The following is a 71717-nucleotide window of genomic DNA, read 5'->3' as shown; positions in this document are numbered from 1 at the left end:
TCCACTTACTCATCACAATTCCATACGGCTCAATAATTAAATTTGATGTGATTTTGGTTCGTTATCTCTTGAATATACCACTTACTTTTAATTAACTACATTAATACTGGCTAGTCAACGTTGCCCATTGGAACTTCTCTCATAAAATAAATATAAAAAATTTTATAGTGGGAACTCTGCTATAAAAAAAAAGAAATATATTTCATAAAGTATTTTTGTTATGATATTAGAATTAAATAGCTATTGGAGTTTTCTATTTAAAAAACGAAGAACTATATGTACCATGATATTTAAGAAAAAAATATAAAATATGGATTTTGTGTAAAGAAAAAAAAGTAAAACTAAAATAGTTTTATCTATTTTCAAAAAGAAAGATATATATGAGATTTATTATAATTGATTGATAATATTTTATGATAAAGTATTTATAGATATAATATGGTTAAACTTTTTAGCACAAGTTCATTAACATGCAAGGATGGCTGCACCATTGCTTCCACAACGTAAATCTCATAGGGAAAATATCAAACACCTTTCCATCAAAATCATCTCTCTCAATTGGAATGGATTGACACAATAAGAAAATCATGTAATTACACAAAATTCACTTGTTGAATCACTGTATACAAAACAACATTGCACTAAAGCTACAAGTTCAACAACTCAATCAAACAATATAAAAGATAACCAAAATATCAGATCCCTAGTTAATTTAATTATGAATTGAGCATATCAGTGGGAGCAGTTGTCTGTGAGGATGATTGATGATCCATCTTCAAAACAAGTTCTCCTCTTCTTAAGAATCCCAGCTGCTTTCTGGTATTTATGACTACCACATCAGACCTGCAAATATGAAGCTAATGATGCTACAATAAGTAGTGGAAAGAAAATTATGCATAAAATTGGAATATTAAAAATGAAGAGAGGGGCTGAAAAGGTGATGGCAGAAGAGTAGAGAGCGCAAAGGATTGAGATGCATACTTTATGCATTTCATCATCATCTGTGCCCTCTATCTTCTGTCAACAACATCACCACTGCCTCCTCACATATAAATCATAATAAACATCAAGACAGAGAGAGAGAGGCTAGCTATGGAACTTCCAAAATCAGCAGTACAAAGATTTGAACTTTGTTGATCAGGGAAGACTCAAGAGTAGAATGGGAGAGATTTGAACCTTGTGTGGGAGTTTTGAAGGTTTATTGATGAGAAAATGGATTCCCAAACATCTCTATTTATAGGAGGAAACCTGTCCTGTTCCCCTACTCTTCTACCTTTCCATGACATCCTTGATGACAAAAAAAAAAAAAAAAAAAAAAAAAAAAAAAACTTAAATTAATCATCACTTACATTATATTATATGTAATTACAGTGAGAATTATATAAAATTTATTATGATTATAAATAATAATAAAACCGTTATATATATAATAGTTATATAATAAATTTTTGAGTTGTCGTTAAATAATTAATTTAATTATCAAATTTGTAATATAATAAATATCTCCAAGGGTATAAGGAATAATTTCTCCATATATTCTAAATTTGGTTCTCCACCCCTTTCTTAAAAAATTGTAGAATATATTTGAATAATAATAATACTTAAAAGAAGATTTATATTTCTTAAATAAGAAAATAATATTATTAGTATATAAAAACCAAGAAAACTTGGGAACAATTCCAACAAAAGTTAATAAAATTGAACCACATAACTAGAAGGAAACACTGGAAGATGGGCAAGTACTGCAGAACACTGACAATAAAATTGAAGGCAAAAACCAAAAACCAAAGCCAAAACAAAAACTCCCCATACTTAGACTTCGTCCATATACAGTTGCCTCATCTTCTAAATGTAATAATTTCTAGATGATGGAGGAATGCTTTTTTTTTTTCTAAGTGCTCAGATAATAATGTCATGCATATATGGTCTTCATCCAAAAATAATACCTGCCTTATCCATATGGTATGAGAGGAATTAGGCATTATGCATGCAAGTTGGCGAGAAGCTTGGAGAAGAAAGCAGAGTTGTGGACAATCCCCCATCGCCAGCTATCTAATTCCTTTACTATTATAAATTATCTTTCCCTATTCCTGGTGACCATTTTCTTTCAACAACATGCATGGGACGGTGAGGCCTCATCTTCCACCTGGCTTTGCCCCTTTGCTTCTCCATCATTCCTTCTTTCTTTTCTTTTCCTTTTTCAATGTTGAATAGGAAGGGAATTTTTTTTTCCTTCTTTCTTTTTTTGGAAAGACCTGCTAATTGATGATTGATACCACAAGTCCATTCTGATCCACAAGTTATATATATTAAGGAAAAACTTATATCTAACTATTTAATAAAATATGTAACTATTTAATAAAAATATATCTAAAAATATGTACCTATTTAATAAAATAATTTAAGAATATAGAAAATTATAATAATTGAGTGTGTATATTTTAATAAATAATTTGGTTTTTCAATAATTGCAAAATTATTTCAAAAATTACTTATTACTCATAATGATTAAATTAATTTTTATCATATAAAATTAAATTTGAATAGTTATCATTTTATGGTTAATTAATTTTAATATGAAACTAAAAAATTATTGCCAAGACAAACATGGACGGATAAAAAAACGCTTTGAACTATAGTTTTTATAATCAGCTGTTGTTAGGTTTTCGATAGGATTTTATAATGCTTTTTCTGTAATTAAAATTTGAGAAATATTATTAGAATGAAGATTTATTTTCTAGATAGGTAATTTTTAAATAAATTAATATTAAAATTTTATTTGTTTGAAAAAAATAATTTATAATTAAAAAATATTTTTTTCAAAAAAACTTTATTTTCCATTGCTTGACTGTAATATGAAAAAGTAATTAAAAGATATTAATATTTTTTTTAAAATAAAATTATTATTGTATTAATAAAATTCTATCAAGTAAAGAGAGATATTATCGCAAACAGAGAGACAATTATATCTGATAGATTCTTTAACCAAAATATGAGCAGTTAGAGTAGTATTACGATAAATCCATTTAATAGAAATATCAATTCTAGAGTCTAACCAATATTTACAATCATTCAAAATCAAACTCCTTCATAAGATAAATCGACAAAAATGCTCCTTAAGTATCTGTCTAAACCCTTGCTGTAATACCCGGCGTGAGTCCGGTGTCGGCATTCCTGTTTACCAGTGGAATCCAGGATGTCGAAGTAGGTTTTATGGTCTTAAGTGCTGTGTTTGATGAGATGTTTTAGGCTAAGGGAAGTGAGTGTTTGAGTTGAAATGACCTAAGGCAGGTGAGCCAAGTTCGGCCGCCGAAAGTAAGTTCGGCCGCCGAAAGTGTTTGGCTTCCGAAGGGAAGTTCGGCCTCCGAAGGTTGCATGGTCTTGCCTGTGATTGGGCAGCCGACGATGAGTTGGCTAGTGAGCTGAGTCATGTTTGTTTTGACAAGTGTTGGCCTCAGATTCTTGCCATGGAATGACCACGTCTCTGATGACTCATCTGTACATGTTTTTGGTTGTTCTCACAGCAGTTTGAGGTGCTTGCAAAGGTATTGGGAGTTGAGAGAGAATCAAACGTGAGTTTGAGAGAGTTTGAGAGTGTGAGAGGAGGTGATCCGTTTTCCCTTGTTCAGAGTGTGTAGTTTTTTACTACAGGAGGTAAGTGATGTTCTTGAATATGTTTTCTGAAGGTTTTAGGGGGATTGGAGGAAGGAGATGCATGCTTAGGTTTTTAATGGTGTTTTTGATGTTTTATGCATGTATACATGTGTATATGTTATGTTTGTTTTGTTGTTTGGGGTTATTAGCTAGTCTTGGACCCCTGTGATCATATACCTGAGTATATGTATGTTGAGGAGGTGAAGTTTGCATGGTTTGAGAAGTTGAAGGAAAGAAGGAGATGGTTTGTCGTTGAAACTGAGTTCTGGAGGAACTCAGGTTCGGCAGCCGAAAGTCCATTCGGCCGCCGAACCTCTTGCATGGTGGCTTAGGCTGCCATAGCTTGCCCCCGTGAGTTGTGCATGTTCGGCTCTGTTTGGGGGATTCGGCCGCCGAAGGTGCCGCCGAAGGTTAGAGACTTTCGTCTCTGGAGTATGTTTTGGCCCCCGAAACTTGCCCCCGAAAGGGTTCGGCCGCCGAAGCTTGAGATTCGGCCGCCGAAGGTGCTTGAGTTTCGTCTCTGGAGAGGACATTCGGCCGCCGAACCTGCCGCCGAAAGTGTTCTGTCCAGCTTTTCTTTTGCATGCTTTGCATGGCTAGTTAAGTGAGTTTCAGGGAGTTCTTGGGGAGTTTAATAGAAGTATTGATAAGTTAGTTTGGTCCCTCATTTGAGTCCATCTGTATAGGTACAGACCAGAGGAACCAGAGAGAGCAGCAGTGAGTACTGCTCCAGAGATTCAGAACCTGCAGAGTCAGTCAGTCCAGAGCCAGAGGTGAGTGGAACTAAACTTATGACTTTTAATTGAATCACAAACTGCTTTTAGCATATCTCATGCATCATGTTTATGCTATAGGTTGATTGCATTAGTCTTCACGAATATGTTGCATTGCATTGTTATTTGATGATGTGAGTAAATGCTGAATGATCCAATAGTCACAGACAGGAAGACCAGGAGCCTTTGACTACGCCCTGGCACGTATAGCAAAGACCAGGAGCCTTTGACTACGCCCTGGCAGGTATATAGCAAAGTCCAGGAGCCTTTGACTACGCCCTGGCAATGGTAAGTTTACAGGTGTTATATACACATATACATATATGACAGGAAGACCAGGTGCTCGATTCTACGCCCTGGCACAGAGTTACTGGGACTATGTGGTGACAGGTTTACTCTTGATGTGGCTTGTCTGTGTTATGGCGCATTCCATGAGATCATATTTTATTAAGATGTTTTCCTGTTCTACTCACTGGGCTATAGAGCTCATCCCACTCCCTTAACCCCAGTTTTGCAGGTTCAGTGTACAGTGTACAGGGACAGTCCAGCAGAGTACAGGAAGAGTAAAGAGATCTGTAATAGCTTAGAGTGGACATGTAATATTAAAGAGATGTAATAGTTGTTGCTTGACCTAGTGATGTATATGTTTTGTACATGATCTGTATCTGTATATATGTTTTTCTGTATGTGAAAACCAGGCTTAACAGGTATGAGTTAACCCATCTAGAGCAAGCTCTAGTCAGGGATACAGAGTACAGAGTACAGGAGTACAGAGTACAGAGATAGTGCATGCACAGGTTAAGCCTTGGTTCAGAAAAGAGTTTTATTTTCACTGAAAATATATGATCATGTATGAGGTTACAGGTACACAGAGAGTATAGCAGGCTTGCTACGGGTTCTGGCGGCCTTAAGCCGACCTGAATCCTAGCGCCGGTGACGGTCCTTTTTGGGGTCGTTACAGATTGGTATCAAAGCCCTAGGTTCACATGATCGGACCTATAGAGACAGTGTTGGGCTCAGACAGGTGGTCAAGCACAATAGGAAATCATGTCCACTAGGATAGGGTCTTGAGTCCTATCTGCTATGATATGCCATGAGTATTGTATGTGTATGATTGTTATGTGATATGTGATAGTTATGTGCTAAGTGGTATGTTATATGTTGTGTTTCCAGAGTAAAGATGCGAGGAACTCGTCGATCAGCTCGATTGACTGGAGTCCCACCAGAGAGTGAGAGACCAGCTGCTCGTCCTCCTGCATTGCCAAGGGCAAGGTCTCAGAGATCTAGCAGGGAAGGTACGTCGATAGACCCTAGAAGGTCTGTAGACGAGAGCAGAAGAGGAACAGTGAGGGGAGGAAGATCAGAGGAGAGAAGGGAAGCTATGGAGATTGATCAGTCTAGAGATGATAGCATGGGTATAGGCAGTTTTGAGGAAGGTATGGGAGAATCTTTGGGAGGTGTTCAGGCCTCAGGTTATGGCTATCCATCCTTGTTTCAGGAGCCAGAGTATCCGATGGAGGGTATGTCGGAATACTCTCGTTTTGACCCATATCCTACATACATGCCATATATGCCATATCCTCACTACTATCCCCCATATCCGAGGTATCCATCTTCCCCTATACATCCAAGTGCAGCACACCTAGAGCCAAATGAACCAAATGAACCAGTACTACCACCAGAACCAGTAGCCCCTGTTGGTGATAGACATGAACCTAGCTCATCTGGAGGTAAAGTTCAAATGACGGAGTATTTGAAATTGGATGCTCCTAAATACAATACGGGAGATGATCCATTTGATTACCTCAGAGCAGTTAGGATGATTACCAGTGAATTGGGAGCAGATGATAGGAGAGCCATTGAGATGGCAGGTTTCACAATAAAATGCAGGAAAGCCAGAGAATGGTTTAAGAATTATGTGGAGCCTAGAATGGACAGCATGTCATGGGGAGAGTTCGCTAATGAGTTTGCAGGGTGGGCTTTTCCTGATAGTTCGAGGGAGATGAAGATAATTGAGTTTGAACAGTTGAGACAAACAGATGAGATGACTGTGGATGAATTTACAGATAAGTTTCTGGATCTGCTTCAGTACGTGGGTCAAGCCTATGATACTGATCAGAAGAAGGCAAGGAGATATACCATGAGACTTCATCCCAGGTATTCTTCTTTGATCCTTCCAGCAGAAAAGGAGAATTTTCACTCTATTATAGATGCAGCCAGGAAAATGGAAGCTAGTGCCAATATTCAGAAACAGTCAAAGGCACAGGCTTCGGGTTCTAAGGCCCCCAGTTCAGGTTCTACAGGCAGTAAAAGATGGGATAGAGCGAGAGGAACAAGGAAAGGGTTCTGGAATAAAGTCAAGTCAGGTCTGGGAATAGGTAGTGGCTCAAGCTCTGGCACAGCTCCAGTCTGCAGACGATGCGGAAAACCACATGGAGGAGTTTGTCGGTTGGGATCTACAGCTTGTTTTCGATGTGGACAGGAAGGGCATATTGCTCGAGATTGTCCGCAGATGACCTTTGTACCATCCCAGCAGATGAGTTCAGGCAGTGTGGTTCAGCCAGTTGTACGGCCAGCAGCTCCAGTCATGCCTCAGACTAGTGGCAGAGGCAGAGGTAGAGGGGTAGCCTCTACTTCAGCAGCAGGTTCCCGAGGTGGAAATCCGGTAGCCCCAGCACGGCTTTTCACGGTGACACAGGAGGAGGCTAACACGTCGAACACAGTGGTGTCAGGTAATCTCATCATTGGGTGTTCAGATGTGTATGCTTTGATGGACCCCGGTGCTTCTCATTCCTTTATTGCTTCGAGAGCCATAGAGCGGTTGGGTTTGATCAGTTCTGAGTTAGAGTATCCTCTCTGGGTCAGTGGACCTAGATGTGACCCATCAGTGGCAGCGTTAGTCTGTCGTTTCAGTCCAGTATTCATAGAGGGTAGATGCCTTCCAGCTGACCTTGTGGTTCTAGATTTGACAGATTTTGATGTCATTCTAGGGATGGATTGGCTATCTGCATATGGTGCTACATTGGACTGTCGAGAAAAGCTAGTGAGTCTCAGAGACCAGGATGGGTCAGAGTGTGTCTTCAGAGGAGACAGGAGAGGTACACTCAGAGGTATGATTTCAGCCCTTCAGGCTCGTCGTTTGCTTAGGAGGGGTTGTCAGGGGTTTCTAGCTCATGTGAGAGAGCTAGACAGTCAGGTTAGGGAACCAGCCACAGTACCAGTAGTCCGAGAGTTTCTCGATGTGTTCCCAGACGATTTGCCAGGACTACCACCTGATAGGGAAATAGGGTTTGAAATTGAATTACTGCCAGGTACTAGACCTATCTCTATTCCTCCCTACAGGATGGCGCCAGCTGAGTTAACAGAGTTGAAAGAACAGTTGCAGGACTTGGTAGATAAGGGTTTCATCCGCCCTAGTACCTCACCTTGGGGTGCTCCAGTGCTCTTTGTCAGAAAGAAGGATGGATCCCTCAGACTTTGTATCGACTACAGACAGTTGAACAAGGTCACTATCAAGAATAGGTATCCCTTACCTCGGATTGATGATCTATTTGACCAGCTAGCTGGAGCAGGTTGTTTCTCGAAAATAGATCTGAGATCTGGGTATCATCAGTTGAGAGTCAGAGAGGCAGATGTGCCTAAGACAGCTTTCCGGACCAGATATGGGCATTATGAGTTCTTAGTGATGCCGTTCGGGTTGACTAACGCCCCTGCAGCATTTATGGATCTCATGAACAGGGTATTCAGTGAGTTTCTGGATCACTTTGTCATTGTGTTTATCGATGATATCTTAGTGTATTCCAGAAATGCAGAGGAGCATGCCCAGCATCTGAGGATTGTTTTGCAGACACTGAGAGAGCATGGTTTATATGCCAAGTTCTCGAAGTGTGAGTTTTGGTTGCGGAGCATTGCCTTCTTGGGACATGTGGTATCAGCAGAGGGTATTGAGGTAGACCCCAAGAAGATCGAGGCTGTAGCTAACTGGCCCAGACCCATGACAGTGACTGAGATTAAAAGTTTTCTGGGACTGGCAGGTTACTACAGGAGGTTCGTTCAGAACTTCTCAAAGATAGCAGCTCCTATGACCAAATTGACTCAGAAGAACCAGAAGTTTATCTGGTCAGACCAGTGTGAAGAGAGCTTTGAGGAGCTCAAGAGGAGATTGACCACAGCACCAGTGTTAGCTCTGCCTGTGAGTAATAAGGATTTCACAGTGTTCTGTGATGCATCTCGAGTGGGATTGGGTTGTGTATTGATGCAGAGTGATAGAGTAATCGCTTATGCTTCTAGACAGTTGAAGAAGCACGAGTTGAATTACCCTACCCATGACCTAGAGATGGCAGCAGTTATCTTTGCACTTAAGATGTGGCGGCATTACCTCTACGGGGTTAAATGCGAGATTTTCACTGATCACAAGAGTTTACAGTACATCTTAAGTCAGAGAGAGCTGAATTTGCGGCAGAGAAGATGGGTCGAATTGCTCAGTGATTATGATTGTAAGATCCAGTATCACCCGGGTAAGGCGAATGTTGTCGCAGACGCCCTAAGCCGGAAGTCACTAGGCAGTTTATCCCATATAGCAGTAGAGCGGAGACCAGTTGTGATGGAACTTTATAAGCTCTTTGCCGAGGGATTACAGCTAGAGTTGTCTGGTACAGGTGCGTTGATAGCACAGATGAGAGTGACACCTGTGTTTCTGGAGCAGATAGCTCAGAGACAGCATGAGGACCCTGAATTGCTGAAAATTGCCAGGACTGTTCAGTCAGGCAACAGTGCAGAGTTCAGATTTGACAGTAAAGGGATCCTTCGTTATGGGAGTCGACTTTGTGTACCCGATCGTGGCAGTGTGAAGGAAGACATTATGAGGGAAGCTCATAATGCGAGGTATAGTGTTCACCCAGGAGCCACCAAGATGTATCAGGATCTGAAAAGGGTCTATTGGTGGCCAGCCATGAAGAAAGAAGTGGCACGGTTCGTGACAGCCTGTGAGGTTTGTCAGAGGGTGAAATTAGAACATCAGAAACCTGCCGGTATGCTTAACCCATTACCGATTCCAGAGTGGAAATGGGAGAACATAGCCATGGATTTTGTAGTGGGTTTACCAGTAACGTTCAACAGGATAGACTCGATATGGGTGATTGTGGACAGACTCACGAAATCTGCTCATTTTCTTCCAGTACGGAGTAACTATTCTGTGGATAAGTTGGCACAGGTCTATCTGGATGAGATAGTGAGGTTACATGGAGTTCCAGTGTCTATAATTTCAGACAGAGGACCTCAGTTTACTTCTCGCTTTTGGCGGAGTCTGCAAAGTGCGATGGGCACGAGATTGGATTTTAGTACTGCTTTCCACCCACAGACTGATGGACAGTCAGAAAGGACCATCCAGACCATAGAGGATATGCTTCGCCTATGTGTGTTAGACTTTGGCGGTTCTTGGAGGCAGCATCTACCTTTGGTGGAGTTTGCTTACAATAACAGTCATCATGCTAGCATTGGAATGGCTCCTTATGAAGCCTTATATGGGAGGAAGTGCAGATCCCCTGTTTGCTGGGAAGAGGTAGGAGAGAAGGCTCTTGCAGGGCCAGAGTTAGTAGACATTACCAGTAGAATGGTGCCCATAATCAGAGAGAGAATCAGAACAGCTCAGAGTAGACAGAAAAGTTATGCAGACGTTCGTAGAAAGCAGTTGGAGTTTCAGGAGGGTAATTGGGTATTGCTGAAAGTGTCTCCAATGAAAGGAGTGGTTCGTTTTGGGAAGAAAGGTAAATTAGCTCCACGGTACATTGGACCCTTTGAGGTGTTGCAGAGGATCGGAAATGTGTCGTATAAGCTGGATTTACCTGCTTCTATGGAGAGGATTCACCCGGTATTTCATGTTTCTATGCTACGACAGTTTGTGTCAGATCCGAATCAGGTTCTGAGTGAGCCTGAGGTGGAGATTCATACAGATCTCACCTATATAGAGCAGCCAGTGCGGATTCTGGACACGCAGATCAGACAGCTAAGAAACAAAGTGATTCCGATGGTGAAAGTTTTATGGAACCACCATAATTTAAAAGAGTGCACCTGGGAGACGCGGGAGTCTATGCTCCAGCAGTATCCATATTTGTTTTGAGGTTAGTTTCCTCCTTGTGTTTTGTTTTTTTTATGTGTTTTAGGAACATTCGAGGACGAATGTTCTTAAGGAGGGGAGAATGTAATACCCGGCGTGAGTCCGGTGTCGGCATTCCTGTTTACCAGTGGAATCCAGGATGTCGAAGTAGGTTTTATGGTCTTAAGTGCTGTGTTTGATGAGATGTTTTAGGCTAAGGGAAGTGAGTGTTTGAGTTGAAATGACCTAAGGCAGGTGAGCCAAGTTCGGCCGCCGAAAGTAAGTTCGGCCGCCGAAAGTGTTTGGCTTCCGAAGGGAAGTTCGGCCTCCGAAGGTTGCATGGTCTTGCCTGTGATTGGGCAGCCGACGATGAGTTGGCTAGTGAGCTGAGTCATGTTTGTTTTGACAAGTGTTGGCCTCAGATTCTTGCCATGGAATGACCACGTCTCTGATGACTCATCTGTACATGTTTTTGGTTGTTCTCACAGCAGTTTGAGGTGCTTGCAAAGGTATTGGGAGTTGAGAGAGAATCAAACGTGAGTTTGAGAGAGTTTGAGAGTGTGAGAGGAGGTGATCCGTTTTCCCTTGTTCAGAGTGTGTAGTTTTTTACTACAGGAGGTAAGTGATGTTCTTGAATATGTTTTCTGAAGGTTTTAGGGGGATTGGAGGAAGGAGATGCATGCTTAGGTTTTTAATGGTGTTTTTGATGTTTTATGCATGTATACATGTGTATATGTTATGTTTGTTTTGTTGTTTGGGGTTATTAGCTAGTCTTGGACCCCTGTGATCATATACCTGAGTATATGTATGTTGAGGAGGTGAAGTTTGCATGGTTTGAGAAGTTGAAGGAAAGAAGGAGATGGTTTGTCGTTGAAACTGAGTTCTGGAGGAACTCAGGTTCGGCAGCCGAAAGTCCATTCGGCCGCCGAACCTCTTGCATGGTGGCTTAGGCTGCCATAGCTTGCCCCCGTGAGTTGTGCATGTTCGGCTCTGTTTGGGGGATTCGGCCGCCGAAGGTGCCGCCGAAGGTTAGAGACTTTCGTCTCTGGAGTATGTTTTGGCCCCCGAAACTTGCCCCCGAAAGGGTTCGGCCGCCGAAGCTTGAGATTCGGCCGCCGAAGGTGCTTGAGTTTCGTCTCTGGAGAGGACATTCGGCCGCCGAACCTGCCGCCGAAAGTGTTCTGTCCAGCTTTTCTTTTGCATGCTTTGCATGGCTAGTTAAGTGAGTTTCAGGGAGTTCTTGGGGAGTTTAATAGAAGTATTGATAAGTTAGTTTGGTCCCTCATTTGAGTCCATCTGTATAGGTACAGACCAGAGGAACCAGAGAGAGCAGCAGTGAGTACTGCTCCAGAGATTCAGAACCTGCAGAGTCAGTCAGTCCAGAGCCAGAGGTGAGTGGAACTAAACTTATGACTTTTAATTGAATCACAAACTGCTTTTAGCATATCTCATGCATCATGTTTATGCTATAGGTTGATTGCATTAGTCTTCACGAATATGTTGCATTGCATTGTTATTTGATGATGTGAGTAAATGCTGAATGATCCAATAGTCACAGACAGGAAGACCAGGAGCCTTTGACTACGCCCTGGCACGTATAGCAAAGACCAGGAGCCTTTGACTACGCCCTGGCAGGTATATAGCAAAGTCCAGGAGCCTTTGACTACGCCCTGGCAATGGTAAGTTTACAGGTGTTATATACACATATACATATATGACAGGAAGACCAGGTGCTCGATTCTACGCCCTGGCACAGAGTTACTGGGACTATGTGGTGACAGGTTTACTCTTGATGTGGCTTGTCTGTGTTATGGCGCATTCCATGAGATCATATTTTATTAAGATGTTTTCCTGTTCTACTCACTGGGCTATAGAGCTCATCCCACTCCCTTAACCCCAGTTTTGCAGGTTCAGTGTACAGTGTACAGGGACAGTCCAGCAGAGTACAGGAAGAGTAAAGAGATCTGTAATAGCTTAGAGTGGACATGTAATATTAAAGAGATGTAATAGTTGTTGCTTGACCTAGTGATGTATATGTTTTGTACATGATCTGTATCTGTATATATGTTTTTCTGTATGTGAAAACCAGGCTTAACAGGTATGAGTTAACCCATCTAGAGCAAGCTCTAGTCAGGGATACAGAGTACAGAGTACAGGAGTACAGAGTACAGAGATAGTGCATGCACAGGTTAAGCCTTGGTTCAGAAAAGAGTTTTATTTTCACTGAAAATATATGATCATGTATGAGGTTACAGGTACACAGAGAGTATAGCAGGCTTGCTACGGGTTCTGGCGGCCTTAAGCCGACCTGAATCCTAGCGCCGGTGACGGTCCTTTTTGGGGTCGTTACACTTGCATAAAATAATTTGACAAACATACTCATCCTTCTTTCTCATCTCTCGAACATAATCATTAAAGTCTCCTGAACAAAACCACAGAAGAGAACTTTTACGAGATAAAACTTGAATAAGATTCCAAAACTGACGTGGTTATTGCGATTCCGGAAACCTATAATAACTAGTAAACCTCCATTGAATATTACTTTTCGAAACAATCGAATTAATGAAACTTGAAAAAAAGCCAACTACAAAAATAAATCTATAAATTTTCCACATTAACGAAATACCTCATCCCAATTCTTATCTATTGACTGAGAAGCAACCATTAAAATGTAAAAAAACTACGAAAAAATTCCATACGACAACTAAGAGTTTTTGTTTTAATAAAAAATAAAATGTTTTGCTTGTAACTAAGAACCAAATCATTCAATACAATAACTGTCAAGGATTACTGCCATAAATCTGCCAAAGAGGTCTGTATATTCTGAAAATTGATTAGATTATATGTGAGAAATATCTCCACTATACATAAATCATAAGTGATGATCGGAATATTTTTAGAGTTCTTAATAGGTACAACAATATTTTTTTCTTCATTGATAGTCAATTAATGCAGATTATTTTTTATGGAAAAGGAAAAAAAAGAAGTTATGTTTAAAAAATAAGAAAAAACGAGATCTTTAAAAGATATTAATATATATAATATTTTTTAAGTGTGCGCATATGTATGTCTATATAAGTTTTTTTTTTGTTAAAAAAATATGCGTGAGTCTGAAAGAAGGGTGACGTGGGTTTTAACGGCATCACGTTGTCGTTTATCCATTTTGGGAAGGCGGCACGTCACCGAATGGGGGCAAAGCAACGGCAAAGTCATTAAAGAAAGCTAACTTCCAACAGATGAATTTGGGAGTTACGTAGAGAAAAGGAAAGTACAATACCCTAAAAGCAGTAGCAGTAGCAGTAGCAGTAGCATCTCCATTTGCCCGCAACGGAAATTGGAAAGAGCAGCCAGCAGCCCAATTCCTTAGATTATGCTTTTCCTTTTTGGGTATGATCAGATCAGAAGGCAAAGCTTAACAACACACTACACAGCAAACTTCATCACCTGGCTATACTTCCATTTCCAATTCCAACCCCAGCAATGAACATCAATCTGTTGCCTTCCTTTCACATTTGAAATCATTTAAATTTCTTTTAATAATATACCTTAATTACGAAGATGCGGTGTGTGCCTGAAGAGAGAAATGGTGAATTTTTCAAATACAAGTTCAGAAGTGTTGAGAATTCAAATGGGTCATCCATATGAATCTATAAAAAAACACATACCGACAAAGTGATATGTTTTTAGGCTGAACATGGAACATAGTAAGCATCTTTGTGCAGTGTGTTGATAGGGTTGCTTTATTCTTTATTTTTATTTTGTTTTGGTGGGCAGATAAATAATGGCCATCATCTTCCTCCTTTTGATCAACTTTCTGGCTGCATGCTATCACCAATTTGATATATTGAGTGGAGGAACCTTCCCTCCATTGAATCATCCTATCTCATCCTCCATTCACTTCCATCCAATCCCACTTCTAAAGTTTAATGCCTTACCATACAATAAGTTCAATATTTAATTCTCTAATATACACCTATTCGTTTTTAATATTTTATATATAAACATATAAGAAGTGACACTCACATATTTAATGGTAAGTGTATCTGAATAAATTTAAGAAATCTCAAGTTTTATTTCTTTGATCTCTAATCTCCATTTGAAAAAAACTTATAAAAAAATATTTATTTACATTTTTTATATCAAATTTCTTGTTTAAATTGAACCAATTTATAAATTAAAATAGTTAACACAAGTGTCTCGTTACGTAGATGCAACTGATTTTAAATATAGATTTGAATTCAAAATCTCTTGATATTCTTGCATGTGATTCTGATATTAATAAATTAAAATTTATCTATTTATCTTATATTATCAATAGTGAAAGAGAAATTTTATTCTTAACCAAGTACCACAAGTCCATCCAAGCATGCACTAGAACCATCAGACCAGATGGATTCTTTTTTTTTTCCCAGTTGAAAACTCACCAAGAATCTCTGCCGGAGCTCCAAGACACTACCAATTTATGCCGAGGAAAGATTCTTGACAATAAGGTTTTCAGCGAATTTACTGCGTTATTGTCCTCTTATGCAGTTACTTGCATTGAAAAATAGTGTAATTTTCATTTAACAAATGGTATAATTCCTGATTTTTTATTTTATTAATAAAATAATCATTTTATTAAATATTAATTAAAAAATTAAATTATTATAAATATTATAATTATAAGAATTAAATTATTATAAATTATTAAAATGAAAAACATTAAAGTGCTATAAAAAGTGATAATAATAAATTTTAATAAAATTATTATTTTGTTAATATAGTCAAATTTTAGAATTAAATTATTTTTATTAAAATGATATTAACTAAATTGTGAATTTATCAAATTTGAGGGACTGTATGTTATAAGTTAGCTAAAAAACATCAATGTTCATAAAATTATATATATGTTGTTGTAAGTAAGTATCTGATGCTACTTCTGAATGCCATGTATCAGCTATTTCCTCATTCTCCTATTCTAAAATTATTATCAATTATCTTTTTTACATTATAATTAATATATAAATTGATTGTTAAAATTTTATTTTTTATTAATTATTATATTTTTAAATGAATAATCAAAATACCTCTTAATTCTGTTTGTTTCACTAAAAATTTAATTAATAAAAAATATTTTTTATATTTACATTTAAAAACTTTAATTAATGAAAAATATTTTTTATTAAAAAAATTAAATTATTTTAAAGAAAATTCTCTGTTGAAATGTGAAAATTATTTTTTATATTTTGAAATTCTATTAAACTATATATATATATATATAAATTTTCAATATATTTTATTTTTAAAATAAAATAAAAAATAAGTTATTAGATTAAAAAATATTTTTTAAAAAAATTTTCATAAAAAATATTTTTCAAATAAAAATTATTCTTTGTGAATAAATAAAATTTTAATATTTAATAAAATTAAATATTTTAAAAATAAATATAGTTAATAAAATATTTATTATAAAAAAATACAATATACAAAAATTATGAGATTAAAGAGTAATCCTTAGCTGTCTAAGACTATGCGACAGCCTTAAGTAAATTTTTGGGATACTTTTAGAGACTCATTTTAGCATATTTAAAACTGTCGGCAACAAAAATTTATATCTTTCAATATATTAATTAAAAATTAAGCTTAATATAATTTAATCATTAGAATGTTATTTCCGTACAAAAATATTAAAATAATTTAAATATTTTATAAAAAATCAAAAAATTCAATGGTAATTTTTTTATTTATTTTAAATCTAGTTTAGTTTAAAAAAATTAATCAAACTTTCTAAGAAATTTAAAAAGTTATCAATAAATAAATTATTTAAAATTATTCTAATTAAATAAGATATTAATTTAATTTAGACGATGCTAAACATGTTGATAAAATTTTGAATTCAAACTTTATGGATGATCAATCAACAAAAACACAAAAAAATTCATCAATAAAATTTATTTATCACATATAGAAAGTACAAAGAGGAAATTACTGCAATTGTGCATAATAATAATAATAAATAAATGGAAAATAGAGGTAGCCATGCCGTAAATCCTGAGACCTTCGCATTCCCAGTTCCCTGATCTGCAAGATCAATGATCTGATGGAGTGTGGAATTTCTTAGATAAGCTTGTCTTTCAGCCTAAACCAACCAAAACGTCAGTACAATCATCATTCATCAGCCACAATTATACTTGATCTTACGAATCAATCAAAAGAATATATATTGAACTATAACAGTAATAACAAAATTCAAATAAATTAAATTCATTCCATATAATTAAAAAGTATTTGCCCTAAAGCTTCTTGCACCTGCAACATGGTAAAGAAACTGATTAATGATCTCAATCGATCAAAGAAAACATAAGAAAATTAAGAATTGAAAAGTGATGGATATAGAGTAGGGAAAGAGTATCGCAGAGAACAGAAGGGAAAGGGAGGAGCTTCTGGAAATCATCGGAATGGGCGACATTGGGAAGAAAACTTGTATACACTTAATTTGATTTTCGACGTAATCTGTTATCGTATTTATGTATATGATTTTTTCCCAAACCGCCCATTCCTACAACTTCCAGTAGCTCTCTATCTCCCTCTCCCCCTTCTCCTTCTTTATTGTTTCTTCTTAGTTCTACAACTTCACCGCAGCGCTATTTATATATCAATCAATCCTGACCCAAAGGACAAACCTAACTTTCAACTTTATGATTTTTTTACTTTTACCTATATACTTTTTCTTTTTAATTTTCCTGCATGCTCCTACACCTGTGGGTTTTTGCTTTCTGGGCCATAATTCTTCTATTGTTTGCGTTGATTGACACCTCCCCCCTTCCTTTTTATAATTCATTGATTTTTGTTCCTGGATAAAAAAGCAAGAAGGGTCTGATGCGAATAATTAATAATCAATTTTTTGCCTCCCATATCTTGAGATCCAGAAAATAAAATATCAGAAAATAAGATTTTAGTGTGAATTTAGATGGAGAGAAAAACTCTTCTACCTTTTATTCCTTTTATTTTATCGTCTGCTACAATATCACATGTTTCTGTCGCTCAGGTTCGTATGTACGAATGTGTCCTCTCTACGCTAGACAACCATTTAATTCTCTCGACGCACATGCGAAAAGGACTGTGAAGTGACTGGACGTACTATCTCTCCTTACGTCACATCACCGAATTAAATTTTTTTCCGCTGGACCTGAGTTCACGGGGACCCAACCTGCCCCATGTATTTGGATCGGAACTTGAGATATTGGATTGATTAGCTTAAGAGGTTTCGTAAACTTTGGACCAACTTTATTTATTTTTTTACTTGATTTTACCTCGAATCGTTAAGATCCAGCAGTCATCACTTTCATTCTAATACAATATAGTCGGTCAGATCATATTTCTTTAATATTTATCTTTTTTTTAATTAAAACTTCATTTATATCTCTATATTATTTAGAATTAATATATTGAATATAAATCACATCATCTTAATTCATGTTTAATCATTATAAATTTTATAAATATAAAAATTTAATAGATATTGATTTTAATTTAAATATTTAATAAATTAATGTCAAATAAAGGAATGTAAATACAAAGAGCGTTGCGTAAAGTAGAAAAATATAAGTTGAGAAATTTATTGGATTAAATAAATCATAGAATTTGTAAGAATGAGGAAAAGGAAGGAAACATTGTAATTGGAAGAAGACAAGGGGTGTAGTGGTAAAAATAAAAATAAAAGGGACTAAATGTGTAATGGAATTAAGGAAGATGAGGTAGGCAAAAGAAAAAAAAGATTCCTGACGCCTGCGTGAGAAATAAGCTTTTTTGACGATTTGGCCAAACACTTTGTCCCCTTCAAAGAATTTCATGCAAAGATGTTTTCACTTTTCTTTTACCTTTTTTGGATTTTGCAAATATTTTTCTCTCTCACGTTCTACATATTTTCAGTTGCTCTACAGCTAGACAGCACATTGTCCCCCCCACCCCCTTTTTCTTTTCAAAAAATAATATTTTTTTATTTTTTTTAAAAAAATATATTATATATGTTTACCTATGCTAATAAAATTGCAATAATTAAAGCTATGTGAAAATTTATAACTTATTTAAAAAATTAAGAATTTTAAATTTGGTGAACTTTAATACTTCATGTATCATGTGACTGAAAGAGGATGATCCATTATTTGCTTATCTTTATCTAATTAAAACAAAACATACTTCAAAATCCTATGGTTATAATGAGAAAAAAAAAGAAAATATATTTCAAAATTAATCTCATGTAAAAGACATGAATACATTTGTTTAATGGATAATCAATCGTAAGATTAATTAGATGATTGGTTGCCATCAGCTACCCTTTTTCCACCATTGATTTCAGCAAGGCCCACAGAGATTATGCTTTTGTAATGGCTAACAGTTAAAACGCAAGACAAAAGGTGGTAATGAATGATAGTACTCGTAAACGAATTAAGATGTAGATCATGAGACTTGTTAAATGTTAAAACTCTCACATCAATTTCAGATGCATTATTGGATTCAGCAGGAGAAGATTGATGTTTTCGTCATGAATTGTTGAGCAATTTCATGATTCTTGATGTTACATAACAACTATCTAAAGTAGGCCGTAAATTCTCACCACGAAATAAGTTCACAAAAGTAAAAATCGGATAAATAGAAAAGGTGATCTATCCCGATGAAAGAAAATCCAGACACACGGACACTCGAATCATTATTAAAACTCGTCATTCCCTCAGCAAGAAGAGCCTCGGCACTATGCTAGCATTAATAAGCACAGTTTAGCGTATTTCCATTACGCCTGTAATTACGGGATCACCTATTTATTAATTGACAATATCTGTTATCAAGTAACTAACCACATTATCGTCGAATTATCGGAAAATTCTATATTCATTTCCACCATCTTATAGTATATAAGGAGAAGAATCACATAAGAAAATGTATGCTATTCTCTAACATAAAAACTCTAAACAATTTATTACATTCTCTTTACTCTTCAAGATACTGACTTAAGCGTCGGATTGGCTGCTGTGGGTACCCACCACCACCTCACTTTCTCTTCCTTGTAAGTTCTAATCAATCAAAGTGCAGCTCCATTTTGGCCATGTTATCAATCTAATATCAGCAACACCATTTGTTTTCGTCCTTTCTAGTCATTTGGGTTGCATCTGGTCTCCCACTCATTTTCTCGAAGAGAAACCTTTCTCTCTCCCTTCACTCTCTAAATAGTTGGTAGTTCATAAGCTACTACTAATATTGCTACCAACGAGGGTGCCATCGTCTCTTCCACTCCTGACAATAAAGAAAATACACCCCCAATGGTTAATGAAGCAAACCTCAATAATTTAAATAATAACAGATACTCCAGTACATCCGAATGCTGCAGGCTACTCTCAAGCAGTATAAGACTCGGGAGGAGGTATCAAACATGGCTCCCAAAAGGAGAGAGGAAGCTTCTGTAGATACTCCAAGGATTCAGATAGAAGCGGTCAAAATGCAACTTAGAGGAAAAGGTCGAGTCCAAAGACAAATTAGACGAAGCTCCAAAAGGCATCGATTGGAAACTAGTACGACTTGTACAAAGGTACCAAAAAGAACAAGAGGAGGACTTTGACCTAGAAGGCGCCTCACCTCTTTTGGAAGAAATCCAGGCAGAAACCTTTTCAACCAAGTTTAAGCTGCCTAGCTTGGACAAGTATGACAAAACGGTAGACCCTAGAAGTCATCTGTCAATCTTCAAGACAACCATGCAGCTTTAAGATATCAACGATTTTGTGTTATGCCGAGTGTTTCCATCAACACTCACAAGTTTGGCTCAGAAATGGCACCAACATCTGAGCCCAGGTTTAATTCAAAACTTTACATAGTTTGCTACGTTATTTAAATTCAGATTTATCACATGCATACTGTAATACCCGGCTAGATTCAGACATCGGAATTCCTACCGTCCGGGGGAGTTCGAGGATGTCAGAGGTCTCTGGAAGGGTAAGAGAAAGTTTTCTAAAATATTTTCAAGTGGTTTTAAAGGTTTAGCGTAGAAAAGGATTGAGTTTTGAAGAGATATGGCCAAGGAGGCATTTTGCCATGTTCGGCCCCCTAAGGTTAAGTTCGGCCGCCTAAAGTTCCCTAGTTTCGGCCCCCGAAGGTTATGTTCGGCCCCCGAAGGTTGCATAGTTTTGCATGCAATTCGGCAGCCGAACCTGAGGCGGTTGCTCATCTATAAGGGCACCGAGTGGCAGAAAAAGGAGGAGGTTTCTTCTCTCCTTCTGACCTAGGTGAGGTCTTGATCTCCTTAAAGTATTTTCATGGTTTTTCTTCACATCTTTCACGGTTGTAATGAGTTTTACCCTTGTTTTGAAGAGTTGTGAGCTTTAAACAAGGTTTTGGAGTTTGAAGCTTTTGAAGCTTGGTTTCTCCATCTCTTTGAGTTTGGATCATCTCAGCCTTTGTTCTTCAAGAGGTAAGTGTTGATCCATGGTTCTTATGATGTTTTTATGAGTTTTGTAAAGGGAAAAGGGAGCTAGGCATGAGTTTGCATGAGATGTGCATCATAGGGTTTATGAATCCTTTATGTTTGCTGTGTGTCTTGTGAGCTTGTTTGTTGGAGTTTAAAGTTATGTGAAGCTCCCTTAGGCTTGTTGAAGTGTTTATGCATGTTTTAGAAGGGTTAAATGCATGTGTTGAGGTCTGAACAGGTGATGGAGGGACTGACAGGCGTCCTTGTGCACGAAACTGAGTTCTGGCTAAACTCAGGTTCGGCCCCCGAAAGTCCAAGTTAGGCCGCCGAACATGCCTGACTTTCGTCTCTGGAGGAGACATTCGGCCGCCGAAAGTGCTGCCGAAGGTGCCCTGTCCAGCCTTCCTTTGCTTGTTTTGCCTGCATGTTTTGTGATGTTTTAGAGGGTTTTTGGAGAGATGTTCATAGTTATGTTAGAGTATGTTTGGTACCTCATTTGAGTCCTCCACTGTAGGATTGGACCCGAGGAACCAAGGTGTTTAGCAGTAGTAGCTGTTTCAGAGGTAGAGGTAGCCCAGAGGTAGCCAAGTAGAGGCTACAGGTGAGTGGAACTAACTGTACTATTTTACATTCCGAAATGACACGAATCTAGCATGATCCATGCATCATAAAATGCCATGTTATGTATTAGGTTGTATTGCATTAGATTCCACGAATATGCTGCATTGCATAAGCTGATATTTGTGTGGATGAATGTTGGATGATCCTTAGCCCTTGATAGAGCACAAATACAGAGTTGTGGCATGAGATAGCCATACCAGGTCGCCCCTGGTTAGTCCAGGTCGCTCCTGGTACTATGAGTGAGACAGCTGGGCTGTCAGATCAGAGCTCAGAGCAGTCCAGGTGAGGCCTAATCGCCCCTGGCACAGTTGGACATGTTATGATATGAGTTACTTCAGAGTAGTCCAGGTGAGGCCTCATCGCCCCTGGCACAGTTGGACATACTATTATGTATGTAGAGGGCTATGGTGACAAGTTCATCCTTGAGATGATATGTTTGTGATGTGATGCATTTCATGAGAGCATGTAATGAATGAACTGTTTTTATTGTTCCTCCTCTCTGGGCTCTAGAGCTCATCCCACTCCCTTGACCCCAGTTTTGCAGGTTCTGAGAGAGCTAGGAGAAGTCAAAGTCAGCAAGAGTACAGAGGACAGTTATGCATGCATGTATGTTGTAATAGGATAGTGGACATGATGTAATTGAAATATTAGTTGTAATGTAATAGATAGATATGTACTGTCATATACTGGATAGACTTATGCTTTCCCTAGTGTCACTGCTATAGTGTGATGTGTGATTCATCCCTTGTACACAATCCTGTTTTACGTTTCTTGATGAGAAATGTGTGAGTTAGGCTTAATGTATGGCTTCGATGAGATACCAGTGGGATGTGTTACAGATTGTGTTAATCCCTGGACCACAGCAGATAGTAGTCCCTGGTACAGGCCCTGAGGGCCATTTCAGATTGACATTTCTGAGTAGCAGTGGTTAAGCCTACAGAGTTTTACAGGATTGTGAGTATTGTTTTATATTATGAATGGGATTTATCAGGTACACAGAGAGTATAGTTGGCTGACTACGGGTCCCGGCGGCCTTAAGCCGATCTGGATCCTAGTGCCAGTGATGGTTCGGACCGTTACTGAGGGGTACCGGTTTTTGGGTCGTTACAGATTGGTATCAGAGCGTAGGGCCTCAAGAGTACGGTGTGTTGGGATAGCCCACATCGGAAAGAGGTCGTGTCTTGTATAGGAGGGAAAGCACAATAAGTTAAGATCATGTCCACTAGGATAGGATGTGGAGTCCTGTCTTGCATGATGATGTGAAATGCCATGATGAGCAACATGTGCTATGAATATGTTTGATCTGTGCTAAGGATTCATGTGTTCTCACATGGATCATGTGATGATATTTTTGTGTGCTGTTGTGCTTTACAGAGGCAGGATGAGAGGAACTCGTCGATCTGGTAGATTGACTGGAGCTCCGCCGGAGGATGAGGACATGGATGCTCACCTCCCCGTTCTGCAAAGGGCAACATCAGATAGTGTAAGCAGAGAAGGTACATCAAGGGACCCTAGAAGGTCTGTTGAGGAGAGTAGAAGGGGAGTTGTCCAGAGTGGTATGTCAGGGCTTATGAGAGAAAGAGAGGAGGATGACCAGAGTAGAGAGGGCGGCTTTGGTATGAGCGGATTAGGAGGAGATATGGGTGAGTCCCAAGGAGGCACTCAGGCCTCGAGATTTGTTCCACCTCAGTATCCACCTTACCAGTGGGGGGCTGAGTACCCGATGAAAGATACAGCAGAGTTTCCTAGGTATCACCCATATCCTACCTTTATGCCCTATCCTCCCTTTTATCCGCCATATCCACCATCATATCCACAGTATACCATGTGTCCACCCTTCTTTTGTTACCCAAGGTCAGTAAACCCTAACCCAGGGCAAGTTACACCTCCTCTACCACCAGTAGAACCAGTAGCCCCAGTCATCCAAACACCTAAGCTTAGTTCACCTGGAGAACGTATGGTGCAGCTGACAGATTATTTACGGTTAGATATTCCCAAGTTTGAGACTGGTGATGACCCTGTTGAGTATCTCAGAACGGTCAAGATAATAACTGATGAGTTGGGAGCCAGTGAGAGTAGAGCCATTCAGATGGCAGGGGTCACCTTGAAATGTGAAAAGGCAAGGGAATGGTTCAACCAGTATGTGAACCCGAGGGTAGAAAGATTATCCTGGGAACAGTTTGCAACAGAGTTTGCCGAAGGGGCTTTTCCAGATAGCGCAAGGAAGAGGTTCCATGATATAGTAGATATGGCACAGAAGAGAGAAGCTAGTGCCAAACTTGCAGGGACAAGTGATGTGAATCTCTCCCCTCTGCACGAGGCTGGTATAGAAAGGAAGAAGGGAGGTAGAGGCCTCAGACGATCAAAGAAGAATAAGTTCTGGAAGCAGATAAAGTCTGGTCTGGGAATAGGTGAGGGTTCGAGTTCTGGTTTGAATACCTCAAAATGTCCGAGGTGCGGTAGGTCGCACAAAGGAGTCTGTTTAGTAGGGACAACAGCATGTTTCAGGTGCGGACAGGAGGGGCACATAGCACGTGAGTGTTCCACCGCGACTTTGATAACACAGTCCCAGCAAACAGTCTCAGACAGAGTGGCTCAGCCAGAAGCTCTAGCCATGGCGCAGGGCAGAGGCAGAAGGAGCGGGATCACTCCTTCTTCCACAGGTTCCCCAGGGGAAGATCCATCAGTACCAGCACGGATCTTCGCTTTGACGCAGCAGGAGGCTGACACATCGGACCTGGCAGTGACAGGTACGTTTCACTTCCATATGTTTTGATGTGTTTGTTCATAGTGACTCTGATGTTTCGCTTTCCTTAGGGCCGTGAGAGCCGTCGAGAGTATGGGTTTGATAACTTCTGGGATTAGAATGTCCTCTTTGGGTCAATAGACTCAAGTGTGATCCGTCAGTGGCAGAGTTAGTCTGCCAATAGAGTTGAGTGCGAGTTTTGAGTAGGTGCCTTCCAGCTGACCTTGTGGTTCTAGAGTGACTGGTTGATGTCATTCTAGGGGTGGATGGACTAGCTACTCATCGTACTACCTTCGATAGCGGAGGCAGATTAGTCAGGCTTAGACCAGGATGGATGGATCACAGGTAATGTGTGAGGGGACAAAGTAGAGCTGCCTAGAAGTTTGCTATCAGCCCTAGAGGCTCTTACGCTGTTTAGGAGAGGTTATCATAGGTTTCTTGCTTGTGTCAGAGAACAGCGTAGTTAGTCAGATTAGAAGGGGAACAGTTGTAGTGCCCACAGCCAGAGACAAGTTATCGATAGGACCCAGACAAGTCATCAAGTGTACCACCCGCTAAACGAAGAGAGTGAGAACGAAGAATGGTAAGGAGAGTGCGAGAGATAGGAAAAGCTAAATGAGGAATAGCGAGATAGTGAACCAGGAAAGATATTCGAGAGTGGTGCTATGAGATGCTTTTTATCCAGGTATAGGGGTGATCTCTCATCTCTGAGTGCAGCCCTCCAGTATAAGAAATCAGTCAAAGAACAGAGTAAGAAAAGAATAAGAGTAAGAAAAAAGTAAGTGTCATAGATCAGAGTAACAAAACAAAAGAAAGAAAAAGAATACGCAAACTAGAATGAAATAGAGAAAGAAACGAGTAAGACTCAGGGTACGTTCAGGAGGAGCTTTCAGTTTACTCTGGGATTCGGTGCTAAATTGAGGCAGAGGAAAGGGTTAGCCTTTTCATTAGTACGTTCCCGAGAGAAGGTCCGTTACCTATAGTTCGGATCTTCACTCTGACTCAGTAGGAAACTATCACATCGAACACAGTGACGTCAGGTATGTTCACTTGTGGATGTTCGGATGTGTATGCTTTGTTTTGAACCCGCGTGTGCCTACTTCCTTGTGACTTAGTGAGCTGTGACGCGAGTGGGTTGAATGACTTCTAGGCTTAGAGTATTTTGCTCTGGGTTAGTGGACCCGAGTATGATCCATCTGAGGCAGAGTCAGTCAGTCAGAGCAGTTTAGCGGTTGGAGTGAGTAGAGACTATCCAGCTGACCTTATGGTTCTAGAGTTGACTAGTTGATGTCATTCTAGGGCGGATTGGCTACTTACTCATTGTACTACTTGTGTCTGTGTCTGTAGAGACAAGGTAAGAGAGTTCAGAGGCTAAGATGGATCAGAGAGAGTCCTTGAAAGGGACAGAGTATAGGTGCCTAGAGATTTGATGTCAGCCCAGTAGGCTCAACGGTACACAGGAAAGGGTATCAGAGGGTTCTAACTCTTGTGAGCGCGTTTAGGAGTCAGATCAGGGAATCAGCCTCAGTGCCCGTTGCTAGCAAGTTCTAAATGTTTTTCCCAGACGAGCTGTCAGGTTTACCATCTGTCAGGGAGTCAGAGTGTGGAATAGAAGTGGTGTCTGGACGCGGAACCATTTCTTTCCTTCTACCCTACAGAATGGCACCTGCAGAGAGAGCCTAGTCAGCATAGGATAGAGAAGCTTGGTAGAGAAAGGTTATATCCGACCTCGTACCTCATCCTGGAATGGTCCAGTGTCAGTATGAGAAACGAAGGATGAAACCTTGAAATTTTGTAACGACTGTGAGTAGTTGCACAAAAGCACTACCAGGACAGGTGTTTCCATGTAAAATGGATGAGCTATAGGACCAGCTAGTAGAAGCTAGTGGTTTTCTAGAAGAGATCTGAGAGTTGGGAACTATATGTCGAAAGTTAGAAAACTGACATCTTGATCATAGTGAAGAGTCTAAACCCGCAATAAGGGGTAAACCTGCTCAGCGACTCTGAGTATACCAGACAGTATCTACTGGGTGAGGCAACTGCGATGTGAGCTGCCCTCAGTCAGAAGTCGCTTATCAGTTGAGCCTATAGAAACAGCTAAGCTAGAGAGCTAGCGAGCTCTCTAGAGATAGTCCAGTGTAGTTAAAAGGGATCAAAAGAGAAGAAGCCAGTATAGTAAAGAAGAAGAAAAGCGGGCAAGGATCAGAGTGCGCAGCAAAATCGTAGAATAGTTTAGAGAAACAGAGAAGCATGCCCGTTATCTACGAAATGTTGTAGATTTTCAGAGAACATGGCATAGAGGTCAAGTTCTGTAAGCTGAGTGCAATTTCAGGGCATGTCTGTTTCATTGTGATGTGTCACAATATAACATCGAAAGTAAGTAGAGAGAGAAAACGTGATAGCCAAGTCATCTAGCATTTCCGTAGAGTTATAAAGCCGAGAAGCATCAAAGAGAAAGGAAGATCCGTAGGCAGATGAAAGATGCAAGTCAGTTGTTGTGTACTGACAGAAGTGATAAGTAAAGAGAAGTAAAGGTTAGTATAACCAGAAGAGTGTGAATAAGCTGAGAAAAGGCAAAGAAAAGAAAAGTTAGTAGCCAGATGAAAGAGTCAGGTCGTTTGTGTACAAGCAAGAGTGGTAAACACTCAGTGTAGACACAGCTTAAGCAGTGAAGGGTCAGCAAAGTCAGACAGTATAGCCAACCCGGGAGTTTTACTCCAGGGGTATCTGTGTCTCTTTGTAGAGATCGATGGTAGGCTTTCTTCTTGTTTCCCTGTATGTTTATTGTTGTTGTTTTAACATTCGAGGACGAATGTTTTTAAAGGAGGGAAAAATGTAATACCCGGCTAGATTCAGACATCGGAATTCCTACCGTCCGGGGGAGTTCGAGGATGTCAGAGGTCTCTGGAAGGGTAAGAGAAAGTTTTCTAAAATATTTTCAAGTGGTTTTAAAGGTTTAGCGTAGAAAAGGATTGAGTTTTGAAGAGATATGGCCAAGGAGGCATTTTGCCATGTTCGGCCCCCTAAGGTTAAGTTCGGCCGCCTAAAGTTCCCTAGTTTCGGCCCCCGAAGGTTATGTTCGGCCCTCGAAGGTTGCATAGTTTTGCATGCAATTCGGCAGCCGAACCTGAGGCGGTTGCTCATCTATAAGGGCACCGAGTGGCAGAAAAAGGAGGAGGTTTCTTCTCTCCTTCTGACCTAGGTGAGGTCTTGATCTCCTTAAAGTATTTTCATGGTTTTTCTTCACATCTTTCACGGTTGTAATGAGTTTTACCCTTGTTTTGAAGAGTTGTGAGCTTTAAACAAGGTTTTGGAGTTTGAAGCTTTTGAAGCTTGGTTTCTCCATCTCTTTGAGTTTGGATCATCTCAGCCTTTGTTCTTCAAGAGGTAAGTGTTGATCCATGGTTCTTATGATGTTTTTATGAGTTTTGTAAAGGGAAAAGGGAGCTAGGCATGAGTTTGCATGAGATGTGCATCATAGGGTTTATGAATCCTTTATGTTTGCTGTGTGTCTTGTGAGCTTGTTTGTTGGAGTTTAAAGTTATGTGAAGCTCCCTTAGGCTTGTTGAAGTGTTTATGCATGTTTTAGAAGGGTTAAATGCATGTGTTGAGGTCTGAACAGGTGATGGAGGGACTGACAGGCGTCCTTGTGCACGAAACTGAGTTCTGGCTAAACTCAGGTTCGGCCCCCGAAAGTCCAAGTTAGGCCGCCGAACATGCCTGACTTTCGTCTCTGGAGGAGACATTCGGCCGCCGAAAGTGCTGCCGAAGGTGCCCTGTCCAGCCTTCCTTTGCTTGTTTTGCCTGCATGTTTTGTGATGTTTTAGAGGGTTTTTGGAGAGATGTTCATAGTTATGTTAGAGTATGTTTGGTACCTCATTTGAGTCCTCCACTGTAGGATTGGACCCGAGGAACCAAGGTGTTTAGCAGTAGTAGCTGTTTCAGAGGTAGAGGTAGCCCAGAGGTAGCCAAGTAGAGGCTACAGGTGAGTGGAACTAACTGTACTATTTTACATTCCGAAATGACACGAATCTAGCATGATCCATGCATCATAAAATGCCATGTTATGTATTAGGTTGTATTGCATTAGATTCCACGAATATGCTGCATTGCATAAGCTGATATTTGTGTGGATGAATGTTGGATGATCCTTAGCCCTTGATAGAGCACAAATACAGAGTTGTGGCATGAGATAGCCATACCAGGTCGCCCCTGGTTAGTCCAGGTCGCTCCTGGTACTATGAGTGAGACAGCTGGGCTGTCAGATCAGAGCTCAGAGCAGTCCAGGTGAGGCCTAATCGCCCCTGGCACAGTTGGACATGTTATGATATGAGTTACTTCAGAGTAGTCCAGGTGAGGCCTCATCGCCCCTGGCACAGTTGGACATACTATTATGTATGTAGAGGGCTATGGTGACAAGTTCATCCTTGAGATGATATGTTTGTGATGTGATGCATTTCATGAGAGCATGTAATGAATGAACTGTTTTTATTGTTCCTCCTCTCTGGGCTCTAGAGCTCATCCCACTCCCTTGACCCCAGTTTTGCAGGTTCTGAGAGAGCTAGGAGAAGTCAAAGTCAGCAAGAGTACAGAGGACAGTTATGCATGCATGTATGTTGTAATAGGATAGTGGACATGATGTAATTGAAATATTAGTTGTAATGTAATAGATAGATATGTACTGTCATATACTGGATAGACTTATGCTTTCCCTAGTGTCACTGCTATAGTGTGATGTGTGATTCATCCCTTGTACACAATCCTGTTTTACGTTTCTTGATGAGAAATGTGTGAGTTAGGCTTAATGTATGGCTTCGATGAGATACCAGTGGGATGTGTTACAGATTGTGTTAATCCCTGGACCACATCAGATAGTAGTCCCTGGTACAGGCCCTGAGGGCCATTTCAGATTGACATTTCTGAGTAGCAGTGGTTAAGCCTACAGAGTTTTACAGGATTGTGAGTATTGTTTTATATTATGAATGGGATTTATCAGGTACACAGAGAGTATAGTTGGCTGACTACGGGTCCCGGCGGCCTTAAGCCGATCTGGATCCTAGTGCCAGTGATGGTTCGGACCGTTACTGAGGGGTACCGGTTTTCGGGTCGTTACACATACCTCCCAAGAAACTCTCCTCTGACTTTCAGAAAATTTGTTAAGAAGAGGGCGAGTCTTTAAGGAGTTTTATTTCACGGTTCAATGCTAAAACCATATAGGTGAAAGAGTTAAATCACGAGATAGTGTAAAGCACTGAAAAAGGGAATATACAACGTCAAATTTATAGATTCCTTAATTAAAAAGCCAGCGACGTATCAATAGTTGATAGACAAGGCTCAAAAGTATATCAGGTTGGGCGATGAAATCCAAGCATTGAAAGAGGACAAGTGGGCGAACCAAAACATAGTCAAAAGCCTGAGAAGCGAGGACATGAAGGAGATCACATGAGTTATCTCATATCTCGAAGGAGGGATGATCAAAGTAAGTGTAAAAATTATACTCCGTTGGATAATTTATTGACTCATATTTTAATGTAGATTAGGAAAAATGATTCAAAAATTGGTGGCTACCCAAACTCAACTCCGAGAAAGCAGAGAAACAAGACAGGACTAAGTACTATCATTTCTATGAAGATCATGGTCATACGACAGAAGAATATCGACAACTAAAGGATGAGATCGAGAGGTTGGTAAATGACGACACTCTTTGAAAATTCACAAGGAAGAGCAAGAAAGACAAGAGACCTGAACTCGAGGAAATAACTCTTGAAATCACCCCCAGATAGAGAGCCTGTGCGGGTCATACATGTCATAGCGGAAGGACCAGGAGATGATAAGAGAAAATAAAAAGACTACAAATGTAATTGCCAATTCGGTAAGTTGAAAAAGATCTCTTAAAAAGTCCCAGAGTTCATTCATTTCAAAGTTCTATAAGCTAGTCAAGTGGGAGAGCCAATTGATTCCCCACTCCCGGTAGATTCGTAACATAAGGGAATTTTTTCAATAATAAAGTTAACGAGGTATTTTCACATATTGTATTCTTAAAATTAAGGAGACAAGAAGAGGCCACAAGGCAGGTTTCACCAGACCAGGTCATAAGGCGGGTTCCGCTAGACTATCCCGGTGTTGGTCCCACTTAACAAGGCCACAAAGTTGGTTTTGCTAGGCCGGGTCACAAGAGGGATTTCGCCAGACCATCTGAGCATTGGTCCCACTAAACAAGATTACAAAGGTAGGTTCCGCCAAATCGTTTAGGTATTGGTCCCACTAAATAAGACCATAACGCGAGTTCCGCTAGGTCAGGACTAGTCAATCATAAAAAGATGATGGGCGAGTCTCACGTACTAATCTCCTATGGAAAATCCAAAGGCACGCCCAAGGTCCTAAGGCGAGTATAAGACAAGCCAAAAGAACAGGCAAGGACCCCAATAATCGAGGGCTTTTTACCAGGCTACGAGGCTGGTATATGTTAGGATACATATCCGAGTATTACCTTCTTTATTCAAAGATTTTCCAAATTATTTATGGACGGATTTTAACCCCTAACAATTCCTTAGAAGAAATGTGTTTAAAGTCCTAATTGAGGGCTGTGAATGAGCACAAGGCATAAGGATGCTCATTAAAAATAACGAGATATGAGAAAATAATTTTATTAATTATAAAATATTACATAGGAGGAGAATTATCTTCAGGTTCTTCTCGAGTCTCCATTACATCAATATTTTCTACATCTGCTACGTTATCAGGAGAGACCCAGTCGTTGGGAGTGTCTTTAGCATGCTCCCCCTCCTCTTCAATCTCATCATCCTCCTCCTCAGGGAAGATGTTGTCTATCCATGAAAAATCTTCAGAAGGAAACCGCTTTACCAACTCCTTTTTTACCGAATCTTGACCTTATACAAATATCTTCCCACCTTAGACCACCGTCTCTTGCAGCTCTACCTCGAGCTCAGCAACCCTGGAAGAAGCAGCCCGAGCCCCTTCAACTTGAGCCTGAATAGCTCCTTCACTTGGCGATGTAACAAGGCCACCTAATCCTCTACAGATTTTGCCCAATTCTCAAGGCCCAGCTTGGTAGCATTGGCCTCATTGAGATTAGCCTAGAGCTTATCCATGAAGTCCAATTCTTCTTCATGGGACCCTCGACCTCATCAACTCGAGCCTTTAGCCTCGAGCTTTCCTCAGCCAGGAGCCTCCTGTCTGTCTCTTTTGCGCCAAACTCTTGCCTCAAGCTTTGTGGTGCTCCTTAGCCACAAAGGCGCAAAGGGCACCCTTCAGGGCAGAGTGGATAGTATTATCAAAAAGCTCATCTATCTCGAGCTCATTTAAACGGTGGTGATCTGCAGGTTTCAAGGTGCTTTTGATTAATAGGAGACCTAAGGTAGGATTATCGAGGAGGGAAGGTGCCCAGGTTAGCGCCAATGCCAGGCATTGGATGCTCAGAGGCCAGGAAGATTCAACCCCTAAGCTCGCAGGAGTAGTGCCAAATGTGGTGGGGGCAGTAGGAGGAAGCTCAAAAGCTAGGATAGAAGCAGAAGCGCCCAGCGCAAAAGAATCAGGCTGAAGGAAAGCTGATTCTTCTACCACAGGTAGGGGTGGGGGAGGAAGAAGCATGAACACCTTTTTCGTATTGTGAGTGCACTTAGCAAGGGGACTGGCAGCCCCAATAATAGTCTTGCCTTTACCTTTGCGAGCAACATGCACCACTTTGGCAAATTTTCTTCTAGATTCAGCCATATCTACAAAAAGAGAAAAGTAAATAAGCAAGACCGTTCAAAATTTAAAAAAGGCAGAAAGAGAAGTATCCTGATTTCCAGCCAAAGAGGTGCCTTCCCCAAAGCTGGGAAAGCTTGGTTGTTGAGGACCTCAAGTCTAGCTTGCTTACAGATAGCTCTACCAAGAAAAAATGGCATTCCTCACCGCCTGGGTGATGTCAATTTTCTTTAGGGATGTTGCCCTCATTAAAAGAAAGGCCAAGGCCTTGTTCTCCTCCCTCCTCGGATGGACCCCATCTTTCTTCAATTTCACCCAATAGTGCCAGCTTGTTTGAAAGCGCCCGAAATCCCCCAGCGTTTAATGATGAAGGATAAAAAATTTATTTTTCTACCGCTTCAAGGAGGAAGGCATCCATCAAACAAGATCAAGTGCTTTCAACTGCTAAAGTACCAAAACACTTCATTTTTTCAAGTACCCAACTAGTATATCTGGGAGAAAAGCGCTACACTCATATTAATATGATTATTGAGACGGACGAACCAAATAGCTACCAAGATTCTCCAGCTATTATGATGCAGCTGAGCAACTAAAAACTTGTGGAATCGTAGGACGTCCACAAAAAAAAGGTCTAAAGGGAATCGAAGACCTGCCTTCAATTGCTCCTAAAAAATAATAGTAGTATCCTTTGCAAGAATCAAGTCACTTGCATGGATGCAAGGAGAAGGGGCAAAGACATAGAAAACTTCTTAAGGAATCTTATGGGTATCATAAAGACGGTCCACGTCACCCTCCGAGCGGACAGATGAAGTATCACTAATTAAGCCACTTTTATTTTTCAGAGCCTCCCTCAACGGAACAATAGGGGGCCGAGGTGTGGATGGGGCCGAGGCAGAACCTGCGCTAGGAGAAAAAGAAGTATTCCTATTCATATTGAAAAGAAAAAAGAAGCAAAAATTACTGAAAAGAGTATGAGCAGAAAATAAATCGCAAATAGTTCTCTAAAAGCAAAGGACCATAGGAGGTAGCAAAAGTGATTCTGGGGAAAAAGAAGGACCTTTATAAGACAATTTTTGACAGCAGGCTTTAAATGCGGTACGATAAGCAGAGCAGTCATCAGTGATGGGCTAGATAGGTGAAACGGCACGAGTGGCAAAAAGTCAATCTTAGTAGGCCACGTACCCCAGGACTCGAGAATAGCGAGCTCCTTCGAATCTAAAGAATTGAAGACTAGCGAGAGACCTTTGATGTTACATAACAACTACCCAAAGTAATCCGTGAGCTGTCACCACGAGATAGGCCTACGAAGCAAAGACCGGATAAGTAGGAAAGGCAGTCCATCCTAAGAAAGGAAGATCCGGACACACTGACACTTGGATTATTATCAAGACTCGCCCTTTCTTCAATAAGAAGAGTCTCGACACTAAGTTACCATTAGTAAGCATAGCCCAACATATCTCTATTATGCCTGTAATTACGGGATCACTCATCAATTAATTGGTGATATTCCTTATCAAGCAATTGGCCACATATTCAGATTATTAGAAAATTTTATATTCATTTCTACCCTCTTATAATATAGAAGGATAAGAATCACAGAGAAAAATGTACGCTATTTTCTAACACAAAAACTCTAAGTAATTCATCACATTCTCTTTACTTTTCAAGATATTGATTTGAATATCGGAGTGGCTGTTGTGGACGCCCACAATCACCTTACCTTTTCTTCCTTGCAAGTTCTAATCAATCACAATACAGTTTCATTTCGGTCACATCATCAATCTAGTTCCAATAACATCAATTCGTGGATGCATAAACTTAAAACATTTAAAAGAACAACAAATTCAAACATTAAGTTTCTTTTTAAGGGGTGATGGTTACAAGGAAGCAAGGAAGAAGACATATTGGCATGAAGTTGAGGAGATGTGGTTGAAGAAAGAGTGAACTCAATTGACTAATTCAAATCCATGGATAGATACATATGCCCTTTTTGCCTTAATTTATTCTTTTTAAATAATTCTTGTTTTAATGTCAAAACACAGTCCTTTAATATAAAGGTGTAGAAATAGGGCACAGGAAGGATTTTCTAACTGGTGACTTATTTAGAGATACTAAATTATATTTTGTATTTTTATTTTCATATTTAAATAGAATGATTTCATAATATTATGATATCAAATATTTTTTTTCTCAATAACATTTTATGAATTAAGTTTTAATATAGAATGTCACACACATATATATATGCTTGATTTGCTATATTATAAACTAATTGAGAGACTCTTTTTTTACATTAATTTTATAAATAATAGAACACTAAAATTAAATTGATAACCTCTTATTATTAAACAAAATGGTGATCATTACTAAGCCATTTTACCTAAATATATGACAACACAAAAGTTAGAATGGAAACTTTACAAAATTGGTAGGTAGTATTAGGATCATATATGCTTAATATAATAATAAATGTATCTATTAACTTAAGTAAAGTTTTATATCGAACTTTTTTTGAAGATTAATATAGAATTTAGATGTGAAACCTTTACGGTTCTCAATCAAATTTTTTGGCCATAGATGATTAGATTTTTATTGGAAGGCCCTGGGGTATCAAAAAACAAAGCAATTAAATAAGATCAGCAGGCATATCTACCAACCAATTAGGAGGAAGCTACTGGCTATAAATTAGCTGCTGAATTTGCAGATCTTCTGATCTTGTGACCAAAGAAAGGACAGCCTGAATCGATATCACAGTTGCGAAGAATAAAATTGTGTATATTTATCCTTAAGAGCTTCACTATGTAAACAGTTTGGCATTAGTTGAAAATAAGTAGCAAAAGAATCCGACCTTCTCACACCGCCTACAGATAGGCCCAAATTGTAGAGTTTTAATGTTTTTTTGTTTATTTATTTATTTTGGATTTATACATTAATTTATATATGAATCAAATATTTTATTTGAAAATATAAAATAATTTGAATTTTAAAAAATAAAATAAATATAAAAATAATATTATTGTTTAAAATTTTAAACTCAATTAATTGCACAAATTAATAGTTAATGCTTTATATATATATATATAGACGCACGTAATGAATGAATTTAATTTTGATTCCCAATTAATAACAGAAGTTACTATGAGATGTTGTATAAGTTGTTGGAGTGATTTTCCATCCTCTTTCTTTTTTCAGCAATTAAAATCATGCTTACTTATATTTGATCTACTATAAATTTAACAATCAATGAGGTTTAATATATAAAATTTGAGTGCATTGGGAATCACATATAGTTAAATACTATATAAAAGCATACATCAACATTCCTTTTACGTGTGAAATTACATGGAACTTAAAAGGAACACTCATAGGTTATACATAGGACCAAGTGCCTGCTCCCATCATCAGGCATCAGCATCACACAGTTCACAATTGAAATTGCAACAATACAAAGATGATCTAATTTGATGACCGTGTATGTGTCTGTATGTGTGTGGTGTGTGTGAGAGAGAGTTTTGGAAGGGAGAGCATAACTAACTTGGAATGAAGGTTGCGTAGCATTGCACAACAAAATATCATCATCACAGGCTTGAAGTTTGGTCTAGTAGTTTTGGTTGGTTGTTCATGGCCCTATCCCAACCAGCTTCACAACAGAATTTACAAGTATTTCCTACAACAACCAAGAATATCCAATTCTCTAACTAACGACTATAACCTCTCATACAAAAAGTTTTATTAACTGACCTTATTATCCCCAATTTTACTAATTATTGTATTTCCTTGATATATTTTATTAGTACTCCTCATTTATCAGTTCTCATCTCTCTTCTACGCCATTTTTTTTATCAGTTATATATTGATTATACATATCCCATTAGCATTTACTTAATCTTTACATTTCCCTTTCCCCATCAAGAAAAACAGATCAATGTGGGCCCATTAGCCTCTCCTGCTCACTAAGAGAGTGGCGAAAGTGGCACCTATGACCATAGGGACATGCTTCACCGGCAAGAACCATCCTGCAGACTTGAGTTTTGTACCTGGGGTGCCTTATAACGGGACGCAGCTCTGTAATCCCGTGAGCGAATTGGCAATGATCACCGTAAGGGCACGTACCAGTCTCCTGCCATTTGTTGCACAGCTCTGTCTTCCACATCCCTTGATTGTACACATCTAACTCCACGGCTGCGTTCTCCCTTTTCACTCCTCCTGGCACGCACACTCGCTGATGCAACTGCGTATGTACATGGTAATCAAAACCTTGTTATCCAAGGTATTGGTGGAATGACAAGAGTAGATTATAGAGCCATTAAAAAATTGGTATTGGCTATCTTCTGATATGCAATTGCGGAGAACCTATAGGCGAACTTAACAAGCCGGACTATAGATTTTTAGGGTAATCATAACTGAGGGTATGTACAGTTTAATACGGTGCGATAGCAACTGCCAGGGCTGAACAGGAAGAACCGGACGGCATTATAAGGAAAAAGAAGCCTAGTGATACTGTAACCGAGAGAAAGGAAATATTTAACTCACCGATCCAGAGACAAATTGATCGAAATGACTCGGAACCCGTTGCCGAGCTGAAGTGCTACTCTGACCGCCATTGCTTGCAGCGGCTCGATTCATTTTCAGATAACCACTAGACCGGACAGAAATGCTCTTCGGCAACGAGACTCGCTCTGTATTCCCGTCGAACCGGTTCGGTTCAACCATCTCGCGGCTGCTAAAGCGGCTTTGAATCGCAGCCTTGGAAGATAGACTGAGAAGCTTAACAAGCTCATTATTGGCGTATCTGAGATTGGTATTCTCTTGGCGAAGCGAGTCAATATCTTTGGTTAAAAGTTGGAGGCGAGCAAGAGAGAGATCGTAATGGTCGCAAAGCTCTTGATACTCCAAAATAAGACGCGCCTGGTGAAGGCGGTTCTCAGTATCGAAATCATCAATAGTAGCGGCGGAGGACGGGGAAGAGGTGGAAGAGGTTAGTGAAAACGAGAGAGAAGGAAGCGGAGATGGTTTTGGCGGCAAAATGGAGTGATACAATGTGGTGAAATTGGAAGCAAACTGTCGAGTACCAAGATGATCAGACGGTGGAGAAGACGCAATAGGCGGGGATTTGCATGGCGGGAAGATGGCTTTTGAATCCGATGGCGGAGACACACTTTTCTCCATTAGAAAGTACACCTGCAGCAGACCAGATCGATGAACCAAATAAGCGAAAGAGATCTAAAAACGTCGACGCATAGTGAGTGTCTGTGTTGATAGAGAGAGAGATCTATATATACGAGAGTATATGTGCGTGTTTTTCAAATTAGAAGGTTTGGGAGTGCTATCAAGAGTGGTTTAAAGCATGATTTTGAAGTTATATTTGAAGGAAGGTTTGATGATTGGCTGTTAATCGTAAAAAGAGAGTTGCTTCCTTATCACTACTTTAACTAACTGTGGCCCTTCTCCTCTTTCATTCAAAAACATACTAAATTGCGTAATGTCATTGCTTATATAATTAACCAACCATCTCTTTCTCATACCCATTTTTTCCCCTTTTATTTTTCGAAGTGTTAGGTGACAGTGACACCAAACTAAAGAGAGCTGATCGGATTTTCAAATCACCCTTGAAGGCTGATTAAGAAGACAGTGAAGAAATTATATATATGCTTGTGTTTGTGTCGTAATAACTAGGGTTCTAAATTTCGCCCAAAAAAAAGAAAACCTAGGGTTCTAAATTTTGCTTATACAATTGAAGACTTGAAGCTGATGTTATGGGTCCTATAGTTGGGCTCAGCCGGTTTTAAATTGCTGGCCTTTGAACCCACATGTTGGGTTTCTAAACCTAACTCCGAAACCTTGCTGGTAAACTCCGCCTCCGAATTATCTTTATGCCCCCGTGTTGGCTTTTTGTTATTGATCCAATCATTTAGTAATTGTCTCAGCTTTTTAATATAAAATATCTGAAAAACTCGTAAATGAAAATTAAAAAAAATCAATTCCTTTAATTATTAAAGGGCAAGGCTTTTTTATTTTTAACTTTTTTTTAAAAAATATAATATGTTTATAACGAAACAAGCATGTTCAGTACTTAATTAGTTACTCAGTGAAAATTCAATGCATAAATAATTATCAGAATTATCAAAAATTCCATCTATTATTCTTCATTTGAAATTAAAAAAAAAAATTCACAAAAATTTAATTAATTAATTTTTTTAACAATTCTATTGTGTTGGTATGAAAAAATTTAATTTTTGAAAAATTAAAATCATGAATAATTTTTTAAAAATTCAAATATTTATATGAATTTTGAGATTCAATATAAGCTTTTCGATTCTAATAATTTAGTGTAAGTTAACCAAATAATTTTAACAAATCGACTTCAGTTCAAAAAAAAAAAAAACAAATCGACTAAATTGATACATCTAAAATATATGTAAAAAAATTATTTCATTCGTTGAAATATTATTCATTTGTTTTATTTTTTTATTTTCTTTTATCATCCTTACACAAATTCTTTCTCCTTTTTATATATATATATATAATTTTTATTATCCATTAAAGTCAATTTTTGATAATTTCGATTTCTAATTGACTATAATTTATCAATTTTTTTTAAAAAAAATTGGTATTAGATCACAAAATACGTAAAAAATGTTGTTGGGTATGAGATTGACATTGGCCAAGGTTAAATCACCAGCAGGGATATGGGTCGAGTGTTATGACGGCAGTCGGAAGGAAGTTTCGAGATTTCTCAAGCTAACCTTGATTTCGGTCGGAGGATAGTTTCCTTTCGTTTTGTTTTTATTTCTTTGTTTCCTAAATAATTAAAAATAAATAAACTATAAATTAAATTCCAGCTAACTAATTTCTTTTCTGAATACACTTCAGTTGACAAAAAAAAAATTATTACAAGGAATAAGAAGCATACAAGGCATCCCAACCTTCAATTGGATGATTCAAGAGCAATCAATCCCTAATTGAAGGAATTAAAATCCTAAAAATTATGAAGGCAAAATAAGATGACAGCTCTACAGTCTACACAGGGATAATCAAATCCCAAACCTCACTTAGTTGCCTTCAAGGCCTTATAGATCTCATAAACCAGCCTCGCTTCAAATTCTTCATTAGAATAAGAAGCAGCAATAGCAGCCTGCCTAGCTTTTGGAATTCGTTTATTTCCAAACACTTTATCATCATTCAAGAAACCGACACTCCCTGCTAAGTTAAGCATCATATCAACATAAGCATTCTTTACCTTCCTCACAAGCTTCAATGGAGAAGCAGCTGCGATCTTTAATATTTTCAGCTTCGGTCTGATCTTCCAAGCAGATCTACGTGGCCTACCACCTCCAAATCTCACCATTTTCGTATTCTTTCGGCCAGTTAGTCCGCCATCGAGCTTCTGGTATCGCTTTCTTCTCCAGTATCTCCTCCAGTTGCCAGTAAACGGTGTAGACATGAGGTCCATGTCCAGTGAGAGAGAGAAAAAGAGGAGTTGAGTTGGAGAGTTGAAAAGAAGAAGCTTATTTTTCAGATGAAGAGCTGATCAATCAATGATGTGGTGGCAGGTTTATATACCTTCACGAGGGCATTGAACTATGGAAGCGAATAATAGCCACACAGAGCCGGGTCAACAAAAGCCTGTTGGGCCATGTAATTCAAATATTTGGAACTTGGTCAGATCTTATCAAATTTATTTGTTTGACTTTTTATGCTAAAAAAAAAATCATTACATCATGTTATTAATTATTAGATTAAAATAAAATCCTTAGCAAATCACCTAGTATTATTTAATTAGCATTTGGTTTTGTAGATGTTTGACCATATGCAGCATACGGGCCCCGACTCGAACTTGCCGCTAGACCGGTGAATAGTTCGGGTTGAGTTTGAGATTACGTTGAAATTGATTCAGTTTTAATTTAAAATTTAAAATTAATTTAAATTGCAAATTTATTTAAATCTTCAATTTCAATGGCCAAATTTAATTATCATGATTCGAAAGCAGATCAAATCAGACGCTTGCCAGATCTATTTGTAAGGAAAATGCTCTATTAAGATTAAAATTTTCAACAGCTAAAAGTTTAGAAGAAAAAAAAAAAAAGGAAAGGTTATTTATTAAGTTGAGTAGGGATAAAGCAATAATTCTGGCTTGGCAAGCAATTTAAAGAAATGAAATAGTCAAAATCGACAAATAACAAAGGCATTAGCAGAAAGCAACGTCAAGCCAACTCCCTGATTAAAGAACTAATATAAATGGTTTCTAGTTTTGTGGAATCAGGGATCGTTCGGCTGAGGATGTTATCACACACTAATTAAATATTTATTTTTTTAATGTGGAAATTAAATTAAATATTTAATTAAGGGAAGAAGCCAGAAGGGCAGGGGAATTTTTAATATCACATGAAACAAACGAATGCAATACGTGCGCTGGCACGCAATTTTAAAAATAATCCTCCAAAAACGAATTAATCGAGTGCTTAATTAAATATTATTTTATTCATTTTTCTTCATTGTAACTCTACCGATCCAGTGATATGTGGTCGGATCCGGGCCCATGGTCGAGATTCCAATAATTCAGACCCGAATTGAAATTATTCGCTGCTGCTTCAATATCTTGCTCTTGTCTACTTGACACAGGCACAGCGATTAATGAATAATCTTATCCTTTTCCTCATCTTGCATCCATGAAGACCAAATCTAAACACGGTAACACGGAGGATTCAACCCTCATTTGGAACTGGAAAGCGAACGACTTCACTAACAAGAAGAAGAACCGTGGAAAGCAATTTCCTGTAACTGAATTCCTCCAAGATAACTACCGGAAGATGGAGGAAACAGTGTTAGGTCCCGGAGTTGGTACAGGGATTGGATGTGGCGTTGGGGCGGGCTTCGGTTTGGTTGGTGGTATCGGTTATGGTGGCTGGCCGTGGAACCATCTCAAGCTGGTGTTTGGGGTGGGCATGGGCTGCGGTATTGGAATCGGGTTCGGGTATGGGCGTGGACTTGGCTATGGTCGTAGCTGGGATTCCTTGCGTTCTCAATTGGATAAGAGGAAGTCAGCTTCTGGCAACAAAGGAACTTGGCGAGGTAACATCAATTGCCGATTTTTCGTTTATTGGTTGTCACTTTTAATTTTTTGTTATTTGGCTGTCATGGGATTGAATCTTTTGACAATTTAATTCTGAAAACCATTCGAATTTGGATCAGTGCTGGGATATAAGGATTTCATTTCTCCTTAAATCTTTTTAGAACATGGGAGAATACATAACTAGGAAGCTTTACTGGACTTTATATTGCCACCATTCCTTCAGATTCCCTCATCTAATTCTTTGCATCTTTGCTCTTCATTTTAAGGATTTCAATAGCATCATTCTTTGAAGAAGTATTCTTTTTGAGGAAGAACACCAGACATCGTAGGGTACTGCAAAAGAGGCGGCATTGGTTACATAAGCGAAGGAAAGTAGCTCAACCAGGGAGTAACATTGTTCAACATCTCCCAAGAGCATAGGTATATAATCTATTCAGTTTAGGAAATTGAGAATCATTACTTAGTGCGGCTTCAGATGATCAGATTGAATTTGGTGTTAGTCAACGTTGTTAGCGGCTAGCTCCCCTAAAAATATGGATTGAATGGAAGACTCTTAACAGTGGCTGGGCAGTTGAATAGATTGTTGCCCGGTTGAATGTTCATTGCCATTGTTCCTATGTTTGTAGGCCTGCAAATTTATCACCAATGCATTGAGTTTTTGAAATGATTCCATTTTGACTTGGATTTGTTTGCTTCACAGTTTATGTTTCTTTGATTATGGTTTTGCAATTTAGAGTCTAGCATACCCACAAGTAGCTTCAGTTCATCCTCTTGAGTAACTGTTGATGCGATTATCCAATGGAGGATACTTGGCACTAAATTGTTTTGGGCAAATCTTTGAGTTAAGCAGGATCCTTCTGGTTACCCGCGAATTGTGAAGGATGTGATTATGGATTGTGCGGTCTTTGCTTGCTAGTTGCTCGTTAGGTAGATTCTGAGAACGTGCCTAACCTTTTGGGGATGCACAGGCCATGCTCTGGCTTGACATGCTTCCCACCTTGCTTTGGACCAAAAGATTGATAATGCATAAATCAATCTACAGACTTCTCACTCGTACACTTTTCTCTCTTTTTAAACGGAATCTCAAAAGCAAATATAAAAAATTTAATTAATCTCACAAAAGACATTACCTTGTAATTCACCCATGTTTATTAGATCACTTGTACAATCATGGCTACAAGTTTACTACTAATACAATGGTATCATTTATTCTCCCGTCACATATTCCATGGAAAAAACAATAAAACAGCGTATGTAGTTCAAAGGGAAACTTCTATTAATGCGTCACAAACTTGTTATAAAATGTTGGTTTAAACTGAAACTCGCCAGTCCTTTAGTCGCTTTTTATGGCTGCCAAAAAGTTTCGGAAACAACTTACCGCAGCTCAATGTACTGCCTATTCCGGACTCTGATAGGCAACAAGTCGCAATCTTGAATTTCCTCCTGCTAGTCAACGAGAAGTCAAGCCCAACTCCTTAGCCTGAGACTTTATGTGTCTTGTGAAAATTACTTCCTTCCCCGTTCTACGTCTTCCATTGGCAAACTAGAGCTACGAGCCAGATGTAGTCCCATGAATCCATTACTTTCACCTTCTTCATTCTCAGCTTCAGCCTCCATTGTCTCTGAATTTCCCAGATTTATAGCATTGGATGCTTGTATGCGTGACTCCTCCAATACCTGAAAGTATGCATAAGGTCCCCAACCTGCACGGATATATACAGAAATCTTAGAAGATCGTGACATCACCATTGAAGGAAAAACATAGCAATAAGGTAATCATCTATGTCATTTGATCATGTCATGGGCACTAAGACCACTATTGAATACACCCACAAGCGTTAGAATATTGTACAACTTGGGAATGTATCAGTTTCACATATTGCAAATAAAAACATGGCAATCCAATATGCAATTTTAGGCTAGTCTGTTTTAGACACATGCCACATTGGCATATCTGGCAATGATTTAGCTTTGGTTCATTAGAAGCCTCATTGCAGTTCTGACGCCCACACCTCATGGTATTAGACCCGTATTTGTGATGCCCACCTGGCTTCAAACTACAAAAATAATTTAGTTTAACTATTTTGGGCTTACTGATGTGGGACTAATTCCAAAAGTGATGGGCATTACAGCAGTCCTTGAGGCTCTTAGTAATGAGCATACCATTTTATCACAGAACATCAAATAAATGAATCAGCAATTTCCCAGTGTCCATCAACTTAATTTGAGGTTAAATAAATCAAGAGAAGGCATACTGACAAGAAAACTTAACAGGGAAGATGCCTTGAAACAAATGGATTTGTTCCTTAAAAACTTTGTTCCTTATCAAACAATCTCATCCAACTAGTCCTATATATGTGCTGGGGGCTGGAGGGAGGTTGTCAAAAGCACCAGAAAATGGCTGCTTTAACATGTATCGAACAGAAATGTATTCAAGACTCCATGTATTTGTGCAAGATACCAGATTTTTATTGGCTCCCAGTGTACTAATTGCACGTGTCCTAAACACATTGAAAATTGTGAACAGGGTAAGCAAAAGAACCAATTGCCTAGGTCAGAGTAGCAGACAAAATGAACAGCGCATACATCTTGATGCAGTCAGGAACCTGTTATAAGTTGAGAAACTATATTGTTGAAGAAAATATGCAGCACAAGATAAATGGATTTTGCTTCAATCAATTTCAAGAAAATTTCTTCTTCTCTCTTTCTCTCTTTTTTTTTAAAAAAAAATTCTGGGAGAAAAATGGTGGGGAAGAATGAATAGAACAGGTTCCTTGTTCCACCATATTGCATAATACTTATAAAACGAAGTGCTGCAAGGACATTAATGATGCACTTAGCACTAGTGCAAGACATCAACTGAACACCAAAAACTGAGAAATCCTTGAGGAGCATACCTTGAGGATGATATGGCGGAGGGAAGAACTGCAAATAACAAAATGTAGCCACTACAAGCCCTGTAAAAGGTTCCGCTTCAAGAGTCACTAAAGTTCATTGTTGATAGGACAGTAAGTACTTTCATCTCAATGACTAAGATGACGGCATGAAAAGGCACAAACCTAATAGACCTCCAGCAAAGACATCCTGCCAATGATGCCAGTAGTCATCCACTCGAGAAATGCCAACAAGACAAGCAACTAGTAGTGGCAGAAAGACAATGCATAGCTTTGCAACATGGCCTCTGCGGTCAAATGCTTTTATTTTTCCAGATAGGTAGAGAGATAGGAAACTCAGGCCAGCAAAGGACCCTGACAATACAAACAATTGTCATGGAGCCAGAACAATAACAAAAAATTAAAAAAAAAAAGGAAAAAAAGAAAGAAGAGCATATTCGACTTTATTCTACTTATTTTGTGGCTTCTCCAAGCAAAGACAATGGCAACATACAGATTAAGATATTGTTTAATTAATATTCAGTTTACACTAATATTAATATCCCATGAAGAGTAAAATTCCACTTAATTGTTAATATATTTCTTTTCTTTTTGGTCAATGAAAAAGAGTGAAAAGAAAAAGAGACTTACATGAGGTGTGTCCACTTGGAAAACTTTTATGTCCTTCCTTAATAATATTTTTATCACCGTGGCATATGACATTTCCCAATTGATCATAAACCTGAAAAATTAATAGATATTAGCTTCCGCAATCCAAATGAACTGAATAGCAGAAGGTCCATACGAGCATACATCCTTTCCGTCTGGGAAACAACGCCAAAAGAAGTCAGGTCTAGGCCGACCAACAGCATTTTTTATTGAATCGGTAATGACAGCTGTCACTAGAACAGAATAAAAGAGGCCTGCACTCATAAAAACATCTTGTGCATTAGGTAGTGATAACCGCAACTGATAGCATGATGGAAATTTTAAGAGGTACAAAACAAGGAAATGGAAGATATTATTACCTAGTATGGCATGGTGGAGATCATAGATGTCTCTCCTACGAAAATAGATAATGAGGAAAATAACCATAGGCAAAATAACGGCATATATCTAATTATCCAAAAAAGAGAAACCCCATCAACGTTGTTGCTATTTTTGTTTTATTTGTAAATCTAGGTTTTTATCCATATAATATTTGACAGGAAACTTACAGGGACAGCCCAAACAGGCACTGTATTACTTTTGAAGGGGTACTTAAGATCCGACATCATATCCTTCCCAACAAACCGATAAAATGGATGAATAACATATAGAATGACCTCTATCACCACAAGAACTAAAAGTATAAGCCAATCATGCATGTGTGTCCTTGCAACTGTAACCCCATGGGACATCACAGTATGCGAACCAAGCTGAACTTCCCTCATCTTGTTCTGCTTGATGTATACATGCAACAATTTACAGCAATTCAATAAAGAGTGTAAGTTATGTAGAACACAACAAAATAGTTGATAAAGAGGAATGACAACATTTCTCAAATTTTTGCATTAATTCTCAAAATCAATAACAATCATCAGAATCTCTCCCAAAACGCCAACATGACATGGGTATTTGTAGTATGATAACTATCATATTAGTAATATGAATAGAAAATAGGACTCGCAACATAAGTAAATAACCAATATTAACTAGGAAAACAATATGCTTAATAACTTCGATTATTCCTAAATTCATAAATAATAGAGATCTAACCTTTCTAATTTACAGTGAAAAGATAAATAAAAAATAATTCCTAAATATCTTGCTTGACCATATCAATAAGCTCCTAGTAAAATCATAATGGAAATTCATTCTATGTATGTAGGGATGTAGATTAAGAAAAGACACAACAATGTTTGAAAATCAATTTGGTTTTGTTAAGAAGATCAACCACGATCAAGAATACCAAACCTCAAGTAGAGTGTGCATCTAAAGTGCAAGTGGAGAAGATAGAGATGCAAGGAGAGGTAGAACTGTATGGGCAAAAAAGCAACAGAAAGAAAGGTGGAAGTAGATTAAGGTACACCTGAGATCGTGAACCAAACCGATCAAACAATTTCAGTTCATGAACCAGACTATAAACACTTAGTAAGGGGGTCAGTTATGGGCCTTCTCCATTGCATCAGGATTGGAACCGGCCTGATAAAAAAATATTTTTTTTCTTGTCTTTTTTATAAATATATTCATTAATTTGTTTCCCTTTAATTTTTTACTATAGAAACTAAATAAATAATGTATTATAAATCTAAACTTTATAAATTTATGTATTCTAATGTATAAAATATTAATATTATTGTAGTTTTAAAAAATTTTGAACCAATGTCGAACTGGAACAAAACCGTAAGTTTGAAATGAAACCGTTTCGAATGGGTATCATTTCAAGCCAAAACCAGTTCGAGCTGTGAATCCCAATGAACTGGCAGTTCCAGCTTGAGATCATACCAGAATAGGCCTATGGCTAGGTCTAGATTAGGGCACTTGGTGCAGAGTAATTCGAATGTACTAGACAGCAGGGGCATATATGGGAAAGTTCAAAGTAGTGCTTTTTTTTTCTGATAATTAACACATTCAGATTGGGATCTCTTGGATGCCACTATTGACTATCTACATTGAAAATGACGTATAAAAGGGGAAAATATCAACCACAAACCAACATTTGACTAAAGTTTGAATTAGTTTTTCAATCAGCATAAAAGAAGAAGAAGAAGAAGAAAGGCATGAGGAAATATATAATGCGTGTCTAGTTCTAAAATGGTGCTTATATGTACGAAGCCTCAAATTGGCGATGAACATAAGATTCATTCACACCTCAAAACAAATCATAAGAGTAAAACTATACCTCTTTATCCTTGTGTTCTATCAGTGCAAGGTCAAGAGTTGAAAATGATTGGCAGGTATTTGCAGTAATCTCCAGCCTCTTCGTCGATGCGTCCTAGATAACCCCAACAAATCAATACTTAGGGAAAAACCAATATCATGAATACCGCCCTAAATAAATAAATTTAACCTCAGGTACAAATTTTACTTTCAAAAGTTGTTGGACATATTTTGGTTCTCGCTTAACAACTTTTGAGATTAAATGAAGTTCTCAAAAGGAAAAATAAGAAAAGGTGCAAATTGCATTAACTTGCATGCTACACTAAATTACAATTCTATATTACATTACCATGAAAAAACTTATTTAACAATGTCAAATGTTTTTATTTGATATGGTGCATTACTTGCATAACATACTTTATATACATTAACTAGTACTGGGTATAAGGGCAGAGACAAAGGCTGAAATTACAGTATTACATGATCCACCCACGACTCGGATCATGAACATTTCATGGCTCATCAATCTGTAAAATACATAGGAAGCAAAGCTATTTGCTTGTTAGCTTCCTTAAAGTACTGCTTAGAGACACCATCAAGTTTCTTCAAACTGTGAAATGCTTACAAACATACTAACAAGTAATGTATAAATAGCTTAGATTCATTCCGCAACAGTTATCAATGTACTTTAACACCCTCTTTTCCCACCCTCGAATGTCAAACCATGGAAAATCCTGGAAAAAATGACAAGGTTTTCATTCTTTTCAAACAACACCATGATATCAATATCAGGAAAGTGTCATGACCTACACCAATTAATCAAGGCCAGACTACAGCTCAGAATCTTAGCCCACAAGGCGAGCATGGATTCTAGAGGTGGATCATACGACTCCTAGAGATGACTCCCACAAACTCTCCACAGTGTAACACTTAGTCTGGCAATCAGAGTGGGAGGTTGCTTTGATACCACTATGATGACCCAAACCTGTGGGGACTACTAGTCTAACAACGGGGAAGGGCTGAACCTCACCACATTGTCCAAAAGTTAACCCAAAGTGTCTTTCTGATGTGAGACTGGGGTCTTACAAAAGCTGAAGATAAGTTTTTCAAATATGAATGGTACTGGCTACAATTAACCAAGGTTATCAAACTTTCCACAGGCAGTGTAGTTGCTTGCTGCATTGCTTCCCAAAAATAGAATTTAGTTCACAACAAAACATAGCACTAGCTAAAATTAAAACTGTTAACTGGCTCTACCATGTAGCTGATCCAGCATTACTGCTCTGAATTGCTATTCTACCTAATAAGCTGATAACTAACTAACTAAATATCCAAAAGTGTTTTCCACATATGCCTCCAATAGCTATACTTGTCAGAGTGCAGGGGGAATTGGCATTAGAGAAAAAGTTAAATTATTAGAGACAATTGCTGTTTAAGGAACCTGTACCCTTTACTTCCTCATTGAGCATTTCTCAACAGATGACTTATTTTAAGTATTTGTTAATAATGCTGAGTTTGCAAGAGAGAGTGGTACTTCGAATTTTTCACATAAAAAAAAGGCCAGACATGGAAATTTAAAGAAATGGCATATAACTAATATGGTCAATCTGCCATGTGCAAAAGGAAAAGGTGAAATAACCAAAATCAGGAAGTTAAAAGTATGATTAAAGATTTGTTGCTCATTCAAGTTATTTGAAAAAACTCCAAATTCTCAAAATAGGGCACAGCATAAGCATCATTTGAACAAATTTAAGGGCCACTGCCTACTGCAAAGGTAAAATTTTTGAACTAATGGAAGGGCCATAGACTACTGCAATGGAGCAAATTATAAGATTTGACTATCTAATAAAATATTGTACATTCAAGATCTAAGGGCTGCAACTTCATGCTATAAAGTGCAGGGGAAAGTTCTATTTCTAGGTTATATTCCTCATTATAATCATAACCAGATATAGAGCCCTGTTCTTTGGACGAATTTCAACATGCCACAAAGGAACGTGACTGGAGCGTATATTCAAAGTGCTAACATACAAAATTCTTAATTCCATTTGGGAAAAGAGCAAATCTAAACTAGTTATTGGTGAAATAAACGATTGAGGAAGCATTGTTCATATCCTGCAGGGACTAAATTGCAATTCGGTGCTTATTAATAGAAGTATTAATTAAAATCAAATTATTTCACAGTTTAAAAATGATATATGCTTTAGGATCAGTAGACTGTTATGCTCCCCAGAATTTTTCCATATCATCAATATATTTTGCAAAATCGCGACTTCTAGCATATAATAATATATTTCACAGAAGAAAGACCAACGCATGATGAAATGAACCCATTTACTCGATCTAACACTATTACTTTTGGAGTAATGAAAAAAGGACTTAGAATCATTGGTACAACTCGGACAATTCCAAGGGCATCAAAAAGAACAAACCATATCCAACTTGACAGCTAAAAGGCTAAAGAAAAAGGGGAAAGTAAGAAGCTTCTTCAAAAACCCAACTAACCTTAAAGATGCCCATAAAATTCTTGAAGCAAGAAAGAGATCTGAAATCCCTCCAAGGCATTGGTATCAGCCAACGAAAACCACGCAAAAAATGCGAAGGTTAGTGGCATTTTTTCTAGTACCACTCAATTATACCCCAAAAAGTGGCCAAAATATAGCACAGGAAGCTTCGTAGAGCAAGGTTCAAATAATGCAAATGCAAACAGAGTCTTATCCTTAACTAGATGAATAGATGGAAAATAATAGAACGAAAAATAGTAATAAACATTTTTGAGAGAAAATATAAAGTAATTAAGAATGTAGAAGAGAAGAAAGTTAATTACCAGGGCGTGTGGATTTGACGATGAAGAAGAAATGGCGTGCTTACTGCTTAGAGGTCCCAACTCCAACGAGAGGATAAGTTTCCGCCAACTGTTAAGTGTGGTCTTCAGTGAGTGAACAAGCGCTGCTGAAAAGTCAAAATCCCTCGCAACTCAAATTTATTGATTAAATGCTAATTTTAAATTATTTGATTTTATTAACTTTCATATCAAATAAATCAATTTTCGTACCAACTTAGATTTTTTTTCTATAAATGTATATGGTTATTTTCGTTTAAATTTATTTAAGTTGGGTACGCGGCAAGTTTTTTAAATGAATTTGAGTGATTTTAAGTTTTATTATTTAATTTTTAATTTTTAATTTTTATTTTAAAATAATAATTAAATAATTAAATGATGTCATTATATTTATAAGAAGAAAATTATGCCATTTTTTTAAAATTAAAAGCTTATTTGAATTTACCTTGACCAATATCTTAAAATTTAGGAAAAAATATTTAAAAAATTATGTGGGTTCATTAATTTATTTTATGTTAAAATATATAATTGATTTTGAGATAATTTAATTCTATATTAAAATAATATTTTATAATATAAATTTTATATTAATATAAATTTAAAAATTATCATTATAAATAATATGATATTATATTATGAGATATTATTTAAATATAAAATTAAATAAATTTAAGTTGTGGTGGACCAAAAATCTACTAACAAATTGTGGTGGGCCAAAATATATTATTCGGAAAAAAAAAAAAGACACAAGAGGAAAGTGTAGTAAAAATTATAATGCATATCCAAAAAATGACGTGTCGTAAATCGTTACTTGCTAAGCAACTTGGAAAGATGATTGTCAGTTCCGTCTAATAAATACTTCCACTTGCCCTTTGTCAACTCTTGCATTTATTAGCAGCACCGTCACCACTAGCATCTCACCGCTGCCGCCGTTCACATGGAACCTCCACCTTCTTCTACAACTAAGCTCCGGTTAATGTGCAGCTATGGAGGGCACATCATTACCCGACCCAATACCAAATCTATCTACTATGCTGGCGGCGACACCCGCATCATCACCATCCCCACCACCTCTGCCAATAATCTAACTCTTTCTTTTCTCACCTCCCACTTAGCCACTGTCCTTCACATTAGCTATCCCTTTACTCTCAAGTACCAGCTTCCCGATCACGATCTTGACTCGCTTATCTCCCTTTCTACAGACGAGGACCTACTTATTATGCTCGATGAGCACCAGCGCCTCTCCCCTACTCCTTCTCGCATCAGAGTTTTTCTCTTCCCTGTGAAACCCATTTTCACTCAGCCTGAATTAACTCAGTTGAATACCGGTTCTAATATGGGTGAATTGTCTGGGAACGAGCTAAGGCATCCCAAGACGGAGAGTTGGTTTGCAGATGTGTTGAAGAGCGCCAAGATTATGCAGAAGGGAGGGGTAGGGTTTGGAGGGGAGGGGCAGTGTGATGGTAACAATGTTGCTTGTAGTGGGGCAGAGGTGAGTGGTGGTCTTTGTGGGGCGGAGTCGATGGTTTTGGAGACGAATTCATCATTCGGTTCGACTTCTTCTTCTGTTTCTTCGTCGAATTTGCCCGCTAAGGTTCAGGTTGAGGATAATTTAGCTGGGTCTTTGGATAACAAGGTCAAGTTGTCCACTTCAGAATTATTTGCAAGGTATGCTTTAGAAATTGTTTGTTTCTTCTGCTGATTGTTCCAATTCCTTGTTTTTTTTTTTTTTTTCAAGTATCATTTCTCTGGTTAATGAAAAGATGGAGTGGTGGAGAGAGAAGCAATTCGAACTCACGAACATTTAAAACGATGCTATGTTATCTAGTTAGACCCATTTCTGTGGAGGATTGAAATATTAGGTCCTTGGTTTGGTTGATTAACATTTTCTTTTATGTCCTTGGATGGGCTTTTTTTTTTCCGAATTTTGTGACATTAAATCGAAGTTATTTTGAGCAGTGGCGAGTATAACAGGTTGTCTAATTTGCTGTTGCAGTGGCAATAGTGTAGCTACTGCTGTTTCTCATCCACAGACTGGGACTTATCAAGACTCAGTTGCCTCTGTTCCTGCTATGGAGAATACAAATTCTTCCCCCCCATTAGAATCAGAGGGTAAAATCCTTGATCCTCGAACTGGGGTCGAGACGCAAAACATGGTTCACGTTTCTGGATTTCCATTGTCTCTCCAATTTGATAAACCACAAGTGCAGTTTGTCCATGCAGCTGCACCACATCACTTACCGCAGAACCAATCTGGAATGGTGCCAGTAACTCCATATTGTCTGATGAATTCTCCAGTCCCTCAGCAGCAGATGTATTACCAGACCAATCAACCACACCCGATATATGTTGTACCTGTTGGGTATCCTTACAGATTTCCTATGCAAAGCAGTTTGGTTAATCCTGCAAATGTTTGTTCTACTCATCCTCCGCCACATCCTAATCCTTCTCTAAACCCTGCTCAAATGGCTTACAAGGTTGCCGCTGCTTCACCTGCGCCCGAGTTGGGCTCACAAGTTTACAGAATGATACCAACAGCAAGTCCACTTGTTAATGCACCACACAATGAAAATCATCAACAAGCTGAGGGTCTTCCTCAAATGAATCTCCAAGCTCAGTCCATGGGAACTGCTAATTATACTAACGAACTTGATGATGACCCTGCCCGCTCACAGATATATAAATCTCAGCCTCCACCTCCTACGTTGCCTTCGCGCTACCGAACAATGACCAAAGCCACACCAATCTTGTTATCAGAGGCTTTGGCACAGTTGCATACAGAAAACATAAAACAACAACCGTAAGCCTCACAGTCACCATCTGTGGACTGAACAATTTTGGATCTGAGTGCTTTTGGTAATTTTGAACTTCCCTTGGATTTTCAGTTTTGTTGATATTATGTGTGTTCAATTTGTAACAGAAGTAACAATATGGTTTTCTTACCCTTATGTTTCATCTATCTTTGCCTTGGTTACTTGATACGGATGTTTCAGATAATACAAAAAGCGTGTAAAAGGTTTGGTGCTTGTTAAAGAGATTGTGCAACTTTAAATTAATCTAAGCGAAGTTCTTCAATTGCATATTGTTTGAAGCTCATGAAGTATCATTGTGTATGGAATGTTAGTATCCATTTGCTATGTTTTAAGTTTGTATTTTATGGAATGCATGATAATTAATCTTGTGAGCATTCTTGAAAGTATTTCAAATATTCATGTCATGAGTTTTCATGTGTGGATTGTGCAGAGATAGTTGATTTTTTTTATTATTATTTTTTTTTGGCTGTTTTTGGTGGTGAGGGAAGAGGAGAAGGGGGAGTCTGCATGGTAGGATGAGGGGGAGTCACATTCATAGACATGGTAAACTCTATCTTAGTGTTTGGTTAATTGCAAGCAAACTTGTGAGCTTGTGTAGTAGGACCAATTGCCTCAAACCAACTTTTGTTTTGTGGTGGTGGGCCTATGACCAATTTTCTCTCTATTTACAACGTATATTCGTTATAGACCATTATCATACACTCGGTTTTGTGAAACTAAATAATATCATTGTTCCTTAATGGGCACTGCACAGGAAACTTTTTGTTTCCAATTATGCTTTGCGGCCATTGCATAGGGTTTACTATTATTTCTATTTTGAATGTGAATGAGCGTGTGTTACAATGCTTGTAGGACTGTTTTTAAGACAAATTAGTTTCCTCTTCTTTTTTTGTTATGATTCTTGTTCTGCATAATAGACTTTATGATACACTTAATGGCTGTTACATCACCATTCATCTCTAAATAGTTTAAACCATTGTCTATAATTTTATAAGGAGTTGGCTTCACTATTCAGAACTTTTTTTCCTTGAAAGGAAATTTCTGTAAAATTTGTTGGAAATAATATTGAATTCAAATATTTTTTAAATTTTGAACCTCCTTTTCAATTTTTGAAATCAAATTTTTAAAATCCTTTTCAATCTTTTAAATCAACGAGTATTTTTATCGAACCTTTAAATTAAATCCTCTAGGCATGATAAATCATGGATTTTGTATCGGAACTGTTGAATGAATATGTTGACTGATAATTGGATGCCTCTCATTTTTGTAGGAATTAACAAAAATGAACTGTTCAATACTAATTTAGAATGATAGAAGCTGTAGCTCAGAGTCGAATATTCTAGGCAGGTAGTGGCAAGCTGCTTAACACGAAACCCATCCGACAAGACACGCACACCGCAAATTGGTAGTGGAGACTGGACAATGCACCCATTGCAGAAGGAAACGAGGAAACACCAAATCTGTTTCTTCAGAGGATGTGATGATTTCCTCAAGTGAACGAGGCTACTCTTTGCAGAGTCGGGCATAATCCTCATTGAAGGTCTCTTATCAGAACTTATGTAAAAACACAGGCTAGAGCGATGTCAAGTACTGCAACCATCTCATCTTTCTTGTCCAAAGCATGTACTAAGAAAGGATCCTACACGTCGGAGAGTGGTTTGACTCGGGCTCGAAGCTGAAACTATCGACTCAATTCTGATAGACCTATCTGCATGAGACCGGCGCTGAAATAATCCACAGTAAAATCACTCCGCATGATAAGCATCCCACTTCTGTGATGGCTTCGAGGCTTTTGAGGCATGGGGAGCTTCATTGGAAGAAATAGTTGGCCTGAATTTATTGGTGTGAGCGCACAGGCGTGCCATGTGTTCTAAATTAACCAGTAGTGGTTCTTCAGCTGTGTAAGCTAGACGATTAGGTCCAAAATCAGAGATGTGGTTCCATGTTATACTCTCCCGTTGTTGTAAACTTATAGAGCAAGTGTAGTCTTGCACAGTCCTCCCACGCCACGTATAAGCATAAACAGAAATCATCTGAACCGGAAAGCAAGCAAGTTGTTGATTAGCTCCTCTTTCTCCTCGTCTCTTCCATGGATTTCTGAATCATTCACCGGCGAGCTGGTTTGACGCCAATCAAAGTTAATAGACTTCTCTTCCCATCATTCTTATCCTTGAATGGAATTTATTTTTCTCACTAGCAACGGCATCCGTGGCCACAGCTACAACGAAAACCTGTTGGAAAGAATCCTCTGCCATGATTGTAAATCAATCAGTTGTTGGAAAGAATCCTCTGTCATGATTGTAAATCAGTCAGTGATCAAATCTTACCATATTTAGCATAGCACGATTCTAGGACATAATTGAGGGCTCAATCAAAGGTCTAATTGTTCATATCATGTACTATATAAACTCTGTAACTTACTACACAAGAGGTAAGAAAATAAAAACAGTTTTCTTCCTATAATCTCAAGATGGTATCAGAGCAGGTTTCGGTCTAAAAATATAGCCATCCTGCAATAATCCTTTACCAGATACCCTTCCCAACTTCTTTCTCTGACCGAAACAACAATGGCCGACCTCCCCAGCCCGGTTGACCAATCCCAGGCAATAATTGATCCAATAGCAGACCTGTCACAAAAACTATTCCAGTTAATTCAGAATAACCAAGATGGAAATCAGAAATCAGTGAACCAATTCACTCTTAATTCAGCAAAGATGATGGAGATGTTTATCACGGCACTACAAGGAGCCGCGAAAGGAGGAGGCACGGGTGTCCCTTATGATCGGAAAGGAGGTATTTTAGGGTTAGAAAGGAGGGCAAATGACCTTTCTACCCCTGTCTCTTTAAATAAATCTAAATGTGCCTCTGCTTGTTTTAATTCTAACAAGGTACAAAATACTAGTGGGTGGATATTTGATTCAGGAGCCACAGACACTATGACTAATGATTCTTCAGATTTTGTTGTGTCAGCCCCACCCTCAAAATCTAATATTCTAAACGCTACCGGTGGCTCTTTTCCGGTCATCGGTGGTGGTACCGTTTCTATAACCCCCACTTTAAATGTCTCCAATAGCCTCTATGTACCTTCCTTATCTTGCAAATTACTCTCTGTCAGTCAGATCACCAAACAGTTAAATTGCAGAGTACTCATGTATCCTCATTTTTGTGTTTTGCAGGATATTCATACGGGCACGGTACTGGGCCGTGGTACTGAGAAAGATGGACTGTACTATGTGGAGGAGATCTCAAGTACTGGGTCAGCGCATTTAGCTCAAGGGTCCTCAACCCGACAGTTATGGCTATGGCACCGGCGCTACGGCCATCCCTCAAGTGATTATCTTCGTACTTTGTTTCCTGAGTTTAAATCCATTGACATTCCAGTTTGTTCTTCATGCGTGCTTGCTAAGAGTCATAAGAGTACTTATCATATATCCACAAATAAATCTGATACTCCCTTCTCAATAATACACTCTGATGTATGGGGGCCTGCTCCGGAAACTGTCTCCCCTGATTATAGATACTTTGTGACTTTTATTGATGATTGCACTCATGTTACTTGGGTTTACCTGTTAAGACAAAAAAGTGAAGTGGCTGAGAAATTCTGTGATTTTTTCCGCATGATTAAAACCCAATTTCACAAGACCATTCAAGTCCTCCGATCTGACAATGGGGGGGAATTTGTCAATAACCATCTCCAAACCTTTTTCCGGGATAATGGGATCCTTCACCAAACTGCTTGTCCTTATACACCACAGCAAAATGGGGTTGCTGAAAGGAAAAATCGACATATCCTTGAGACTGCCCGAGCCCTAATGTTTGAAGCCCAAGTTCCTCCTAAGTTTTGGTCTGAAGCAGTTGCCACATCCATTTACCTCATCAATCGACTTCCGTCTCGCGTCCTTAATTTCCAATCTCCCTTGCATACCTTGTCCTCTCATCACACCATCCCTTCCCTTCTCAACCTTCCACCTAAAATCTTTGGTTGTACAGTTTATGTTCACATTCCTAAAACACACCGCACTAAACTTGATCCATGTGCTCTTAAGTGTGTTTTCTTTGGTTATGGTGTCCATAAAAAGGGCTATCGGTGTTTTGACCCAATCTCTAAACGGCTCTTCACTACCATGGACTGCACTTTTCTGGAAGAGGAATATTTTTTTCCTTCGCCAACTAGCAGTGAGGGGGAGACAACGGCACAATCACCACCACTGCCAAATTGGCTTAGTCAGGAGGGGCCAGAACTTGATCATTCTTCTCTTCCTGAGTCTACACCAGAACTGGGAGACACTGACCATCTAGTACAGTCCTCGGTCTCAACGTCACAACCAGAATCTGACACCGTAGAATATCCTGAGGAACACACAACTGAGGTATGTGAATCTGAACTTTCCCCTGGTTCTAATAACCTTACTACTGAACCCATTTCCCTTGAGGTTTCTGAAACAGGCCAATATGTCCTACCCCCTCGGAATAATAGAGGAATTCCACCCAGGAGATATGATCCAGAATTCGAGGCAGCCAGGTCCAGATACCCTGTGGCAAATGTTACCAGAGGAGAAAGACTATCACCTCAGTTGGTCAACCTACAGAAAAACATTTGCTCAGAATGGATACCAAAGGATGCCACAGAGGCCCAGAAGGACAAAAGATGGGTTGAGGCGATGGAGACCGAGATGGATGCCCTGGAGAAAAACAAGACCTGGGAAAAATGCTGGCTACCCAAGGGAAAACGACCAGTGGGATGCAAATGGGTGTTTACCATAAAGTATAAGTCAGACGGAACGGTGGATAGATATAAAGCTAGACTTGTAGCAAAAGGATATACTCAGACTTATGGAGTTGACTATTCTGAAACGTTCTCTCCAGTAGCAAAAATTGATACAATACGGGTCCTATTCTCTCTAGCTGCAAACCTAGACTGGCCACTTCACCAATTTGATGTGAAAAATGCTTTCTTACATGGTGATCTGGAGGAGGAAGTATACATGGATGCTCCACCAGGGTTCATGAGTGGGTATAGAAGGGGAGAAGTGTGTCGATTGAGGCGAGCCTTGTATGGGTTGAAACAGTCACCCAGAGCATGGTTTGGGAGATTTACTCAAGCAATGAAGAAAAATGGATATCGACAGAGTAACTCCGATCACACTCTATTCTTGAAGAGGCAAGGAAGGAAGATCACGTGTTTGATTATATACGTGGATGACATGATTATAACTGGAGATGATGTGGACGAAATCAAACAATTGATGTAACGACCCCAAAAAGGACCGTCACCGGCGCTAGGATTCAGGTCGGCTTAAGGCCGCCAGAACCCGTAGCAAGCCTGCAATACTCTCTATGTACCTGAAAACCTCATACATGATCATACATTTTCAGTGAAAAGAAAACTCTGTTCTGAACCAAGGCTTAACCTGTGCATGCACTATTTCTGTACTCTGTACTCATGTACTCTGTACTCTGTATCCCTGACTAGAGCTTGCTCTAGATGGGTTAATTCATACCTGTTAAGCCTGGTTTTCACATACAGGAAAACATATATACATATACAGATCATGTACAAAACATACATCACTAGGTCAAGCAACAACTATTACATCTTTTTCATATTACATGTCCACTCTACGCTATTACATATTTCTTTACTTTTCCTGTACTCTGCTGGACTGTCCCTGTACACTGTACACTGAACCTGCAAAACTGGGGTTAAGGGAGTGGGATGAGCTCTATCGCCCAGTGAGTAGAACAGTAAAACATCTCAGTAAAATATGATCTCATGGAATGCGCCATAACACAGACAAGCCACATCAAGAGTAAACCTGTCACCACATAGTCCCAGTAACTCTGTGCCAGGGCGTAGAATCGAGCACCTAGTCTTCCTGTCATATATGTATATGTGTATATAACACCTGTGAACTTACCATTGCCAGGGCGTAGTCAAAGGCTCCTGGACTTTACTATATACCTGCCAGGGCGTAGTCAAAGGCTCCTGGTCTTTGCTATACGTGCCAGGGCGTAGTCAAAGGCTCCTGGACTTCCTGTCTGAGACTATTGGATCATTCAGCATTCACTCACATCACCAAATAACAATGCAATGCAACATAGTCGTGAATACTAATGCACTCAACCTATGGCATAAATATGATGCATGAGATATGCTAAAAATAGGTTGTGGTTCAATTAAAAGTCATAAGTTGAGTTCCACTCACCTCTGGCTATCTGGACTGACTGACTCTGCAGGTTTACCTCTGGGGCAGTACTCACTGCTGCTCTCTCTGGTTCCTCTGGTCTGTAACACATAATAATAATTCAAATGAGGGACCAGATCAATACCTCTCTTACACTCCCCAAGACTCCCCTGAAACTCACTTAACTAGCCATGCAAAACATGCAAAAGAAAAGCTGGACAGAACACTTTCGGCGGCAGGTTCGGCGGCCGAATGTCCTCTCCAGAGACGAAACTCAAGCACCTTCGGCGGCCGAATCTCAAGCTTCGGCTGCCGAACCCTTTCGGGGGCAAGTTTCGGGGGCCAAAACATATTCCAGAGACGAAAGTCTCTAACCTTCGGCGGCCGAAGTCCCCAAACAGAGCCGAACATGCAAACCTCATGGGGCAAGCTGTGGCAGCCAAAGCCACCATGCAAGAGGTTCGGCGGCCGAATGAACCTTCGGCTGCCGAACCTGAGTTCATCCAGAACTCAGCCCGACGGCAAACCAAGGTCCTCCTTCTCTTCAACATCTCCAAACATGCATAAGCAACTCCTCAACACTCATATACATATACGTATATGGTCACAGGGGTCCAAAACTTAGCTAATAACCCCAAATACCAAATCAAACAGAACACATAAACATAGAGACATGCATAAATCATCAAAACTACCATGAATAACCTAAGCATGCTTCTCCTTCCTTTCACTCTTCAAAACATATATACACAGGGTCTAAAACTGCCCTTACCTCTGGAAACAGGAAGATACACACACTGAACAAAGGAAAAACAGATCAACCTCTCTTCCACTTTCAAACTCTCAAAGCGTAACGTTTCTTTCTCTCAACTCTCACCACCTTTGCAAGTACCTCAAACTGCTGTAAGCATGATCAAAAACATGTACAGATGAGTCATAAGAGACGTGGTCATTCCATGGCAAGAATCTGAGGCCAACACTTGTCACAACAAACATGACTCAGCTCACTAGCCAACTCATCGTCGGCTGCCCAATCACAGGCAAGACCATGCAACATTCGGAGGCCGAACTTCCCTTCGGAAGCCAAACACTTTCGGCGGCCGAACTTACTTTCGGCGGCCGAACTTGGCTCAACTGCCTTAGGTCAGTTCAACACAAGACTCATTTCCCTTAAACTGAAACACATCATAACACTTAGCAAACAAAACTCCTACCCTTTTTCTCGACTCCCAGCACCCTGGATTCCATCAGACAATAGGAATTCCGGTGCCGGACTCGAGCCGGATATTACATTCTCCCCTCCTTAAGAACATTCGTCCTCGAAGGTTCCTAAAAGAAACAATAATCACAACAAAAGGAGGAAACGAACCTCAAAACAAATATGGATACTGGAACTCCATGTAATCTCACTATCTCATCCAGATAGACCTGTGCCAACTTATCCACAGAATAGTTACTCCGTACTGGAAGAAAATGAGCAGATTTCGTGAGTCTGTCCACAATCACCCATATCGAGTCTATCCTGTTGGACGCTACTGGTAAACCCACTACAAAATCCATGGCTATGTTCTCCCATTTCCACTCTGGAATCGATAATGGGTTAAGCATTCCGGCTGGTTTCTGATGCTCTAATTTCACCCTCTGACAAACCTCACAGGCTGTCACGAACTGCGCCACTTCCTTCTTCATGGCTGGCCACCAATAAACCCTTTTTAGGTCCTGATACATCTTGGTAGCTCCTGGGTGAACACTATACTTCGCATTATGAGCTTCCCTCATAATGTCTTCCTTCACACTGCCCCTATCTGGTACACAAAGTCGACTCCCATAGCGAAGGATCCCTTTGCTGTCAAATCTATACTCTACACTATTGCCTGACTGAACAGTCCTGGCAATTTTCATCAACTCAGGGTCCTCATGCTGTCTCTGAGCTATCTGCTCCAGAAACACAGGTGTCACCCTCATCTGTGCTATCAACGCACCTGTACCAGACAACTCTAACTGTAATCCCTCGTCAAAGAGCTTATAAAGCTCCATCACAACTGGTCTCCGCTCTGCTGCTATATGGGATAAACTGCCTCGTGACTTCCGGCTTAGGGCGTCTGCGACAACATTCGCCTTACCCAGATGATACTGGATTTTACAATCATAATCACTGAGCAATTCGACCCACCTTCTCTGCCGCAAATTCAGCTCTCTCTGACTTAAGATGTACTGTAAACTCTTGTGATCAGTAAAGATCTCGCATTTAACCCCGTAGAGGTAATGCCGCCACATCTTAAGTGCAAAGATAACTGCTGCCATCTCGAGGTCATGGGTAGGGTAATTCAACTCGTGCTTCTTCAACTGTCTAGAAGCATAAGCGATTACTCTATCACACTGCATCAATACACAACCCAATCCCACTCGAGATGCATCGCAGAACACTGTGAAATCCTCATGACTGACAGGCAGAGCTAACACTGGTGCTGTTGTCAATCTCCTCTTGAGCTCTTCAAAGCTCTCTTCACACTGGTCTGACCAGATAAACTTCTGGTTCTTCTGAGTCAATTTGGTCATAGGAGCTGCTATCTTTGAGAAGTTCTGAACGAACCTCCTGTAGTAACCTGCCAGTCCCAGAAAGCTTTTAATCTCAGTCACTGTCGTGGGTCTGGACCAGTTAACTACAGCCTCTATCTTCTTGGAGTCTACCTCAATACCCTCTGCTGATACCACATGTCCCAAGAAGGCAATGCTCCGTAACCAAAACTCACACTTGGAGAACTTGGCATATAAACCATGCTCTCTCAGTGTCTGCAACACTATCCTCAGATGCTGGGCATGCTCCTCTGCATCTCTGGAATACACTAAGATATCATCGATAAACACAATGACAAAGTGATCCAGAAACTCACTGAATACCCTGTTCATGAGATCCATAAATGCTGCAGGGGCGTTAGTCAACCCGAACGGCATCACTAAGAACTCATAATGCCCATATCTGGTCCGAAAAGCTGTCTTAGGCACATCTGCTTCTCTGACTCTTAACTGATGATACCCAGATCTCAGATCTATTTTCGAGAAACAACCTGCTCCAGCTAGCTGGTCAAATAGATCATCAATCCTAGGTAGAGGATACCTGTTCTTGATAGTGACCTTGTTCAACTGTCTATAGTCGATACAAAGTCTCAGGGATCCATCCTTCTTTCTGACAAAAAGCACTGGAGCACCCCAAGGGGAGGTACTAGGGCGGATGAAACCCTTATCTACCAAGTCTTGCAACTGTTCTTTCAACTCTGTTAACTCAGCTGGCGCCATCCTGTAGGGAGGAATAGAGATAGGTCTGGTACCTGGCAGTAATTCAATTTCAAACCCTATCTCCCTATCAGGTGGTAGTCCTGGCAACTCGTCTGGGAACACATCGAGAAACTCTCGAACTACTGGTACTGTGGCTGGTTCCCTCACCTGACTGTCTAGCTCTCTCACATGAGCTAGAAACCCCTGACAACCCCTCCTAAGCAAACGACGAGCCTGAAGGGCTGAAATCATACCTCTGGGTGTACCTCTCCTGTCTCCCCTGAAGACACACTCTGACCCATCCTGGTCTCTGAGACTCACTAACTTCTCTCGACAGTCCAACGTAGCACCATATGCAGATAGCCAATCCATCCCTAGAATGACATCAAAATCTGTCAAGTCTAGAACCACAAGGTCAGCTGGAAGGCATCTACCCTCTATGAATACTGGACTGAAACGACAGACTGACGCTGCCACTGATGGGTCACATCTAGGTCCACTGACCCAGAGAGGATACTCTAACTCAGAACTGATCAAACCCAATCGCTCTATGGCTCTCGAAGCAATAAAGGAATGAGAAGCACCGGGGTCCATCAAAGCATACACATCTGAACACCCAATGATGAGATTACCTGACACCACTGTGTTCGACGTGTTAGCCTCCTCCTATGTCACTGTGAAAATCCGTGCTGGGGCTACCGGATTTCCACCTCGGGAACCTGCTGCTGAAGTAGAGGCTACCCCTCTCCCTCTACCTCTGCCACTAGTCTGAGGCATGACTGGAGCTGCTGGCCGTACAACTGGCTGTATCACACTGCCAGAACTCATCTGCTGGGATGGTGCAAAAGTCATCTGCGGACAATCCCGAGCAATATGCCCTTCCTGTCCACATCGAAAACAAGCTGAAGATCCCAACCGACAAACTCCTCCATGTGGTTTTCCGCATCGTCTGCAGACTGGAGCTGTGCCAGAGCTTGAGCCACTACCTATTCCCAGACCTGACTTGACTTTACTCCAGAACCCTTTCCTTGTTCCTCTCGCTCTATCCCATCTCTTACTGCCTGTCGAACCTGAACTGGGGGCCTTAGCACCCGAAGCCTGTGCCTGTGACTGTTTCTGACTCTTAGCACTAGCTTCCATCTTCCTCGCTGCATCTATAATAGAGTGAAAACTCTCCTTTTCTGCTGGAAGGATCAAAGAAGAATACCTGGGATGAAGTCTCATGGTATATCTCCTTGCTTTCTTCTGATCAGTATCATAGGCCTGACCCACATACTGAAGCAGATCTAAGAACTTATCTGTGAACTCATCTACAGTCATCTCATCTGTTTGTCTCAACTGTTCAAACTCAATTATCTTCATCTCTCTGGAACTGTCAGGAAAAGCCCACCCTGCAAACTCATTGGCGAACTCTCCCCATGACATGCTGTCCATTTTAGGCTCCACATAATTCTTAAACCATTCTCTGGCTTTCCTGCATTTTAATGTGAAACCTGCCATCTCAATGGCTCTCCTATCATCTGCTCCCAATTCGCTGGTAATCATCCTAACTGCTCTGAGGTAATCAAATGGATCATCTCCCGTGTTGTATTTAGGAGCATCCAATTTCAAGTACTCCGTCATTTGGACTTTACCTCCAGATGAGCTAGGTTCATGTCTGTCAACAACAGGGGCTACTGGTTCTGGTGGTAGTACTGGGTCATTTGGTTCTAGGTGTGCTGCACTTGGATGGGTAGGGGAAGATGGATACATAGGATATGGTGGATATGATGGGTAATAATGAGGATATGGCATATATGGCATGTATGTAGGATATGGGTCAAATCGAGAGTACTCCGACATCCCCTCCATCGGATACTCTGGCTCCTGAAACAAGGATGGATAACCAAAACCTGAGGCCTGAGCACCTCCCTGCGACTCTCCCATACCTTCCTCAAAACTGCCTATACCCATGCTGTCATCTCCAGACTGATCAAGCTCCATAGCTTCCCTCACTGTTCCTCTTCTGCTCTCGTCGACAGACCTTCTAGGGTCTATTGACGTACCTTCCCTGCTAGATCTCTGAGACCTTGCCCGTGGCAATGCAGGAGGACGAGCAGCTGGTCTCTCATTCTCTGGTGGGACTCCAGTCAATCGAGCTGATCGACGAGTTCCTCTCATCGTTACCCTCTGGAAACACAACATATAACATAGCACTTTAGCACATAAACAACACATAACAATAAGGCACATGCATAACTCATGGCATATCACAGATAGGACGCAGCACCCTATCCTAGTGGACATGATTTCCTATTGTGCTTGACCACTGCTAACCTGTCTGAGCCCAACACTGTCTCTATAGGTCCGATCATGTGAACCTAGGGCTCTGATACCAATCTGTAACGACCCCAAAAAGGACCGTCACCGGCGCTAGGATTCAGGTCGGCTTAAGGCCGCCAGAACCCGTAGCAAGCCTGCAATACTCTCTATGTACCTGAAAACCTCATACATGATCATACATTTTCAGTGAAAAGAAAACTCTGTTCTGAACCAAGGCTTAACCTGTGCATGCACTATTTCTGTACTCTGTACTCATGTACTCTGTACTCTGTATCCCTGACTAGAGCTTGCTCTAGATGGGTTAATTCATACCTGTTAAGCCTGGTTTTCACATACAGGAAAACATATATACATATACAGATCATGTACAAAACATACATCACTAGGTCAAGCAACAACTATTACATCTTTTTCATATTACATGTCCACTCTACGCTATTACATATTTCTTTACTTTTCCTGTACTCTGCTGGACTGTCCCTGTACACTGTACACTGAACCTGCAAAACTGGGGTTAAGGGAGTGGGATGAGCTCTATCGCCCAGTGAGTAGAACAGTAAAACATCTCAGTAAAATATGATCTCATGGAATGCGCCATAACACAGACAAGCCACATCAAGAGTAAACCTGTCACCACATAGTCCCAGTAACTCTGTGCCAGGGCGTAGAATCGAGCACCTGGTCTTCCTGTCATATATGTATATGTGTATATAACACCTGTGAACTTACTATTGCCAGGGCGTAGTCAAAGGCTCCTGGACTTTACTATATACCTGCCAGGGCGTAGTCAAAGGCTCCTGGTCTTTGCTATACGTGCCAGGGCGTAGTCAAAGGCTCCTGAACTTCCTGTCTGAGACTATTGGATCATTCAGCATTCACTCACATCACCAAATAACAATGCAATGCAACATAGTCGTGAATACTAATGCACTCAACCTATGGCATAAATATGATGCATGAGATATGCTAAAAATAGGTTGTGGTTCAATTAAAAGTCATAAGTTGAGTTCCACTCACCTCTGGCTATCTGGACTGACTGACTCTGCAGGTTTACCTCTGGGGCAGTACTCACTGCTGCTCTCTCTGGTTCCTCTGGTCTGTAACACATAATAATAATTCAAATGAGGGACCAGATCAATACCTCTCTTACACTCCCCAAGACTCCCCTGAAACTCACTTAACTAGCCATGCAAAACATGCAAAAGAAAAGCTGGACAGAACACTTTCGGCGGCAGGTTCGGCGGCCGAATGTCCTCTCCAGAGACGAAACTCAAGCACCTTCGGCGGCCGAATCTCAAGCTTCGGCTGCCGAACCCTTTCGGGGGCAAGTTTCGGGGGCCAAAACATATTCCAGAGACGAAAGTCTCTAACCTTCGGCGGCCGAAGTCCCCAAACAGAGCCGAACATGCAAACCTCATGGGGCAAGCTGTGGCAGCCAAAGCCACCATGCAAGAGGTTCGGCGGCCGAATGAACCTTCGGCTGCCGAACCTGAGTTCATCCAGAACTCAGCCCGACGGCAAACCAAGGTCCTCCTTCTCTTCAACATCTCCAAACATGCATAAGCAACTCCTCAACACTCATATACATATACGTATATGGTCACAGGGGTCCAAAACTTAGCTAATAACCCCAAATACCAAATCAAACAGAACACATAAACATAGAGACATGCATAAATCATCAAAACTACCATGAATAACCTAAGCATGCTTCTCCTTCCTTTCACTCTTCAAAACATATATACACAGGGTCTAAAACTGCCCTTACCTCTGGAAACAGGAAGATACACACACTGAACAAAGGAAAAACAGATCAACCTCTCTTCCACTTTCAAACTCTCAAAGCGTAACGTTTCTTTCTCTCAACTCTCACCACCTTTGCAAGTACCTCAAACTGCTGTAAGCATGATCAAAAACATGTACAGATGAGTCATAAGAGACGTGGTCATTCCATGGCAAGAATCTGAGGCCAACACTTGTCACAACAAACATGACTCAGCTCACTAGCCAACTCATCGTCGGCTGCCCAATCACAGGCAAGACCATGCAACATTCGGAGGCCGAACTTCCCTTCGGAAGCCAAACACTTTCGGCGGCCGAACTTACTTTCGGCGGCCGAACTTGGCTCAACTGCCTTAGGTCAGTTCAACACAAGACTCATTTCCCTTAAACTGAAACACATCATAACACTTAGCAAACAAAACTCCTACCCTTTTTCTCGACTCCCAGCACCCTGGATTCCATCAGACAATAGGAATTCCGGTGCCGGACTCGAGCCGGATATTACATTCTCCCCTCCTTAAGAACATTCGTCCTCGAAGGTTCCTAAAAGAAACAATAATCACAACAAAAGGAGGAAACGAACCTCAAAACAAATATGGATACTGGAACTCCATGTAATCTCACTATCTCATCCAGATACTGGAACTCCATGTAACCTCAAAACAATAATCTCAAGCTTCGGCGGCCGAACCCTTTCGGGGGCAAGTTTCGGGGGCCAAAACATATTCCAGAGACGAAAGTCTCTAACCTTCGGCGGTACCTTCGGCGGCCGAAGTCCCCAAACAGAGCCGAACATGCAAACCTCACGGGGCAAGCTGTGGCAGCCAAAGCCACCATGCAAGAGGTTCGGCGGCCGAATGAACCTTCGGCTGCCGAACCTGAGTTCATCCAGAACTCAGCCCGACGGCAAACCAAGCTCCTCCTTCTCTTCAACATCTCCAAACATGCATAAGCAACTCCTCAACACTCATATACATATACGTATATGGTCACAGGGGTCCAAAACTTAGCTAATAACCCCAAATACCAAATCAAACAGAACACATAAACATAGAGACATGCATAAATCATCAAAACTACCATGAATAACCTAAGCATGCTTCTCCTTCCTTTCACTCTTCAAAACATATATACACAGGGTCTAAAACTGCCCTTACCTCTGGAAACAGGAAGATACACACACTGAACAAAGGAAAAACAGATCAACCTCTCTTCCACTTTCAAACTCTCAAAGCGTAACGTTTCTTTCTCTCAACTCTCACCACCTTTGCAAGTACCTCAAACTGCTGTAAGCATGATCAAAAACATGTACAGATGAGTCATAAGAGACGTGGTCATTCCATGGCAAGAATCTGAGGCCAACACTTGTCACAACAAACATGACTCAGCTCACTAGCCAACTCATCGTCGGCTGCCCAATCACAGGCAAGACCATGCAACATTCGGAGGCCGAACTTCCCTTCGGAAGCCAAACACTTTCGGCGGCCGAACTTACTTTCGGCGGCCGAACTTGGCTCAACTGCCTTAGGTCAGTTCAACACAAGACTCATTTCCCTTAAACTGAAACACATCATAACACTTAGCAAACAAAACTCCTACCCTTTTTCTCGACTCCCAGCACCCTGGATTCCATCAGACAATAGGAATTCCGGTGCCGGACTCGAGCCGGATATTACAAAGGGACAACTTATTCCAAGAATTTGAGATGAAAGACCTGGGGATGCTAAAATATTTTCTTGGAATCGAAGTTCTCAGATCAAACCAGGGAATTCTAATATCACAGAGAAAGTACATTCTTGATCTGTTAACTGAAACAGGAATGATAGATTGCAAACCAGTCGATACTCCGGTAATGGTCAATCACGATGTAACACCCGGCTAGAATCCGGCACCGGAATTCCTAATGTCTGGTGGAATCCGGGGTGTTGGGATTCTATATAAGGGTAGGAGTGGTGTTGTCTAAGGGTTATGAGATGTTTTAAGGTTAAGGGAAGTGAGTTTTGAGTTGAAATGACCTAAGGCAGTTGAGCCAAGTTCGGCCGCCGAAAGTAAGTTCGGCCGCCGAAAGTGTTTGGCTTCCGAAGGGAAGTTCGGCCTCCGAATGTTGCATGGTCTTGCCTGTGATTGGGCAGCCGACGATGAGTTGGCTAGTGAGCTGAGTCATGTTTGTTTTGACAAGTGTTGGCCTCAGATTCTTGCCATGGAATGACCACGTCTCTTATGACTCCTCTGTACATGTTTTTGGTTGTTCTTACAGCAGTTTGAGGTGCTTGCAAAGGTGGTGAGAGTTGAGAGAAAGAAACGTTACGCTTTGAGAGTTTGAAAGTGGAAGAGAGGTTGATCTGTTTTTCCTTTGTTCAGTGTGTGTATCTTCCTGTTTCCAGAGGTAAGGGCAGTTTTAGACCCTGTTTATATATTTTCTGAAGAGTGAAAGGAAGGAGAAGCATGCTTAGGTTATTCATGGTAGTTTTTGATGATTTATGCATGTCTCTATGTTTATGTGTTATGTTTGATTTGTTATTTGGGGTTATTAGCTAGTTTTGGACCCCTGTGACCATATACGTATATGTATATGAGTGTTGAGGAGTTGATTATGCATGTTTGGAGATGTTGAAGAGAAGGAGGAGCTTGGTTTGCCGTCGGGCTGAGTTCTGGATGAACTCAGGTTCGGCAGCCGAAGGTTCATTCGGCCGCCGAACCTCTTGCATGGTAGCTTAGGCTGCCACAGCTTGCCCCCGCAAGTTTTGCATGTTCGGCTCTGTTTGGGGGATTCGGCCGCCGAAGGTGCCGCCGAAGGTGCTTGAGTTTCGTCGCTGGAAAGGACATTCGGCCGCCGAACCTGCCGCCGAAAGTGTTCTGTCCAGCTTTTCTTTTGCATGTTTTGCATGGCTAGTTAAGTGAGTTTCAGGGGATTCTTGGGGAATGTAATAGAGGTATTGATAAGTTAGTCTGGTCCCTCATTTGAATCTTTATGTGTTACAGACCAGAGGAACCAGAGAGAGCAGCAGTGAGTACTGCTCCAGAGGTAAACCTGCAGAGTCAGTCAGTCCAGATAGCCAGAGGTGAGTGGAACTCAACTTATGACTTTTAATTGAACCACAACCTATTTTTAGCATATCTCATGCATCATGTTTATGCCATAGGTTGAGTGCATTAGTATTCACGACTATGTTGCATTGCATTCTTATTTGGTGATGTGAGTGAATGCTGAATGATCCAATAGTCTCAGACAGGAAGTCCAGGAGCCTTTGACTACGCCCTGGCACGTATAGCAAAGACCAGGAGCCTTTGACTACGCCCTGGCAGGTATATAGTGAAGTCCAGGAGCCTTTGACTACGCCCTGGCAATGGTAAGTTCACAGGTGTTATATACACATATACATATATGACAGGAAGACCAGGTGCTCGATTCTACGCCCTGGCACAGAGTTACTGGGACTATGTGGTGACAGGTTTACTCTTGATGTGGCTTGTCTGTGTTATGGCGCATTCCATGAGATCATATTTTACTGAGATGTTTTACTGTTCTACTCACTGGGCGATAGAGCTCATCCCACTCCCTTAACCCCAGTTTTGCAGGTTCAGTGTACAGTGTACAGGGACAGTCCAGCAGAGTACAGGAAATATGTAATAGCGTAGAGTGGACATGTAATATGAAAAAGATGTAATAGTTGTTGCTTGACCTAGTGATGTATGTTTTGTACATGATCTGTATATGTATATATGTTTTCCTGTATGTGAAAACCAGGCTTAACAGGTATGAATTAACCCATCTAGAGCAAGCTCTAGTCAGGGATACAGAGTTCAGAGTACATGAGTACAGAGTACAGAGATAGTGCATGCACAGGTTAAGCCTTGGTTCAGAATAGAGTTTTATTTTCACTGAAAATGTATGATCATGTATGAGGTTTACAGGTACATAGAGAATATTGCAGGCTTGCTACGGGTTCTGGCGGCCTTAAGCCGACCTGAATCCTAGCGCCGGTGACGGTCCTTTTTGGGGTCGTTACAGATTGGTATCAGAGCCCTAGGTTCACATGATCGGACCTATAGAGACAGTGTTGGGCTCAGACAGGTTAGTAGTGGTCAAGCACAATAGGAAATCATGTCCACTAGGATAGGGTCTTGAGTCCTATTTGCTATGCTATGCCATGAGTATTGTCTGTGTATGATTGATATGTGATGTTTATGTGCTAAAGTGGTATGTTATATGTTGTGTTTCCAGAATAAAGATGCGAGGAACTCGTCGATCAGCTCGATTGACTGGAGTCCCACCAGAGAATGAGAGACCAGCTGCTCGTCCTCCTGCATTGCCACGGGCAAGGTCTCAGAGATCTAGCAGGGAAGGTACGTCAATAGACCCTAGAAGGTCTGTCGACGAGAGCAGAAGAGGAACAGTGAGGGGAGAAAGCTCAGAGGAAAGGAGGGAAGCTATGGAGATTGATCAGTCTGGAGATGACAGCATGGGTATAGGCAGTTTTGAGGAAGGTATGGGAGAGTCGCAGGGAGGTGCTCAGACCTCAGGTTTTGGTTATCCATCCTTGTTTCCGGAGCCAGAGTATCCGATGGAGGGGATGTCGGAGTACTCTCGATTTGACCCATATCCTACATACATGCCATATATGCCATATCCTCATTATTACCCATCATATCCACCATATCCTATGTATCCATCTTCCCCTACCCATCCAAGTGCAGCACACCTAGAACCAAATGAACCAGTACTACCACCAGAACCAGTAGCCCCTGTTGTTGACAGACATGAACCTAGCTCATCTGGAGGTAAAGTCCAAATGACGGAGTACTTGAAATTGGATGCTCCTAAATACAACACGGGAGATGATCCATTTGATTACCTCAGAGCAGTTAGGATGATTACCAGCGAATTGGGAGCAGATGATAGGAGAGCCATTGAGATGGCAGGTTTCACATTAAAATGCAGGAAAGCCAGAGAATGGTTTAAGAATTATGTGGAGCCTAGAATGGACAGCATGTCATGGGGAGAGTTCGCCAATGAGTTTGCAGGGTGGGCTTTTCCTGACAGTTCCAGAGAGATGAAGATAATTGAGTTTGAACAGTTGAGACAAACAGATGAGATGACTGTTGATGAGTTCACAGATAAGTTCTTAGATCTGCTTCAGTACGTGGGACAGGCCTATGATACTGATCAGAAGAAGGCAAGGAGATATACCATGAGACTTCATCCCAGGTATTCTTCTTTGATCCTTCCAGCAGAAAAGGAGAGTTTTCACTCTATTATAGATGCAGCTAGGAAGATGGAAGCTAGTGCTAAGAGTCAGAAACAGTCACAGGCACAGGCTTCGGGTGCTAAGGCCCCCAGTTCAGGTTCGACAGGCAATAAGAGATGGGATAGAGTGAGAGGAACAAGGAAAGGGTTCTGGAGTAAAGTCAAGTCAGGTCTGGGAATAGGTAGTGGCTCAAGCTCTGGCACAGCTCCAGTCTGCAGACGATGCGGAAAACCACATGGAGGAGTTTGTCGGTTGGGATCTTCAGCTTGTTTTCGCTGTGGACAGGAAGGGCATATTGCTCGGGATTGTCCGCAGATGACTTTTGCACCATCCCAGCAGATGAGTTCTGGCAGTGTGGTACAGCCAGTTGTACGGCCAGCAGCTCCAGTCATGCCTCAGACTAGTGG

The 71717-nt window shown here is 40.1% G+C and overlaps 5 protein-coding genes and 1 long non-coding RNA gene across 10 annotated transcripts; 2 read left to right on the top strand and 4 right to left on the bottom strand.

Moving 5' to 3' along the window:
• Positions 1 to 16437: 16437 nt before the first annotated feature.
• On the bottom strand, positions 16438 to 17270 carry LOC110609687. The gene is made up of 2 exons (XR_002487074.2): positions 16810 to 17270; positions 16438 to 16639 (listed from the first exon to the last, which is right to left on the bottom strand). It is a non-coding gene; the product is annotated as an uncharacterized LOC110609687 (long non-coding RNA).
• Positions 17271 to 35328: 18058 nt separating this feature from the next.
• Positions 35329 to 37486, bottom strand: LOC110608756 (zinc finger CCCH domain-containing protein 14). The gene is made up of 2 exons (XM_021748045.2): positions 36567 to 37486; positions 35329 to 36264 (listed from the first exon to the last, which is right to left on the bottom strand). Exons 1-2 carry the CDS (start codon positions 37200 to 37202, stop codon positions 35956 to 35958), a joined length of 945 nt encoding a protein of 314 aa, XP_021603737.1. The 5' UTR covers positions 37203 to 37486; the 3' UTR covers positions 35329 to 35955.
• A 1425-nt stretch (positions 37487 to 38911) lies between these two features.
• On the bottom strand, positions 38912 to 39628 carry LOC110609647. The gene has a single exon (XM_021749395.2). The coding sequence runs from the start codon at positions 39484 to 39486 to the stop codon at positions 39082 to 39084; it is 405 nt and encodes a 134-aa protein (XP_021605087.1). The 5' UTR covers positions 39487 to 39628; the 3' UTR covers positions 38912 to 39081.
• An 862-nt stretch (positions 39629 to 40490) lies between these two features.
• LOC110608730 (fibroin heavy chain) lies at positions 40491 to 41804 on the top strand. Its single transcript, XM_021748013.2, has 2 exons — positions 40491 to 41105; positions 41373 to 41804. The coding sequence occupies exons 1-2, from the start codon at positions 40703 to 40705 to the stop codon at positions 41381 to 41383; spliced, it is 414 nt and encodes a 137-aa protein (XP_021603705.1). The 5' UTR covers positions 40491 to 40702; the 3' UTR covers positions 41384 to 41804.
• A 428-nt stretch (positions 41805 to 42232) lies between these two features.
• Positions 42233 to 49801, bottom strand: LOC110608729 (lipid phosphate phosphatase 2). 5 transcript variants are annotated; one of them, XM_021748009.2, is made up of 9 exons: positions 49347 to 49662; positions 46864 to 46956; positions 45197 to 45418; positions 44793 to 45095; positions 44631 to 44721; positions 44166 to 44354; positions 44004 to 44063; positions 43568 to 43607; positions 42233 to 42809 (listed from the first exon to the last, which is right to left on the bottom strand). In XM_021748009.2, the coding sequence occupies exons 1-9, from the start codon at positions 49404 to 49406 to the stop codon at positions 42713 to 42715; spliced, it is 1155 nt and encodes a 384-aa protein (XP_021603701.1). In that variant the 5' UTR covers positions 49407 to 49662; the 3' UTR covers positions 42233 to 42712. The 5 variants fall into 5 exon arrangements, with proteins under 5 accessions (XP_021603701.1, XP_021603702.1, XP_021603703.1 ...); XM_021748010.2 differs by lacking the exon at positions 43568 to 43607 and having other exon boundaries at positions 44793 to 44902; positions 45008 to 45095; XM_021748011.2 differs by lacking the exons at positions 43568 to 43607; positions 49347 to 49662 and adding an exon at positions 49669 to 49801.
• A 746-nt stretch (positions 49802 to 50547) lies between these two features.
• Positions 50548 to 52758, top strand: LOC110608728. Its single transcript, XM_021748007.2, has 2 exons — positions 50548 to 51351; positions 51680 to 52758. Exons 1-2 carry the CDS (start codon positions 50621 to 50623, stop codon positions 52485 to 52487), a joined length of 1539 nt encoding a protein of 512 aa, XP_021603699.1. The 5' UTR covers positions 50548 to 50620; the 3' UTR covers positions 52488 to 52758.
• Positions 52759 to 71717: the final 18959 nt, after the last annotated feature.

The sequence above is a fragment of the Manihot esculenta genome, chromosome 2 (genome assembly GCF_001659605.2).
Source record: "Manihot esculenta cultivar AM560-2 chromosome 2, M.esculenta_v8, whole genome shotgun sequence".
NCBI lineage: Eukaryota > Viridiplantae > Streptophyta > Magnoliopsida > Malpighiales > Euphorbiaceae > Manihot > Manihot esculenta.
The sequence above is the reverse complement of the archived record's forward strand: the minus strand, read 5'-3'. Positions and strand labels throughout refer to the sequence as shown.

Bases quoted from the DNA above. Each gene is read 5' to 3' on its own strand.
- LOC110608756 (XM_021748045.2), bottom strand. From the start codon at position 37,202: ATGGAGAAAAGTGTGTCTCCGCCATCGGATTCAAAAGCCATCTTCCCG. The intron at 36,265-36,566 runs GTGAGTTAAATA...GTACATACGCAG, and splicing joins ATCAATTTGTCTCTGGATCG to TTGCATCAGCGAGTGTGCGT.
- LOC110609647 (XM_021749395.2), bottom strand. From the start codon at position 39,486: ATGGACCTCATGTCTACACCGTTTACTGGCAACTGGAGGAGATACTGG.
- LOC110608730 (XM_021748013.2), top strand. From the start codon at position 40,703: ATGAAGACCAAATCTAAACACGGTAACACGGAGGATTCAACCCTCATT.
- LOC110608729 (XM_021748008.2), bottom strand. From the start codon at position 49,406: ATGCCTTGGAGGGATTTCAGATCTCTTTCTTGCTTCAAGAATTTTATG. The intron at 44,064-44,165 runs GTTTGTGCCTTT...AACCTTTTACAG, and splicing joins CTTTGCTGGAGGTCTATTAG to GGCTTGTAGTGGCTACATTT. The intron at 42,810-44,003 runs GTATGCTCCTCA...ATATCCGTGCAG, and splicing joins TCCGCCATATCATCCTCAAG to GTTGGGGACCTTATGCATAC.
- LOC110608728 (XM_021748007.2), top strand. From the start codon at position 50,621: ATGGAACCTCCACCTTCTTCTACAACTAAGCTCCGGTTAATGTGCAGC. The intron at 51,352-51,679 runs GTATGCTTTAGA...TTGCTGTTGCAG, and splicing joins ACTTCAGAATTATTTGCAAG to TGGCAATAGTGTAGCTACTG.